The sequence below is a fragment of the Salvelinus alpinus genome, chromosome 9, assembly GCF_045679555.1.
Source record: "Salvelinus alpinus chromosome 9, SLU_Salpinus.1, whole genome shotgun sequence".
Taxonomy (NCBI): domain Eukaryota; kingdom Metazoa; phylum Chordata; class Actinopteri; order Salmoniformes; family Salmonidae; genus Salvelinus; species Salvelinus alpinus.
This window is the reverse complement of record NC_092094.1, coordinates 63557967-63630055: the sequence shown is the minus strand read 5'-3', so window position 1 is coordinate 63630055 and position 72089 is coordinate 63557967. Positions and strand designations below refer to the sequence as shown.

Below are 72089 nucleotides of genomic sequence, written 5' to 3'. Positions count from 1 at the left end.
TTGTCTCAGCAGATGGAATGCTGTGCTAAAGCGCCATAGAGCAAAATACAATAACCATCGGCCGTATATCTTAACAGTACCTGACTCTCTCCAAATATAACCAAACAGACTCGTACTGGAATGGGGAAGTACTTAACTTTTGTTAAGGCCACCTGTGTCTAAACTCTGGTCCCCATCCGTTTAGAGTTGAAGATGTCTATCGTACCTTTCTAGAGACCAAATCATACAGTGTGTGAAAGAGGCGGAATGTTAGTATTATAAAATGTATAAACGTTTTATAAAAATGAACTGATTAAAAGGAACGAGTGGCGCTGAAGATATAGCGTCCAATCCCTCATCACAGTAGGGGAGTATCAGGGGTGTATGTAGTAAGTCAGGTTGGAGTAGGAACGAGTGGCGCTGAAGATATAGCGTCCAATCCCTCATCACAGTAGGGGAGTATCAGGGGTGTATGTAGTAAGTCAGGTTGAAGTAGGAACGAGTGGCGCTGAAGATATAACTCCCATAACCCTCTGTAGATTGTCAACTCCCAGGCTGCCTCTGGGGCCTTCCAATGGAATTATTGTCCGCAACAGTTCCATCTGTGTGTTGATGATGGTGAACTGGATTTGTGGCACAATCACCCATTAAGACCAATAAAGAGCTGCGGCGCCAGTGGTTGAGGGACCTGAGGTGGTGGTTGGAGGAGCTGAGGTGGTGGTTGGAGGAGCTGAGGTGGTGGTTGGAGGAACTGAGGTGGTGGCTTGAGAGCTGATGGTGGTTGAATTTGGGGTGAACAAATCCCTTAGTGCTGTCAGATTGGCCCTCTGCATTGCCAGGGAACCCAAGACGAACAACTGCCGTTGTTCAGTCCTCAGCCCATGGTGGTTCCACTGACTGGCAAACACAGCAAGATCTCTGTTCACCCGTGGCAGGAACACAAAGTGCAGTGCCCACAGGTGCACCTCATTGTTGATGTCGATGATCTGCTCCGTCTCCAAGAAGGTGAACAGGTCATGGTAAACGTTGGAGACTCCATGCCAGACGTCCCCCCACAGCCGCTCTAGCCTCTGGTTGTGAGTGCTCCTTCCTCTGAGGGCACTTCCCATCTCAGCACCCCTGAACTGCTCCATGAAGGCACAGATGCGGTTGTTTTCACCACCTGGTCACATCTCACCTGGGATGGTACTCCGTAGCTGGTGATGGCTGCTTCGAATGACTCTATGACTGTGGCGGTCCTGTTGTTGTCAGAGGCCTTCAGAAACACAACAAGTCTGCTGTAACCATCCACAGCACCATGGATAACAATCCTACACCTAAAAAACAAGATGCATTTGTTTTACAAAACCATTTTTTCTCTTATAGTGACGCCATTCTGTTTTTTATTGATATCAGCTCTTTGATCCTCTCATCCAGCTGAGCATCTGACAACAGTGAGTAGGACCTGAAAAGCTGAAAATGACTAAATACAAAAATAACACAAAAAGATACATCAATCAGGAATGTGATCAAATCTAGAGGGGATGTAGAGATCTCCCTCTTGTGTTACATTTGCTTTATTAGATTACAGTAACTACTTACCTCATGCGCAACTTGACCACAGAGTGCGACTCATTGAGAACATCTGCCATTTGTCTGATGGTCATATGACAATCTATGAGGAACTCAAGCTGCTCCTTGGTGATGTGATACCGCCTCCCCTCCAAAGGCGCTTGACAGGACACTGAAATAAAAAATACAATAGATAATTACAAAATACACTCCTAAAAACTGTAGGTTAATAGACTATGAGATCACCAAATAGAATATAGGAACAACATTATAGGCCAACCAAATGTTTTTTCATTGATTGACTTAACACAGGACAAGTAAAATGATACAATCTCAGCCTTTGCCACACATGCCGTACAAAAAACATGATATAAATATAACAACTTGGCATTTTCGTAAGGTTCCCGTTGTTGGATGTCATTTGCCTCTTGTAGGAACTCCTCTGCAACAGCAATTAGATTGCTGGCCATCTCTTCATCAATCAAATGACCACTTGCCCACCGAAGGCTCCGCAACATGGTCTCTAGCCTGAAAAATAGACCGCAGACCCGACGGGTCCAGTGACATTTTATCTGTATGTACTTCCCCTAAAGTGTTCTCTTGTCTAAACTGTGCCAACTCTGAGCCTCCGACCTATGAAGACAACCGTGCATTGACAGGCGATGCAGTTTTAACTAACGTACTTTAGTTACAAACTAGTTCAAAAAAAGTATCTTCATTCAACATCGCTAGCTAGCTAACGTTACTGTACAGCAGTAACTAGTTAACGTTTTATAGATTCCATAATTAACGTTAGATTATGAACAATTAACTTTAGCTAGCTATCTTGAGTACAGTTAAATATCAATGGCAGGCAGATTTAACGTATTTAACGTTAGCTAGCTAACGCCGTTGGTAGTTAGGTAACGTTAGTGTTATATTATGTAGTTACTTTTTTTGCAGCCGTTACAGCACTCACTCTCAACACCTACGTTAGATAGCTAACGTTAGCTAACATTAAGTTACCGTTACCTGGCTATTGATGGTTGAAGTCCATCTCTTCTGTCCGTGAGCAGCAGTCTGGTGTGCAATCAGAGATGGTAGATTTACAATTTTCGAGAAATTGGGCTGCTATTGTTAACTAGCTAGCTAATTTTACCTCGGAAGAACAGAAGTTGAGTGAACGTCTATCATCAGTACCTGAGACTTGGGCAGAGTCCAAACGACCTTTAAGCAAATGTGATCATCAGTGACAAAATCTTTGACTCATAGCATTTGTATCGGTGAATCTTTGTGGGATATGAAATACGAGTGAGAGTGTAATCAATGTGCAATAACTACGTACAAAATTAATGAACGTGTTAAATTATTGTCTGACCTGGAGTCATATTCAGGTCCTGATTGCTAAAGAAGCTTATTTGGCGTGTCAAATAGTGTTATTTGACGTGTATCTTTTTGACACGCAAAGACCCAAATGGCGTTCCATATTGCTGTCCACTTGCCTCGTTGGCGCCGACTGGCTGGGATTTGTAAGGCAGACTTTCACAGTATCCTCAGAGTCCGATAGTCCTTTGATTTCGCCTTTCAGTTGAAGCAGGCAAGACATGCCCTCATCCTCTGATTCCATTAAATCTTCCTTCTCACAGTAATCTTCCATCAATTTGCGCCGCAAAGCGCGATGGTTCTTTCCTTTTACTTCAGTCATCTACACCTCCTATTCCACAACTACACACAGGTGCCGTAAATTGTCCTCAGTTAAAGTCCATAAACTCTGTTCGATTTCATCCAACAACGTTTCCCTCTTGACTCATATTGTCCTACTCACGTGGCAACAACGACAATGCAGGCAATGGCAAGATAGCTACAATCCGTTAGGTGGTTAGCCTGCTAACGTTAGCTAGCTAGCTACTCTCCCAATGTCTCTCACTCGTTGTCCGTTCCAGGAATATGGGCCGGTGCTCACATGAAAATAAATCTCAGCGGTGCTTCGCTTCCAAATTTGTTACCCTTCCAATGAGCTTATCATATAAACTACAACGCGAAAAGTACGGTTTACTCCACTTTTTATCATGTCAGCACAGGTAACAACCGTTTACAGTCTTTCTTTAGTTTTCATTCTTACTCTTCCCAATACACTTAAAACTATATTTATTTTATTTCCCATGGGCTTCACCAGAGTACCCCCTAGTGGCTGGAACTGTATTAAGCACCTTACATTTAAATGGTACCTGATTCAAAAGTTGTGGACAGAAATGTGGGTATACTATAATACAAGTTAAAATAAAATAATGACAAGCACATCTTGTTCTTTTTGAATTCAGGTTTTATTAAGTAAGGGTAGCTTGGTGATCATGGCTACGTGTAACAGTATTGAGATCCCCTCTGGGACCAGAACTGGAATGAGTATTACTAAATCAATATACCCTCAACTATACAGACACACAGCAATGTAGTGCTGCTGACCTGGGTTCAGGACCCACTAGGGGAGTCACCCTACATTCTAAGGGGCGGCACGTAGCCTCAAGGTTATGTTGTCTGTAAAAAAAAAGTATCATGCGCTTTCACCCATGGAATTAGCTGTTAGGGGTTCAAAGGTTAGGGGGGTGGGATGACCTGAAATATTCTACTTTTACAAACTGTTATGCCAGTTACCGAAAGGTTGCTTCCGTAGCCGACAAAGTGGGAAAATAAATAATGATGTCGCTGTGCCCTTGAGCAAGGCACTTGTGGGTGTCTCAGGGGGAGTTGGGATATGCAAAAAACATTTTTTTCCATTGCACAATTGTGTGTAAATTAAAATGCTCCATCATTCTTGCCAATGCAGGTTCGTAGTGTTGTAATACAAAGATTCATGTGAACGTATACAAGTTTAATATTTATCATATAGTCACTGTGATAGTAAATGTCCATTTCTGTTTTTTCTATTAATGCCAGGGGAATCTGTAATTTTTTGAAAAGGACATCTTTATTTTTGTATTGTAAGGGTAAGAGTGCCGACTTATTTCATTCAAGAAACTCATGCCTGTTCCACAGATACTGCGTTTTGGAAGTGCCAATGGTGATGATATGAATGATATTTGGTTTTCATTTGGTACTAATCGGTCAGCAGGTATTCCTATTTTAAAAGGCAACTTTAAGGCTCATATATTGAGCCATGAAGCAGATAATACAGGGAGATGGATTATACTATTGGTAGATGTCAACCATGTTCAATTCATTGTTGTAAATACTTAAGCTTCCAATAACAAGTCAAGTAACTGTATTTTATTTAGAGACATTGAGAGGAAAATAAGTAAAATTATGTCTAAATTTCAATTGGCCAAAGTAATATGGGGTGGAGATTTTAATACAGTATTACATGATAATCTAGATAGATGGCCTCCTATGGATAGCAATTCTGTTTGTGAGATAAGGAATATATGTCTAAGGTTAGGTGTTCTAGATATTTGGAGACATAAGAACCCAGATAAGATTATGTTTACATGGAGTACCAAAGATTTATCTATACAATCCCGTATTGATTTCTGGCTGATATCTGAAGATATTGCTGACAAGGTTGATACAGTCTCGATTGAACCATTGATTTTAACAGACCACAACGGGATCTCAATAAAGATAAATATGCATGGTTTGTCAACCAAAAAAAGTTAAAGGTTACTGGAAAATGAACAAGACTTTACTAGAGAATTAAGTATTTAAGAAGGAAGTAGCAGGAATTAATGATAAATACAGGAATTGTGCCTGTGTTATGAATATGTTTGGAAGTTACTGGGAGCTAAGGAAATTTGATTAAGGCTTTTGGCTATTTCAATGGGAAAAGAAATTGCTCGTGCCAAGAGAGAGAAAGAATATGACATCATAAAGGGAATAATGGATTAAACTAAAAAAAGGTAACTAACTAATCAGGAATTACTTTTTTTTTTCAAATCAAATCAAATTTTATTAGTCACATACACATGGTTAGCAGATGTTAATGCGAGTGTAGCGAAATGCTTGTGCTTCTAGTTCCGACAATGCAGTAATAACCAACAAGTAATCTAACCTAACAATTCCACAACTACTACCTTACACACACACACAAGTGTAAAGGGATAAAGAATATGTACATAAAGATATATGAATGAGTGGTGGTACAGAACGGCATGGCAGATGCAGTAGATGGTATAGAGTATGGTATATACATATGAGATGAGTACTGTAGGGTATGTAAACATAAAGTGGCATAGTTTAAAGTGGCTAGTGGTACATGTATTACATAAAGATGGCAAGATGCAGTAGATGATATAGAGTACAGTATATACATATGAGATGGGTAATGTAGGGTATGTAAACATTATATTAAGTGGCATTGTTTAAAGTGGCTAGTGGTACATTTTTACATAATTTCCATCAATTCCCATTTTTAAAGTGGCTGGAGTTGAGTCAGTATGTTGGCAGCGGCCGCTAAATGTTAGTGGTGGCTGTTTAACAGTCTGATGGCCTTGAGATAGAAGCTGTTTTTCAGTCTCTCGGTCCCTGCTTTGATGCACCTGTACTGACCTCGCCTTCTGGATGATAGCGGGGTGAACAGGCAGTGGCTTGGGTGGTTGTTGTCCTTGATGATCTTTATGGCCTTCCTGTGACATCGGGTGGTGTAGGTGTCCTGGAGGGCAGGTAGTTTGCCCCCGGTGATGCGTTCTGCAGACCTCACTACCCTCTGGAGAGCCTTACGGTTGTGGGCGGAGCAGTTGCCGTACCAGGCGGTGATACAGCCCGACAGGATGCTCTCGATTGTGCATCTGTAGAAGTTTGTGAGTGCTTTTGGTGACAAGCCGAATTTCTTCAGCCTCCTGAGGTTGAAGAGGCGCTGCTGCGCCTTCTTCACAACGCTGTCTGTGTGGGTGGACCAATTCAGTTTGTCCGTGATGTGTACACCGAGGAACTTAAAACTTTCCACCTTCTCCACTACTGACCCGTCGATGTGGATAGGGGGGTGCTCCCTCTGCTGTTTCCTGAAGTCCACAATCATCTCCTTTGTTTTGTTGACGTTGAGTGTGAGGTTATTTTCCTGACACCACACTCCGAGGGCCCTCACCTCCTCCCTGTAGGCCGTCTCGTCGTTGTTGGTAATCAAGCCTACCACTGTAGTGTCATCCGCAAACTTGATGATTGAGTTGGAGGCGTGCATGGCCACGCAGTCGTGGGTGAACAGGGAGTACAGGAGAGGGCTCAGAACGCACCCTTGTGGGGCCCCAGTGTTGAGGATCAGCGGGGTGGAGATGTTGTTACCTACCCTCACCACCTGGGGGCGGCCCGTCAGGAAGTCCAGGACCCAGTTGCACAGGGCGGGGTCGAGACCCAGGGTCTCGAGCTTGATGACGAGTTTGGAGGGTACTATGGTGTTGAATGCTGAGCTGTAATCGATGAACAGCATTCTCACATGGGTATTCCTCTTGTCCAGATGGGTTAGGGCAGTGTGCAGTGTGGTTGCGATTGCGTCGTCTGTGGACCTATTGGGTCGGTAAGCAAATTGGAGTGGGTCTAGGGTGTCCGGTAGGGTGGAGGTGATATGGTCCTTGACTAGTCTCTCAAAGCACTTCATGATGACGGAAGTGAGTGCTACGGGGCGGTAGTCGTTTAGCTCAGTTACCTTAGCTTTCTTGGGAACAGGAACAATGGTGGCCCTCTTGAAGCATGTGGGAACAGCAGACTGGGATAAGGATTGATTGAATATGTCCGTAAACACACCAGCCAGCTGGTCTGCGCATGCTCTGAGGACGCGGCTGGGAATGCCGTCTGGGCCTGCAGCCTTGCGAGGGTTAACACGTTTAAATGTTTTACTCACCTCGGCTGCAGTGAAGGAGAGCCCGCAGGTTTTGGTAGGGGTCCGTGTCAGTGGCACTGTATTGTCCTCAAAGCGGGCAAAAAAGTTGTTTAGCCTGTCTGGGAGCAAGACATCCTGGTCCGCGACGGGGCTGGTTTTCTTTTTGTAATCCGTGATTGACTGTAGACCCTGCCACATACCTCGTGTCTGAGCTGTTGAATTGCGACTCGATTTTGTCTCTGTACTGGGACTTAGCCTGTTTGATTGCCTTGCGGAGAGAATAGCTACACTGTTTGTATTCGGTCATGCTTCCGGTCACCTTGCCCTGGTTAAAAGCAGTGGTTCGCGCTTTCAGTTTCACGCGAATGCTGCCGTCAATCCACGGTTTCTGGTTTGGGAATGTTTTAATCGTTGCTGTGGGTACGACATCGTCAATGCACTTCCTAATGAACTCGCTCACCGAATCAGCATATTCGTCAATATTGTTGTTGGACGCGATGCGGAACATATTCCAATCCGCGTGATCGAAGCAGTCTTGAAGCGTGGATTCAGATTGGTCGGACCAGCGTTGAACAGACATGAGCGCGGGAGCTTGTTGTTTGAGTTTCTGTTTGTAGGCTGGAATCAACAAAATGGAGTCGTGGTCAGCTTTTCCGAAAGGGGGGCGGGGGAGGGCCTTATATGCGTCGCGGAAATTAGTATAACAATGATCTAGGGTTTTTCCAGCCCTGGTAGCACAATCGATATGCTGATAGAATTTAGGGAGTTTTGTTTTTAGATTAGCCTTGTTAAAATCCCCAGCTACGATGAATGCAGCCTCAGGGTGTGTGGTTTCCAGTTTACAAAGAGTCAGATAAAGTTCGTTCAGGGCCATCGATGTGTCTGCTTGGGGGGGAATATATACGGCTGTGATTATGATTGAAGAGAATTCCCTTGGTAGATAATGCGGTCGACATTTGATTGTGAGGAGTTCTAGATCAGGTGAACAGAATGACTTGAGTTCCTGTGTGTTGTTATGATGATCACACCACTTCTCGTTAATCATAAGGCATACCCCCCCGCCCCTCTTCTTACCGGAAAGATGTTTGTTTCTGTCGGCGCGATGCATGAAGAAACCAGCTGGCTGCACCGACTCCGTTAGCGTCCCTTGAGTTAGCCATGTTTCCGTGAAGCAGAGCACGTTGCAATCCCTGATGTCTCTCTGGAATGCTACCCGTGCTCGGATTTCATCAACCTTATTGTCAAGAGACTGGACATTGGCGAGTAGTATGCTAGGGAGTGGAGCGCGATGTGCCCGTCTCCGAAGCCTGACCACGAGACCGCCTCGTTTGCCCCTTTTTCGGCGTCGCACAGGGTCGCCGGCTGGGATCAGATCCATTGTATTGGGTGGAAGGCAAAACACTGGATCCGTTTCGGGAAAGTCATATTCCTGGTAGGAACGATGATGAGTTGACGTTAATCGTATATTCAGTAGTTCCTCCCGACTGTATGTAATGAAACCTAAGATTACCTGGGGTACCGATGTAAGAAATAACACATAAAAGAACAAAATACTGCATATTTTCCAAGGAACGCGAAGCGAGGCGGCCATCTCTTTTCGGCGCCGGAAGTTAATACTGGAGCTATCATCATTGCAAATGCAGTTAGACTGTTTCTACGAGGAAAAGGCCCGGGGAGCGTTTGTAAGAGCAAGACGATTAAAGATATTTCTTTAATTTAGAAAAAAGGGCAGGCGAAATGTAACGGCGTTCCTCCTCCTCTTCATCCGAAGAGGAGGAGCAGGGATTGAACCAAACTGCAGCGTTGCGATTTGACATGATTATTTATTAAACAAAACAGACGAAGACGAAAACGAACTATACTTGATATAACTAACAAAACAACAAACGGAGTAGACAAACCTGAACGTAAGAACTTACATGTAACTCGAAGAACGCACGAACAGGAAAAATGACTACATAAAACGAAACGAACAAACAAACCGAAAACAGTCCCGTATGGTGCAACATAGACACAGACACAGGAGACAACCACCCACGACAAACAATGTGACAACACCTACCTTAATATGATTCTCAATCAGAGGAGATGAAAACCACCTGCCTCTAATTGAGAACCATATTAGGTACCCATTAACCAACATAGAAACAGAAAACATAGACTGCCCACCCACACTCACGTCCTGACCAACTAACACATACAAAACTAACAGAAAACAGGTCAGGAACGTGACATAACCCCCCCCCTTAAGGTGCGAACTCCGGGCGCACCAGCACAAAGTCTAGGGGAGGGTCTGGGTGGGCATCTGACCACGGTGGTGGCTCAGGCTCTGGGCGAGGTCCCCACCCCACCATAGTCAATCCCAGCTTACGTCTCTCCCTCAGAATGACCACCCTCTTACTCCACCCACCTAATATACCGGGTAACATCAAAATAAGGGACAGCTCCGGGACAAGGTAGCTCAGGACAGATAGGTAGGTCAGGATAGAGAGGTAGCTCAGGATAGAGAGGTAGCTCAGGATAGAGAGGTAGCTCAGGATAGAGGGGCAACTCCGGACTGAAGGGCAGCTCCGGACAGAGAGACAGCTCTGGACTGAGGGGCAGTTCTGGATACATGGCAGCTCTGGGCTGAGGGACAGCTCATGGTTGGCTGACGGCTCTGGACGTTCATGGCTAGCTGACGGCTCTGGACGCTCATGGCTGGCTGACGGCTCTGGACGCTCATGGCTCGCTGACGGCTCTGGACGCTCATGGCTCGCTGACGGCTCTGGACGCTCATGGCTCGCTGACGGCTCTGGACGCTCATGGCTCGCTCACGGCTCTAGACGCTCATGGCTCGCTGACGGCTCTGGCTGCTCATGGCTGGCTGACGGCTCTAGACGCTCATGGCTGGCTGACGGCTCTGGACGCTCATGGCTCGCTGACGGCTCTGGACGCTCATGGCTGGCTGACGGCTCTGGACGCTCATGGCTCACTGGCGGCTCTAGCAGATCCAGTCTGGTTGGCGGCTCTGGCAGATCCTGTCTGGTTGGCGGCTCTGGCAGATCCTGTCTGGTTGGCGGCTCTGGCAGATCCTGTCTGGTTGGCGGCTCTGGCAGATCCTGTCTGGTTGGCGGCTCTGGCAGATCCTGTCTGGTTGGCGGCTCTGGCAGATCCTGTCTGACGAATGGCTCTAGCGGCTCCTGACTGACTATCGGCTCTGACGGCTCGGGACAGACGGGCGGCTCTAATGGCTCGGGACAGACGGATGGCTCAGATGGCGCTGGGGAGACGGATGGCTCAGATGGCGCTGGGGAGACGGATGGCTCAGATGGCGCTGGGGAGACGGATGGCTCAGATGGCGCTGGGGAGACGGATGGCTCTGGGCGGATAAGGCGCACTGTAGACCTGGTGCGTGGTGCCGGAACTGGAGGCACCGGGCTAAGGACACGCACCTTCATGCTAGTGCGGGGAGCAGGGACAGGGCACACTGGACTCTCAAAGCGTACTATTTGCCTGGTGCGTGGTACCGGCACTGGTGGCACCGGGCTGAGGGCACGCACATCAGGACGAGTACGGGGAGAAGGAACAGTGTGTACAGGGCTCTGGAGACGCACAGGTGGCTTAGTGCGTGGTGCCGGAACTGGAGGCACTGGGCTGGAGACACGCACCATAGGAAGAGTGCGTGGAGGAGGAACAGGGCTCTGAAAACGCACTGGAAGCCTGGTGCGTGGTGTAGGCACTGGTGGTACTGGGCTGGGGCGGGGAGGTAGCGCCGGAAATACCGGACCGTGCAGGCGTACTGGCTCCCTTGAGCATTGAGCCTGCCCAACCTTACCTGGTTGAATGCTCCCCGTCGCCCGACCAGTGCGGGGAGGTGGAATAACCCGCACCGGGCTATGTAGGCGAACCGGGGACACCATGCGTAAGGCTGGTGCCATGAATGCCGGCCCGAGAAGACGCACTGGAGACCAGACGCGTTGAGCCGGCCTCATGACACCTGGCTCAATGCCCAATCTAGCCCTACCCTTGCGGGGAGGTGGAATAACCCGCCCCGGGCTATGCACACGTACAGGAGACACCGTGCGCTCTACTGCGTAACACGGTGTCTGCCCGTACTCCCGCTCTCCACGGTAAGCCTGGGAAGTGGGCGCAGGTCTCCTACCTGCCCTCGGCCCACTACCTCTTAGCCCCCCTCAAGAAAATTTTGGGGTTTCTTCTCGGGCTTCCGTGCTAGCCGCGTACCTTCATAAATCCGGTCTTGTGCTTGATTCTCCGGCTTCCAGCCACGTCTCCTTGCTGCCTCCTCATACCACCGCTCTTGGGCTCTCGCTGCCTCCATCTCCTCACGAGCGCGGCGATATTCCTCAATATGCGCCCAGTGTCCTTTTCCCTCCAATACTTCCTCCCAAGTCCACGAGTCCTGCTTACTTGGCCGCTGCTCGAATTTCCGCTGCTTGGTTCTGGTGTGGTGGGTGGTTCTGTAACGGCGTTCCTCCTCCTCTTCATCCGAAGAGGAGGAGCAGGGATTGAACCAAACTGCAGCGTTGCGATTTGACATGATTATTTATTAAACAAAACAGACGAAGACGAAAACGAACTATACTTGATATAACTAACAAAACAACAAACGGAGTAGACAAACCTGAACGTAAGAACTTACATGTAACTCGAAGAACGCACGAACAGGAAAAATGACTACATAAAACGAAACGAACAAACAAACCGAAAACAGTCCCGTATGGTGCAACATAGACACAGACACAGGAGACAACCACCCACGACAAACAATGTGACAACACCTACCTTAATATGATTCTCAATCAGAGGAGATGAAAACCACCTGCCTCTAATTGAGAACCATATTAGGTACCCATTAACCAACATAGAAACAGAAAACATAGACTGCCCACCCACACTCACGTCCTGACCAACTAACACATACAAAACTAACAGAAAACAGGTCAGGAACGTGACACGAAAAGACTTCCTTCCATATGTCAAATAATGATTAATAATACTCCCAATGAAAATCCAAAAGAAATCTCTCAGCATGTTTCCCAGTTTTATCAGAATCTGTATACATCAGCCCAGCCAACTTCCAGTTACATTGAAACTGAATCTTGTTGGCAACTTCATTTGCCTGTCCTCTTCCTCATTTAAAAAATGGCTCACTTTCCAGACTAGCAGTATCCGTTCTTCCTATATCTGGGTCTCAGATCGAGAGGTGCCTTCAAGTTGTTGAATTTTGCTTTGACAGCTTCCCCTTACATAACTATCACTTGAGGTTACATTCCATTAAAATCTACATGTGGCTCATGTCTAGTGATATGTTATGTAATCATCTGTTTTGTTTATTTGCCATTTTACAGGGTGAAAGGCTACATGATGCAATCTTTTGCACTCTAAATCCACATAGGCCTAAGGCTTGTTAGTTAGATCCACTCTGGTGATTAATTTAGCTAATCCCTGAATTTCACTGAGTGACTGCGATGGAAGTTCTGTATTGTGCAAAGGTCACCATGGTTGGACAGTGGTAGGGCCCCAGTCCAATCCAATCCCCATTAATTACATAAGGTCAAGGCAAATCCTCTCTCTATTGATTTTGATCAACAACTAGGTTATAGGCTACGTCTATTTCTAAACCCACCTTGATTTGATCTGAAGATATGCCTTTGCATTGACTGAGAGGGTGCTCAGTGGGATAACCATTAGCCATGCTTGTAAACAGAACACTGGAATGCCTGATGGTTTAGTTCAATGTTTTTAACATCACTTATTTTCTTCTGTCATCTCAGCCCAGCTATTACCCAACTTATTTGCTAAGCCTGACATGTGCTGTAGTAACACTGATTGGACCTGTCTCTCCCCAGATGGTCACCAGCCTGCCAGAGCACTGGAAGCCAGGTCCAGACTTCTACGGCGTGTCCTGTGAACCCGTGCTGGTCACTGCAGGTGCCGGGGTCATCGGCTTCCTCTTCTGGAGGAGCATTCTATCTGTAAGTCGTTGTTGCACAGTTACGGCTTTCATAATTTCATAATCTGATTGCTTTATGTTATTCTATGATGTATTGTATGCTACCGTTGAGGAGGCTGTTTGCTGCCACTTTTCTTTTCCTTCTCACAGGTCAAAAGCAAGTCATATCTAAGTAAGTTCTTCTCTCTGGCTATTTAGGGTACATAGTGAATCCTCATTCATATTGCTTACAGGCTGGTGTTCTTGTCATGTGTAAACCATGTCTGATTTCATACTCTTGTCATGGTTTTTATTCGCTACTGAAAAAGAGATGGTGGACAGGATGAAAAAGCTTGAACAAGAGAAGAAGGAGATACTCCAAAAGGTCGCTGAACTGCAGCAACAGGTAAGTTGCAGAGACTTTTCACTGACTAAGATCCAGACTTTTTAGTTCAATGTGAATTAAGGGACATCATGTTTTGACAGTATATTTCTACTGGGTTCCCCTCAGGGCGAAGAACTTAAAGAAAAGCAAAAGCTGTCTGAAAAATCTGCCACTTTATCTCTGGAGAAGATCCAGGAATTGGAGGTGAGTCTCTAAGAAATATTATCTTGATCACATGTCATTGTCATGCTGACAATTATTTGATTTTTTATTATTTTTTTCTTCTACATAGTGTTTAAATTGACTAAGCATTTTCTTTTTCTATCCAATAGAATATTGTGCAAGAGATGGAGAGACAAAATGAGCGCCTGGACGAGGAAAATAACTTACACGCCATATCCTTTGACAAAGAGCAGGCCAATACTGCGAAACATGAAGATATGGTGAGTAGTATTGAGCAATTTAGCTGTAATTAAAATGTTTCAGAACAACCAATTATCTGACGTCGGTTCAATTATTTGAATTCCATTAAGTTAGTTTATTATGTGAGCTCAATGTGCCGTTTCTCTAGAGAGAAATCAAATCAAGCACATATTTCGGGACGTTGTAGTTTTCAACAGGAAAATAAATATTCCACATAGTTTAGTGCAGAAAATGTGGTAATTGACTAAAATGACCACAATTCATTGCACCTACAGCTGCATGGACTTGGGCGGGCAGACAGAGAGAAAGGGACAGCCTGCAAATGAGAGAGAGACACCCTAGAGAGCAGTTGCTTTTGTGATGTAGACAGCATAGGCAGCTACTATTAGCCAGCTACTATCCTAAATAGGATGGCTCGTTGATGAGGAAGAGAAAGATGGTTGTCATTATGCTTATCATTATCTTTGCCCATAGATGTCCGAAATGGACAAAACCATTGAGAAGTTGAAGCGCAGCAAGAAGAAAACCCAGGATGCACTCTCGAAGGTATAGGTCATATAAGTGAACATGCCCAATGAAAATATGTCAAATATATTAACATTGCAACAATCAAATGTAAAGTGTTTATTTCCTTTTAATTATCCTTATCATTAAATCTGTAGTCTACCATTCTGATGGATGAAGCCAAGCTCCACGAAGATGCCCGGAATGTCCAGGTCCAGGTTCTGGAGAAGGATATTGCCACCCTGAAGGAGGAGAACCTCTCGGTGAGTACCAATATGGAACAACGATTCACACTTTAAACCTCATGACATTGTGTAGGACTCATTGGCCATGCAGGGCCTGCATTGTACCGTCCTGATGACCTAATTTCCTTGTTACAGCTGCACCATGCTGCCAAGTTGTGGGAGGAGAAGCACAGGGAGACAAGCGAGCAGATCAAAGTCTACCAGAAGTCCCAGAAAGACCTGGAGGATTCCCTCCTTCAGAAGGACCACAACGGTGAGTTTTTTTTTACACGTTACGATATTGTTACACACATCAATTCCTGTTCACACCTTCTCAAATGCACGCTGATGACAAAGAAACATGTCACCTGTATTATGTTCCAAAAAAATACTTCTTGACTGATTCCAGGGGAAAAGTGTAATGTATCAATTGGTGGTTCTCAACCTCTCTGGCAGGTTCTATCTGACCTGCTAGGAGACCTGGAGGCCTGCGATGACCTGAAAGGTGGAGTTGTTGCTAACGGGGTAGCCTCTAACGGGAAGTCACCTGAACCGGTGTCCTAATCAGAGGAGGCTGGTGGGAGGAGCTATAGGAGGACGGGCTCCTTGTAATGGCTGGAATGGAACCAAATACATGGAAACAGTGTGCTTGACTCCGTTCCATTTATGCCATTATAGTGAGCCAGTCCTTCTATAGCTCCTCCCACCAGCCTTCTCTGATTAGGATACTGTCATGTGATTTGGTCTTATGTATTTGTTTCAGACAAGCAGACCATCATCCAAAACTGCCACAGAACCAAGAAGTGTGTCAACTCTTCCACTAACTGTTGGAAGAACTTTCCACAGGTCCAGACCACTCTGTCTGTTGTGGAGGAAGAGCGCGATCGCTTCATGACCAAGCTGCTGAACGAAGAGAAGTCCAGGAAAGAGCTGGAAGGTATGTCCCAGCAACTAGAATTTGATATGCATCACTGCCTTTTCTCTCTCAACACTATCAACTTGTTTTCACCACAGAGCAATTTCAGAAGCTGGAGCATGACATCTTGTTGGTGAAAAGTGACAAGAACCACCTGGAGAACCAGTACAAGACCCTGCTGCAGAAGAATGACATCATGACAGAGATGTACCAGCAGAAGGAGAACACTTTGCAGCAGTAAGTGGAATCAGAAGCAGTGCAGTTCATGTGTTAATACCATAGTAGGGTTTGTTCTCCATGGTTCCACAGCATGTGTATTCTTTTTACTGTATTCTTTAACTGTGAGGTTTGAGGTTTTGAAATGGTCTTTAAATAGTTTGATTTCATTTGTGTGTCGGAAGCTGACCAAGGAGGAGTTTGAGCGCCCCAACAAGGAAGACCGGCTGACGGAGATGGACGGCAAGGCCCTAGAGGAGGAGGTCAAGGTGTGTAGGCAGCGCGTTATGGAGATCCAGGACGAGCTGAAATGGACCGAGAAGTTCTACAAAGCTCAGATCATTGAGCAGGAGCAGAAATCTCACGAGAACTGGGTTTGGACAATACAACTTTATTAGTCCATTTGTTAAAGAAACAACAAATGTCTCATTTCTCAACCCCCATCGATGGCACATACATTAGGATCAGGACATTTTTTTTTAAGTCTTCTGTTTGGCCAGTCATTTGTAAGGTGAGTTTAGTCCAAAACAGGAGATGTTAAATGTCTCTTCTTTCTCTCTAGGTGATTGCACGCGCCGCAGAGCCAGCTCTGTTCGACGAGAAGAAGGAAACAACTAACATTCGTAACTTGTGAGCGCAACACTAATACAACAGACTCAATTGAGCTATACCAAAGCAGGGCTCAAGGCTTATTTAGTTGATGGAACCAGCACATGATTTGGTTGCATAAATTTTTCGCCACTGCACGGATATAATGACCTGACCTGTGTCCCATAATGTACCTGCATTCCATACAGAACCAGGCTAATAATGACTAGCCATCTTTTGCATTAGCATGCCCTTGAGTTCTTACCTTACATTTACATTTAACATTTAAGTCATTTAGCAGACGCTCTTATCCAGAGCGACTTACAAATTGGTGCATTCACCTTATGACATCCAGTGGAACAGCCACTTTACAATAGTGCATCTAAATCTTTTAAGGGGGGGGGGGGGGTTGAGAAGGATTACTTTATCCTATCCTAGGTATTCCTTAAAGAGGTGGGGTTTCAGGTGTCTCCGGAAGGTGGTGATTGACTCCGCTGTCCTGGCGTCGTGAGGGAGTTTGTTCCACCATTGGGGGGCCAGAGCAGCGAACAGTTTTGACTGGGCTGAGCGGGAACTGTACTTCCTCAGTGGTAGGGAGGCGAGCAGGCCAGAGGTGGATGAACGCAGTGCCCTTGTTTGGGTGTAGGGCCTGATCAGAGCCTGGAGGTACTGAGGTGCCGTTCCCCTCACAGCTCCGTAGGCAAGCACCATGGTCTTGTAGCGGATGCGAGCTTCAACTGGAAGCCAGTGGAGAGAGCGGAGGAGCGGGGTGACGTGAGAGAACTTGGGAAGGTTGAACACCAGACGGGCTGCGGCGTTCTGGATGAGTTGTAGGGGTTTAATGGCACAGGCAGGGAGCCCAGCCAACAGCGAGTTGCAGTAATCCAGACGGGAGATGACAAGTGCCTGGATTAGGACCTGCGCCGCTTCCTGTGTGAGGCAGGGTCGTACTCTGCGGATGTTGTAGAGCATGAACCTACAGGAACGGGCCACCGCCTTGATGTTAGTTGAGAACGACAGGGTGTTGTCCAGGATCACGCCAAGGTTCTTAGCGCTCTGGGAGGAGGACACAATGGAGTTGTCAACCGTGATGGCGAGATCATGGAACGGGCAGTCCTTCCCCGGGAGGAAGAGCAGCTCCGTCTTGCCGAGGTTCAGCTTGAGGTGGTGATCCGTCATCCACACTGATATGTCTGCCAGACATGCAGAGATGCGATTCGCCACCTGGTCATCAGAAGGGGGAAAGGAGAAGATTAGTTGTGTGTCGTCTGCATAGCAATGATAGGAGAGACCATGTGAGGTTATGACAGAGCCAAGTGACTTGGTTTATAGCGAGAATAGGAGAGGGCCTAGAACAGAGCCCTGGGGGACACCAGTGGTGAGAGCACGTGGTGAGGAGACAGATTCTCGCCACGCCACCTGGTAGGAGCGACCTGTCAGGTAGGACGCAATCCAAGCGTGGGCCGCGCCGGAGATGCCCAACTCGGAGAGGGTGGAGAGGAGGATCTGATGGTTCACAGTATCGAAGGCAGCCGATAGGTCTAGAAGGATGAGAGCAGAGGAGAGAGAGTTAGCTTTAGCAGTGCGGAGCGCCTCCGTGATACAGAGAAGAGCAGTCTCAGTTGAATGACTAGTCTTGAAACCTGACTGATTTGGATCAAGAAGGTCATTCTGAGAGAGATAGCGGGAGAGCTGGCCAAGGACGGCACGTTCAAGAGTTTTGGAGAGAAAAGAAAGAAGGGATACTGGTCTGTAGTTGTTGACATCGGAGGGATCGAGTGTAGGTTTTTTCAGAAGGGGTGCAACTCTCGCTCTCTTGAAGACGGAAGGGACGTAGCCAGCGGTCAGGGATGAGTTGATGAGCGAGGTGAGGTAAGGGAGAAGGTCTCCGGAAATGGTCTGGAGAAGAGAGGAGGGGATAGGGTCAAGCGGGCAGGTTGACCTTGATTTGTATAGATTTACTCAGGGTTCAATGTGAACTTTTTGTTTCCATGGAAGTTTATAAATCCATTGGGATGCATGCTTTCTGTCTCTATTCAGCTAGTAATAGGCTACATTTGGTTATTAATTAATGATATATTAAAAAGCTGTATGATATAATTTTGCAATGTAAGACGTTACTCTGTTTGTTAGAATTGCGGAAATGTATTTTCTAAAGTAAGCCTGTAAAATATTATTTTACATCTCAAAATAGTATGTTGTCCCTTACGACAGACTGCTTTTTGAAGGAGAGATCAATATGTCTACAGTAGGCTAGCCAAGACGAATGCTAGTTGTCTTTGTAGCTTTCTTTTTGTACACTCAACAGTAGCCAGTAGAATATTTTTTTCTCCAGTGACAAGAGAACTGAGATGGTATTCTAGGATTCAAAAAGTAAGATTTTTCCTCTAACACATCCAGGGAATGCATGATTGGTATTATGATGTGAAACCTGTCCAATTAGGATCCGATATGTCTGCCTACACACCTAGTCTATATTATTCACCACCTGAGGAAGTGGAAACTCAAAACACGTATCTAGATTGCTAACTCTAAATATGTTAATGTTACTAGATAGCTAATTTATTAGCAAATGTAATGTCTTACAAAAGATTTCCAGCACTAGGCCTATACAGGCTACTGGATGTAGCCCTATTCACTGCAAATGGTGCGCTCCGCGGGCGCATCAAAACCATGTACTACATAGCCTACTCCGGTTGTTAAGTGGTGCCATGAGCTCCATATTGAGAGCTGAGAAATGTAATTGTATACTCACAGAAAGCTGTGACTCTCCTCTCTGTAACTAGAACAACAGTAGCTGCTTTGCAAACTGCCTTCTTCTGAATGCACGTCTCACCTATTGCTCACTCAAAATGGAGACAGGCAGATCCTTTCATTTGATTTATTTTTGGTCAATCTCACAAAAAAGTAAAAGGAGGCACATTGTGAACCAAAGGTTGCACTGCCAAGTCGAAGGGCCACAAATGCAAGTGTTTTGGTCACAGTTTTGCAATGCAGTAAGCTGTATTAGTCTAGATTTGGAGGTACAGTATTGAGAATCTAAATTTCTGTTCTCTTTTTCACCCAAGACTGACTGACATGTCCAGCAAGCTGAATGAGCTCCGTAGGCCTCTGTTCAAGCCCACCCCTGGGATGGCTCCCATGCCTCTCCGACGAAGTAAGAACCAATCCTCAGTTCACGTTATTTAGTACTGGCACGTCTGGGGTGCATTCAGTAAGGCAAAATCGTCAGAACATAACTTGCAGATAGAAATGAAATGAGGACAGAGAATCATATTTATATCTGAACGTTCTGTAACGTTCCTGACCATTTCTATTGTCTTGTCGGTTGGATATCATCTGTGACTGCGTTTCAAATTAGATCTTGGACTTTTTGACTGCCTGATACCTCATCTGCTGTTTGACGTCCACCCTCTGAAATGCATGTTTTCCTGGGGTTTTGATTTGAATTCCTTGTAGCTGGTCCAATGTGGAGAGACTGAGAGTGGTATTCGCCTGAGTGTTTTGTTGTTAAATGGTTTTGCTAAACAGGTGATTCGTACGGGCCCTCACCTGTGAGTGGAGGTGCCCCTTCCCCCACTCTCATGATAGAAGTTCACGGGTGCTCCCCCTTGCCCTGTGGGGCGAAGGAACGAGCCCTATCGTGAGTCTCCTGAACCCCCGCCCCGACAGCCTTGGTCCTGCTGATTGGCCGAGCAGTACCATCCCTCAGCCAATCAACCACCCCCTCCCTTGTTCACCCATGTATGCCCTGACTCCCCGCTTTCTTTTCACCTTTCCTTTTTCCCTGTCTTTACCTCCGCTGTGGCGTTTAAATAATTTCCCTTATTTTTCTTCCTACTGCTCTCATCCTGCTCCTAGTTGGTACCCACCTCTGACCTTTTCCTCTTCCTAATGTTTGTCTTCTAATTACGTCCTCTCTGATTTTCGAAGACATTCTTTCCTGTCTATTTCACTGCCATCTTTTCTCCCTCTACTGCCATACCCATCTTTCTCACCTGTGTTTGCGTGTCCAGACGATCCAGAATGTTTCCATGCCTCCGTTTGCTTTCACAATTTGGAATAACCGCTCTTGCATCCCTCTTGCTCTTTCAGTACTATGGTGGTGTTTTTGTTGTGTTCAGCTGTTGTGAGATCATATGTGTGTGGCAACTCGTTGGGTTACTAAAGCTTCAGCCTTTGCTTTCCCTTGTGGGATTACTGCATTCCATACATTTGTATATATATACAGTGGGGAGAACAAGTATTTGATACACTGACAATTTTGCAGGTTTTCCTACTTACAAAGCATGTAGAGGTCTGTAATTTTTATCATAGGTACATTTCAACTGTGAGAGAAGGAATCTAAAACAAAAATCCAGAAAATCACATTGTATGATTTCTAAGTAATTAATTTGCATTTTATTGCATGACATAAGTATTTGATACATCAGAAAAGCAGAACTGAATATTTGGTACAGAAACCTTAGTTTGCAATTACAGAGATCATACGTTTCCTGTAGTTCTTGACCAGGTTTGCACACACTGCAGCAGGGATTTTGGCCCACTCCTCCATACAGACCTTCTCCAGATCCTTCAGGTTTCGGGGCTGTCGCTGGGCAATACGGACTTTCGGCTCCCTCCAAAGATTTTCTATTGGGTTCAGGTCTGGAGACTGGCTAGGCCACTCCAGGACCTTGAGATGCTTCTTACGAAGCCACTCCTTAGTTGCCCTGGCTGTGTGTTTCGGGTCGTTGTCATGCTGGAAGACCCAGCCACGACCCATCTTCAATGCTCTTACTGAGGGAAGGAGGTTGTTGGTCAAGATCTCGCGATACATGGCCCCATCCATCCTCCCCTCAATACGGTGCAGTCGTCCTGTCCCCTTTGCAGAAAAGCATCCCCAAAGAATGATGTTTCCACCTCCATGCTTCACGGTTGGGATGGTGTTCTTGGGGTTGTACTCATCCTTCTATTCCTCCAAACACGGCGAGTGGAGTTTAGAGCAAAAAGCTCTATTTTTGTCTCATCAGACCACATGACCTTCTCCCATTCCTCCTCTGGATCATCCAGATGGTCATTGGCAAACTTCAGACGGGCCTGGACATGCGCTGGCTTGAGCAGGGGGACCTTGCGTGCGCTGCAGGATTTTAATCCATGACGGCGTAGTGTGTTACTAATGGTTTTCTTTGAGACTGTGGTCCCAGCTCTCTTCAGGTCATTGACCAGGTCCTGCCGTGTAGTTCTGGGCTGATCCCTCACATTCCTCATGATCATTGATGCCCCACGAGGTGAGATCTTGCATGGAGCCCCAGACCGAGGGTGATTGACCGTCATCTTGAACTTCTTCCATTTTCTAATAATTGTGCCAACAGTTGTTGCCTTCTCACCAAGCTGCTTGGCTATTGTCCTGTAGCCCATCCCAGCCTTGTACAGGTCTACAATTTATCCCTGATGTCCTTACACAGCTCTCTGGTCTTGGCCATTGTGGAGAAGTTGGAGTCTGTTTGATTGAGTGTGTGGACAGGTGTCTTTTATACAGGTAACGAGTTCAAACAGGTGCAGTTAATACAGGTAATGAGTGGAGAACAGGAGGGCTTCTTAAAGAAAAACTAACAGGTCTGTGAGAGCCAGAATTCTTACTGGTTGGTAGGTGATCAAATACTTATGTCATGCAATAAAATGCAAATTAATTACTTAAAAATCATACAATGTGATTTTCTGGATTTTTGTTTTAGATTCCGTCTCTCACAGTTGAAGTGTACCTATGATAAAAATGACAGACCTCTACATACTTTGTAAGTAGGAAAACCTGCAAAATCGGCAGTGTATCAAATACTTGTTCTCCCCACTGTATATTTAAAATATACACTACCGTTCAAAAGTTTGGGGTCACAAAGAAACGTCCTTGTTTTTGAAAGAAAAGCATTTATTTTTGTCCATTTAAAATAACATCAAATTGATCAGAAATACATTGTATACATTAATGTGTAAATGACTATTGTAGCTGGAAACGGCTTTTATTTTTTAATTTTATAAAAATGGAATATCTACATGGGCGTACAGAGGCCATTATCAGCAACCATCACTCCTGTGTTCCAATGGCACATCGTGTTAGCTAATCCAAGTGTATAATTTTAAAAGGCTAATTGATCTTTAGAAAACCCTTTTGCAAGTATGTTAGCACAGCTGAAAACTGTTGTCCTGATTTAAAGAAGTAATAAAATTGGCTTCCTTTTAGACTAGTTGAGTATCTGGAGCATCAGCATTTGTGGGTTTGATTACTGGCTCAAAATGGCCAGAAACAAAGCACTTTCTTCTGAATCTCGTCAGTCTATTCTTGTTCTGAGAAATGAAGGCTATTCCTTGTGAGAAATTGTCAAGACACTGAATATCTCGCACAACGCTGTGTACTACTCTCTTCACAAAACAGCGCAAACTGGCCCTAACCAGAATAGAAAGAGCAGTGGGAGGCCCCGGTTCACAACTGAGCAAGAGGACAAGTACATTAGTGTCTAGTTTGAGAAACAGACGCCTCACACGTTGAGGAACTGGCAACTTCATTAAATAGTACCTGCATAACACCAGTCTCAACGTCAACAGTGGAGAGGCGACTCCGGGATGCTGGCCTTTCAGAAGAAAGGTCTTTGTTTCTGGCCATTTTGAGCCTGTAATCGAACCACGCAGCCGTTATACTGCTCAGAAAGGAGACGTGTTCTGTCTACTAGAGATGAACGTAATCCTAACCGATTTGCCAAAACTATGGTTTGTAAACAAGAAATTTGTGGAGTGGTTGAAAAACGAGTTTTAATGACTCCAACCTAACTGTATGTAAACTTCTGACTTCAACTGTATATACACATACGCAGCCGTTATACTGCTCAGAAAGGAGACGTGTTCTGTCTACTAGAGATGAACGTAATCCTAATCGATTTGCCAAAACTATGGTTTGTAAACAAGAAATTTGTGGAGTGGTTGAAAAACGAGTTTTAATGACTCCAACCTAACTGTATGTAAACTTCTGACTTCAACTGTATATACACATACGTACCAGTCAGAAGTTTGGACACACCTACTCATTCTAGGGTCTTTCTTTATTTTCCTATTTTCTACATTGTAGAATCATAGTGAAGAAAAACTATGAAACAACACATATTGAATCATGTAATAACCAAAAGTATTTAAAGAATCTCAAATATATTTTGATTTGTTCAAGTAGCCTCCCTTTGACTTGATGACAGCTTTGCACACTCTTGGCATTCTCTCAACCAGCTGCACCTGAAATGCTTTTCCAACAGTCTTGAAGGAGTTCCCACATGCTGTGCTCTTGTTTGCTGCTTTTCTTACACTCTGGGGTCCAACTCATCCCAAACCAACTCAATTGGGTTGATGTCGGGTGATTGTGGAGGCCAGGCCATCTGATGCAGCACTCATCACTCTCCTTGGTCAAATAGCCCTCACACAGCCTGGATGTGTGTTGGGTCATTGTCCTGTTGAAAAACAAATGATAGTCCCACTAAGCGCAAACCAGGTGGGATGGCGTATCACTGCAGAATGCTGTGGTAGCCATGCTGGTTAAGTGTCCCTTGAATTCTAAATAAATCACAGACAGTGTCACCAGCAAAGCACCATCACACCACACCACCTCCATGCTCCACGGTGGGAACCACACATATGGAGATCATTCGTTCACCTACTCTGTGTCTCAGCAAGACACGAAGGTTGGAACCAAAACTCTCAAATTTGTACTCTTCAGACCAAAGGACAGATTTCCGTCAGTCTCATCTCCATTGCTCTTGTTTATTGGCCCAAGCAAGTCTCTTCTTATGGGGGTCCTTTTAGTAGTGGTTTCTTTGCAGCAATTCGACCATGAAGGTCTGATTCACGTGGTCTCCTCTGAACAGTTGATGTTGAGATGTGTCTGTCACTTGAACTCCAAATTTTCCAGATTGACTGATCTTCATGTCTTAAAGTAATGGACTGTCGTTTCTTTTTGCTTCTTTGAGCTGTTCTTGCCATAATATGGACTTAGCCCTATTTGGTAAAAGACCATCTTCTTTATACCACCCCTACCTTGTCACAACACAACTGATTGGCTCAAACGCATTAAGAAGCAAAGAAATTCCACAAATTTAACTTTTAACAAGGCACACCTGTTAATTGAAATGCATTCCAGGTGACTACCTCATGAAGCTGGTTGAGAGAATGCCAAAAGTGTGTAAAGCTGTCATCAAGGCAAAGGGTGGCTTCTTTGAAGAATCTCAAATATTCTGATACTGGTACTTCTAGTTCTGGAAGAATAATATCCTACCATGACATGGCCAAACATTTTCCTCGGACTGCAAATAGACCCGACTTTGCTATAAATAGATGGTAGGATGAACCAGTAACGTGGTCTAGAGTCCGGTGCCTAATGACAACCAGGAGAGCCAAGGTTAGCATTCTAGAAGATCCGAGAATATTGCAGTGTTTTACGTTGATGTATCACCGTGTATTTATTGTCCAACAGGACCATGACTTCACTCTGACCCTCATGGCCGCCGTTACTCTCCGTACCACAAACACCCAGTGGCTGCTAGACCTGGTAGGGATTGTATTTTTTGTCAATGAGGGTTGATGTGGTATTATTCCCTAATCGAGCCCTTATCCTATATCTCCTCTAATCATTCTTCCCTTTATTCCTCCACAGACACCATGGCCACACGTACATCCTCACCAAGCAATCTGGGCAGCTCGGTAAGTTTCAGTCAATTTGAGACAATGTGCATCTCTCCCCCCTGTTCCTCCATCATGTAGGTATATTTGCACTAAACAAACCGCTTCACTAGAGTCACAGGCTGAGGCCCAGGCCTCCACAGAGAACCCAGAGGCAGTGAGTATTATGTTCGAGGCAGCGGTGGCAGGGATGCGGATGTGTGTGTGAGCATGCTTACCCCAGCCGTGGATCAGTGGCTGGAGTGGCAGTCAGCAGGGTAGTGGCGTCACAGGGTTGTCAGACTTAACATTGCTGGCTGGATTCTGACATGCGTGGTTGCTTGTTTTAAGGCGCTTACAGACGGGCTGCGGTAAACTGAACATTTCTGCCTACCGTGTGTTGATGCCAGCGGTCCCGGTTGTTGTCAGCTCGACGGTTGTGATTAAAACATTGGTTGGTTGGTTGGTTGGTTGGCGAGAAGAACTCTGCTCATTGGTCAACAATGCATATTTTGAAGCCTTGAGCGTAGAGCCAGCGCCGCCGCTCACTGGAGTGAGTACCACGAATGGCGCCACTTGCGAAACTGCTTTTGTTTTGTCGCCCTACTCCCATTGAAGTCTGAAGACCTTTGCCGCTTCCCGTGGCCCATCTGTAAGCTCCTTTTATATTTTCCCTATATTACAACACCCTCCCTCTGACCCCCACTGAATGAATTGGTGACACTGTTCTACAAAGCCATAACGTCAGCACAACTACATGATGGATATCTCAAATGTGTTATCATTTAAAGCTGTGTGTGTTTGAGGTTAATACTTTGTGGAAACGGTCCTGATTCTGAATCAGTGTGTGGAACTTGGTCGTGTGATTCTTGCGGGACTGTGTAACTTGACTTATTATTGTGGGATATTGTTGTCTTTCTCACCAGTGCATAATTGTTTGTTTTGTTCTAACCTAACGAAACTGTTTGAATCATTTACATTACATTTACATTTAAGTCATTTAGCAGACGCTCTTATCCAGAGCGACTTACAAATTGGTGCATTCACCTTATGACATCCAGTGGAACAGCCACTTTACAATAGTGCATCTAAATCTTTTAAGGGGGGGGGGGGGGTCAGAAGGATTACTTTATCCTATCCTAGGTATTTCTTGAAGAGGTGGGGTTTCAGGTGTCTCCGGAAGGTGGTGATTGACTCCGCTGTCCTGGCGTCGTGAGGGAGTTTGTTCCACCATTGGGGTGCCAGAGCAGCGAACAGTTTTGACTGGGCTGAGCGGGAACTGTACTTCCTCAGTGGTAGGGAGGCGAGCAGGCCAGAGGTGGATGAACGCAGTGCCCTTGTTTGGGTGTAGGGCCTGATCAGAGCCTGAAGGTACTGAGGTGCCGTTCCCCTCACAGCTCCGTAGGCAAGCACCATGGTCTTGTAGCGGATGCGAGCTTCAACTGGAAGCCAGTGGAGAGAGCGGAGGAGCGGGGTGACGTGAGAGAACTTGGGAAGGTTGAACACCAGACGGGCTGCGGCGTTCTGGATGAATCAGATGAAAGGGTCTCTCATTGTTGGTGCCAGCAGCAGGGCTACAAGCACAATGGACCTATTGCTATTCTTTGTTTTAATATTTTTTTGTGTTCCTCCAGAACTCTCGACCTCAGGGTCCTGGCTCCCTGCTGGTCTCTCCCATCAGCTCCCCCCCCCGACTCAAGCCTCAGATCAGTCATCAGCCATCCCTCCGGACTCTGCTACCGTTCCCTTCCCGGACCACACCACATCCCTCCTCCCCCACCCTTCATGCCTCCCGTGTACCGACCAGACAACGGACACTCAGGCATGATGCCTCCTGGACCCCCACCGCCTAACGGACACCTGCCTAGTCCCACGATACCACCCGGACATCGGCCTCCACCTCCTGGTGCTTACGGTGCCCCTTCCCCACACAACCGGTACCTTCCTCCACCTTCTCACTATGGACCGGTGCCTCCTCCATTCGGTAGGTGGTGAATTCTGGCCCCCAGCTTTTATCTCAAGTTGAGTCTTTGCTATTAGTATTTCCGTTTTGGTTAGCAATGCTATTGTTATGTTGGTACTACAGTGTTATATTTGTATGTTCATTTTTCCTTCTACCCTCCTATGGCCCGACCCATAGGACCCCCACATACCTACGTGCACTGTGGACCACTTGATCACTCCATCCCACTCCGACACCTGCCGCCTGGGGTGGACCCATTCCCTCCTCATGTCGGCCCCAAAGACTTCCCTGTGCAGCCACAGGTCCCACATGGCAATGACTCTTCAGTGGGCCCCCAGCCCGGCGCTGGCCCCCAGGGCCAGGGGCAAGACTACAGCTCCCAGCAGGCAACAGCTGCCCCCCAGGACTCAGTCAGCTCTGCCATGGCAGAGCCTTAGACACCTACCAACCGTTAACGACCTGGCTACATTTAATCAACCACGATTCATCTCTTTATTTTTTCCTTTTTGTTTTTAATAGGCTGAAAATAAATATCATATGATATACTTGCAAACAACATAAGTATCTACAAAGTTAGTGTTCCTATTAAAGCATCAGAAAATCAATGTCTTATGTTTCGTGTCTGAAATGTAATAATGACTTGAAGAGGAGTAGAACTGAGGCTTGTTACTCTGCAAGTCCTATTGTGCAAAAACATTTCTATTGTATGACTGAGGATTTTAAGTTTTTCAAAGGGTATTATGTTGATTTTGTATTAAGTTCACAATGTTATCATGGTTTCCTGTGGAAATTATTCAAAATAAATGGACCCCAAGCTTTTGGGTTGCTTGATCGATCATTTCAGAAGTACCATATTATCTTAACTCTTCCCCAAACTCTCTTCAGAATGAACTGAAAAGGAAAGTTGTGTAAGTTGAAAGTCAAAGATGTATTTGCTGTTCTTAGGATATTTTATTAATACAACTGGTAAAAGGTACTGCAGTTGTCTATTGTTCATATGAAGCATATGACAACTTTTGTGATCCATTTTAGTTTGAAAGGAAATGTCTGACAGTGCATTTTGTTTTGTATGCGTAGCTGTATTACATGTGAAAAGCCAGTAATCACCCACTAACTGAACACCTGTCATATTACCTTCACATTTGTTTCTTTTTTTGTTCTTATGTTACATCAGGGATGCATCACATTTATCTATTTATTTACGAAGGTAAATAGTCTTTATTCTCGAATGTGGGGGGTATGATGTAAGTTATCTTTGATTTTAAATTCTAAACGTGTTTAGCATTTATCAATAATAGTAGCTTCGGATATTCCAAACAGATTGTGGGTTACTTGTATGACCGAAATACAAGATGGATGGATGAAAAGGTCCGAAAAGACCTTGGTAGGTGCATTACCATAACTAAAAATAATGAACTTAATGATCCGGGCCTTGCTAGCTGTGAGGATTATTAAGGGTGGGATATAGTAAGTGTTGTTAGGACGGTCGTTTTGTACAAATAGGACAGCCATTAATTCAAAAGACATACCTAAATGAAGTTTTAACCTAAAACAGGTGAGGATAAATTCGGTTTGGTGAGAAGGCAGGGTAATCCTAGGCGAACGGAATAACTGAACTTATTAATACTGAAAGATATTAATATCCAAAAGAGTGGGAGGGAAACTTAATATAGCGAAGTGAGATTGGATAAATACAAACAGAGTTTGACCAGGGAAGTGTGTCCCCTGGGTAATAACTGATAGTTTAAAGTGAGATCTAATGTCCGATCGATAACAACGCTATAGATAAAGTTTCCAAGGAAGAGAATCATATAAATTCATACACATAGATTATAACTTGGGTAAAGGTAAAACGCACATAACATAGAAATATATACACCTAAATTGTGAGAGCGGTAGGAAGTAGTAACACACACATAGAGAAAGAAAAAAAGTCGAGAAAAGCGGATAGGGTGAGTCAAAAGAAAAATAGAAAATGTTTTAATTGTAATGAAACTGGACATTTCGCCCGGGAGTGTAACACTCCCTGCAAACATTGTGACAGGATTGGACACAATCACCGAGATTGTAATTTAACTAAGGGAAAGGTAAGGCGCGACTATCGGGAGAATAAGAGAGAGTCGAGAAACAACGAAAGCGAGAAAAATGCGAATTCTCACTGAGGAAAGGCTTGAGCTTTTAAATTAGGATATTTTGTTGACTCGGGATTGGAATTACGAATACAGATACATGTAAAGTGGGCTTAAATGCGAATAAATTTTTGTTATTTACATGGCTTTGGTGGATCAGTGGTAGAATTCTCGCCTGGAACGTGAGAGTCTCGGGTTTGGTTCCCGGTAAATGCTTTGACTAGAATCAGAGTTTTTGATTCTAATTAAACAATTTGTATGTTTTGCCTAGAAAGTTATAGTTGCTAGTGTTTGTATAAGATATAAACTGAACGTTTTAATAGATTGTACAGGTTAAATTAATAGACTAATTCGTTCCACTTAAAATAATAACGAAGTGAATTTCGATGCAAGACGATGTCTGTTGCCTAAATTATATGTTTGAATAATGTATTGGGAATATAGTCGTAATTAAAATGCTGAATCAAGGAAGAGACAGTTGCCTAAATTAAAGAAATTCTAAACCATAGCGGAGAGATAATGGCGATAGAAAGTGATTACCGAAATGTTTTCATTCTTATAGATTTACTGACATATGTTATAATTTTGGCGCTGCGTGTGTTATTTTTAAAGAAATAGGATACATTTCATAAGTGTGAAGAGCAAAAAGAAGAGGAAGTTATAAAGTTTGGTTTTTTAAGCTCACGATAGGGGTAAGGAAAAGAGTGGAAATGAGAGGGGTTATATATATTTTTGCCCAATGGGAAATAGGAATAGAATATGTAAAGTTGACAGTGATTTAGGGGTGAGTAAGGAAGAGAGTTAGTTGCTGTGTTGGCTACTAATTTTCAGAGTAAGTTGTTAGAGGTTCGTTATGGAATAACGTAAAACTGCATCATTACGTTTGATAAACAATAACGTTATTTAAATTGGTTTGACCGTTGTTCAGGTACACTCTTTTCTGTACTTCTGGCAGTACAATTTTGATTGAGAGATGTTGTAAGTTCTGATTCAACAGATGTGATAAATTAGGTTTGGTTGATCGAACCCGTACTACTGTTGCTGCAGACAGCCAACAATTATTTACAATTCATTTGAAAGTCGTTGCGGCTTGGGTCTGGGTTGAGCGCCTGTTGATGACATCGCTCACAAGGCACGTTTGTCGCCACGGCAATGATGTTGTGACTGGGGTGTGGCAGAGAAAAGTGTTTGTGACATTTAGAAGGGAAATGCGTCCATTATGGTTTTGAGTCACTTTTCAGAAGTTGATAAACATTTCCAGATACCTTTTTAAACATAGCTGTAAATCGTCAGGGTAGTTAGGAAAGATGCTAAAAACTAGCAACAGATTCGCTAGGTGGGCATCATTGATTTATGGTGTTTATTGGACTATATTCACCTGTGTGAAGGGAGATCTGAATGTCTGAATCGTAAAACATAGTAAAAATGGATTCTGATGATTATTGATTATAAACATTGTATTCTGGTGTGTTTAAGTAGGATTCCTTCTTCCGGGACGGATGGAAGTTATCTAAAATATGTAAGTTGAAGGAACCATGGGAAAATACGTTTACATTTTTATTAAATACCTGGGATTAAATTACTGATTTCTTACACTGAGAAATGTACGACATTTGCGACAGAGGAAAAAAGTAATACGGTTAGATAATAAATATCAGGTTAATTGCATCATGTTCACTTAAGTAGGCATATACATGGACGTTGTTTAAAATTTATGATTAATGATTTGAGGTAAATTGGAAATTATCATTAGGTTTGGTTAATAGTTCACTTTTGAGTTTCTGAATCGATGTAGCACAGTGAATGCTAGTTAGGCGCTTTGTGTTTTTCCTGGGAGAGTGCGAGTTTTATTGTCTTCTTGAATGTTTAAAGGGACTATTATCTTGGGGAGAGATTGAGGAGTGAGATTGAGGCCATAAACGACCAAATTGGAAAGGGCCTGAAAGGTTTTTGTTTTTTCATTAAGGTTTGCAAATATACACACATAAAACATTTGTTAGGACTATTTGTTTTAGTGCAAAGGAATTTTAAAGGGGCATGCTCATATATGGAGTTTTCTGAGTTTTTATTTTCTGAGTTTTAATTACACAAGTGATTTTTTTTATTTAAAGGATAAAGGGTTCTTTAAAATGTCTAGGAACATGGTATACAGGGGTAGTATAACCTTTGACCTTTATCATGGCTGTCTCTTGAGGTCTGATCAGCTTCAGGGGAGGGCCATGAAGATAATGCATTTGTGGTCATTTGGGATACTAGTTTTGAGGTACATTAATTGGCTATTATTGATTTGGTATCGTCAATAATAAATGAGGGAAGATATGATACATTTAGGTTTGGGCAGGAGATATTTTAAGCCAATATGGCAGGAAAATACGTAAGCATTAAAATTATTTATGAGAAGAAATAAGTTTTAGTTCTTAGGAGTGGTAATTTACTGTGGATAAGGTTTCCACACTGTAAAACATATATTAATTATTTATGAGACTGAGTTTAAGGTTAACCAAATGTTATTATTTAATAAAAAACAGTGGACTCCTGGGGGAGAGAGCTTATTAGTAAAGAAAGGATTTGATATGGTTACCATTTGTTTTGGCCATTAGAAGATTTTTATTTAAATAGTATTAAAATTGACAGGGGCATATGACATGTGTGATGATTTGGGATTAATATTTGGATGGAGATTGATTTTAGTTTTGATTAAGGTTATGTAAGGGCTTTAGAGATTGACACTATAAGACATGTTTTTTTTTTTAAGTCCATGATTTTAGATAAAGCCAAAACAGTGAGACACTTAGTTAATATTTGGATGGAACACATAGTTGTTATTGACTATTATGAGAAAAAGGCATACAGAGGGGTCTGCCACGCACTGTTGAGATCTTGAAGGTTTGAGAGCAGAGTGGAGAGGGGGGACCAGGACATGAGCAAGGTAGGCTGTGAAATAAGATAGGTGAGAAAAGGGATACGGTTTAAATCAATAAATATATATATATTTAAGAACATATATAAGCAGCACAGATACCTTTTTAAAGTAGATAAGTCACTTGACAGAGAATTGGAAAAGGATAGATATGATTGGACGCCCAAGGGAGAATTGGACATGCGGCGAATGAAAGGGGCGTTCCTACATGATAATGTCAGACATAAGGATCATTTACACTAATTTTACCTAAGTCATTGGTTAGGTTAGGCAAGGTTGTTACCTGGCAGAGCCAGGTAACAAGGGGGGATGGGTAAGTCGTGGTCTAGGATAGGATGTGGCCTATTGGATGATAAACTAATTTTAAAAAAAATCTAGCTAAACAAGCAGATATAGAAATAGAAAGAAGTATTGTTAATTACATGAAAAGGTTGTTTGTTTAACCAAACCTGTATGTCCAAGATTTTATGCACTACAGGTGAATTACAGGTGAAGTCACTCAATCCTGAGGCCTGTTGGGGGGACCATACCAAGGACTCCTGGTAACAGCTAGCTGAAAGAGCTACCCGGATTCATATCACACTGCGGGAGGGTAAGACACATTGACACTGTCGAACAAGCACAGTGTCCGAGAGGAGAACTGGAATTAACAGAATTCCGGGGGCCATCTCTCGGATGAAGATTTCCTTTTCCCGTCATTCCATTCCTGTGTTTGTTCATAGAAGTGAAGGTGTGTCTGGCTTCTTGCTGATGATGTTTTCTCTGGGAGAGGGTGGGGCTTTATAGGTGGGCGGTCCATCCTGAGCTGTCTGGTTGTGGGAGCCATATTCCTGATACACCATGAACCCCGAGAAGGCCAAAGAGGGTAGCTAGTTAGAGAATGAGGATTTTTTGTATTACCCAAGCATAAGAGATCACTTGATCTGGATTGACAGGAAGTTAGAGTAGAGATTGGGAAGGATGTCTCTGTGGAGTTCTATGTAGACCAAATGGGGCCTCTGACTCCTTGGCAGTTAGGACTAAGAGCAGCCATTGTGGAAGACATCTATGCAAGTCCCTGTGTAGTTCATGGAAACAGGTTATAGCTCACATCATGAGAGAGGGATACATAAATCTACATACCCAGTATGGAAGAAGATGGAGAGTAGTGAAAGTAAGGGTTTCAGTTGACAACCTAGTGCCATTCCGAGTACGAGAAGTTAGAGCAGATGATAGTCAGCCAGAATACAAGCAGAGCCCCAGACAAAGCAGAGACTGACCATAGAGTTGTCCAGAGCCAAGGGCCGATGTGGATGGTTCAGATGAAAGATTTTAAGGAAGTGATTGAGGTGGAAACTGTTATGGGATTCTAACCTATGGTTAGGCATGCCTCAGCAAAACCTCAGTTCATAACCATTTCCTTTCCATTTGATGGAATTGCTACACCCATGAAATGGCCTGTATGATAAAGCGGTTCAAGAGGGCAGGAAGCTGAACTATGACAGTTGCATTGATCTGTGATATGTGTCCCCAGGTGCCGATTACATCCATATTTTCTCTTTCACAGTGACAGGATTTTATGGATCGCTACATAACACACGGATGGGAAGTAGGGGGAGTCAGTACATGCAATAGGACTGAGAATGTTACAACTGAGAAGACAATGAGGGACCTGACTGGCAGATGAAAAGGTTTAGAGTGTGGAGGTACGAAGCTGTGACCTAACCTGCCTACCAATTGGAACGGTAGTTATGCACTAGTGCAGTTAGGCATGCTCTTTACCCTTACTCAGATCCAATTCAAAGCGAGGAATTAGATCTTAGCAGGATTAGAGTCAAGTATTTTCTAGTGGTCCACTCTCAATAAGAATGTGGACTAGATTAATTATACCAGAGATGTAATGAATGGCTTGGCAGAATAGAATAGAATCGCGTTAGATATGTTATAGGCAGGAAAGGGTGGGGTTTGTGTGTTATTCGGGTCGATGTGCTGTACGTTTATCCCAAGTAACACAGCTCCGGATGGATCAGTGACCAAGGCCTTGGCAGGTTTACCCACCCTAGCTCACGAGTTGGCAGTGACCTCAGGGGTGGATACTTTTCTGACTAATTGGTTTGACAGTATGTTTGGGAAATGGAAAAAATTCATGATTACTGTGTTATGGGCTACCTTCACATGTGTGACTGTATTAGTTTTGTGTGGATGTGGTTTGATTCCGTGTGTGAAAGTTCTCATTTCCAGGATTCTGGAGAAATCAATGACACAACAGATGATGAAGTACGGATCAATTCTAAGCTTTGACCAGTGGAAGGATGAATGTATGGGGCCGGATCTAGTGGAGAACGATTCCGGATCTTTTAATTATGAGGAACCGAGATTGGATGAAACTGTATTTGACGTTTAGAGAATTTAGACGGTTACATGTTTCAATGTATAGACTGTTTCTTTAATGAAGATTGTAACGAAAATCCTAAATAGAGTTATGTTTCTGATGACGGTTAGAACAGTCATTGATGTTGATGGAGTGTAAATACATATACTGTTTTGGTTTTTATTCTTGTATAAACATTTATGTTTCTATATGATATTTGATATGTAGCTATGAATTGTTTTGTTATTTAGGGTGGATTGTTAGGAATTTTGTTAATAAATAGTTAAAACAAATTCTAGCTTTAGATAAAACTATAACTAATTGAACTCTGCATGCCTGGGGAAAAGAGATTTGTGTTGTGGGTCATAAAATAAGCAGAAAGGATCGTTAAACTATGGTTGACCTGACCCAACTTAGCCCTGAGGTGTTTAGATAAACGTTTTAGGTATTCCATTATCTTGAGTTGTCTGCTAAAGTGGTAATCAATTATAGTGAGCCTTCAGGATAAATTATTATATGGTGTTTCATGTGAGTGTCCTGTGAGGTTAGAATGAACTTTTGAACCTGTTTTCTATTTGTCAGGACAATGAGACTCATTCTGTAATCTATGACGTCATATATTGTATATAAACCTGTGTTTATGATCAAATGGGAGCGTGCTCCGAGAATAAACACTATTATCTAATTTTAATATGACTGTATCCTGTCTATTTTATGTTAATAAGTATCTTTCAAATTCTTATAAATAGACAGATTGAATTTAATTAATGAGTATATTGTAGGAATTATTTAATTCCACTAACAATCAGGAGTCCAGTTCCTTGTGGTCTTGTGAAAGCCAGTCTCACGGGGTGTTTCTAATGAAACAACAGACATTGCTACTGCTTAATAAGAGCATCTTATGTATAGATATATATATGCTGTAGCGCTAAGATCTCTTCACTGGAACTAAGGGGCCTACCCCAAACCATGAAAAACAACCCCAGACCATTATTCCGCCTCCACTTTACAGTTGACACTATGCATTCGGGCTGGTACTGTTCTCCTGGAATTCGCCAAACCCAGATCGTTCATCGGATTGCTAGATGGTTAAAGCGTGATTCATCACTCCCGGGAATGCGTTTCCACTGCTCCAGAGTTCAATGACAGCGAGCTTTACACTACTCCAGCCGACGCTTAGAACCGCGCTCAGGGATCTTAGGCTTGTGTGTGGCTGCTCTGCCATGGAAACCCATTTCATGAAGCTTCCGACGAACAGTTCTTGTGCTGAAGTTGCTTTCAGAGGCCGTTTGGAACTCGGTAGTGAGGGTTGCAACTGAGGATGATTTCTACGAGCTATACGCTTCAGCACTCGGCAGTTGTCTGTGAGCTTGTGGGCTACCACTTCGCAGCTGAGCCATTGTTGCTCCAATATGTTTCCACTTCACAATAACAGCACTTACAGTTGGCAGCTCTAGCAGGGCAGAAACTTCACAAACTGACTTGTTGGAAAGGTGGCATCCTATGGTGGTGGCACATTGAAAGTCACTGAGCTCTTCAGTAAGGCCATTCTACTGCCAATGGTTGTCTATGGAGATTAAATGGCATTAATTATTCATGACAAAAATAATTGTCTTAAAATTAACAATGATTCAAATTTCTTCATATTTAAGTAATATTTGCATTCAATTTGGGGTTCAACACATGTTCCAAGGTCAAATAAATGCCTCCAATGCAATACACTGTATATGAAATACATATTGGTTTATAGGGAGAAAACTGTTCTAGGTGCCAAAGTAAAAGTGGTGTTGGGATTTGAAAGAGATTTGCATCAGTTCAAATCTGGTATCAGGACAAAATGTGATTCAGAGTCACCGAATATACTTTAAGTATTTTAATTAAACTCAAGCGATAAATGGTAAATGCAATTTTCGTATATACGGGTTCACTGTATCTCCGCGCAGGGTAGAACAGAGAACTGTGGAATGTGCTCATATAACAGTTTTTATACTATGACAGCTTTAGTTCCAACCTGTCCATTGGCCTATCATAGTAGAGGCTGAGCGCAGTTTAAACTTTGCTCAGCCTATGTTGGCACTCGGACTTGTCCAAGTCCCTTTGTGCTCTCCTCTGTCCGCATCTGGTTGTTGGGTAGATTAGATCCGTCTTGTGTCTTCCCGTCGATTCTACACTCAAACAGTTCCTAATATGGTATTGTCCAGTGCCCTACCCTCCCTGGTTGGCTTAGAGATATGCACCCCTCCCCTCTCCAGATTGACTCACTAGGGCCTGTAGAATCTATATATGGTGTTATTTTATGGGGGACTGAGGTCTATGGCAACACTTTCTACTCCACCCAGTCCATAGCCCCCAATACAATACACTATAGAGTACCACAGTATGAGTCATAATACCCATAAAATACCCATCCATAGGGTGGGGGATTAGGGTAGAGTACAGGTCAGGGTTAAATTAAGATTAGTTATGGGGGTCTAGAGGTTAAGGTTAGGCATGAGGATATCGGGGTTAGGGTGGGGGATTAGGGTCTGCAAGGAGAACCACCCAATGAACAAACAAATAAATAAATAAATAAAAAGAGAGACAATCATAAGTGCTATCAAACAATGGCTAATCAACCATGGACAAATCATCATACCACACTAAAATATAAAAGAAAGTGCTTTCAACTCAAGATAAAGGCTATAGAAGTATCCAAAAAAGAAATAAGGTAAAATCACACCACACTAAGGAATCAAAGAATATAAAAATAAGTGCCATCATATTCATGGTCAGTGCTTAAAAAACATAAGAGTAAATCCATAAATAAATAAATAATTAAATATACAAACATTTATAATGGGCGGCTCTCCCACCCCACCAAATAACCCATGTCATTGCACCGGAGAGGACCCCTCCCATCAGGTAAGTAAGCCAGGATAAATGTAATATTTTTCATTTCAGGCCCTTAGGATCTATCATATTGAGGCGCCCAATCCAAGTTCTTTCCATCCCCTGTCGTTGTGTCCTGGAACAGCTCCCGTTTGTCTCCAGACCAAAAAATACTCAAGCCGTCCACTGCATGTAGGCCAAAATGCAAATACAGTACAGTACTCTTATTACCTTTAGCCATATGGTATAGATGTTGTTTTAGTCTGACCTGTAGTGCATTCTTTGTTTCTCCTATGTAAATCCTTTGGCACAATTTACACTTAATTCCATAGATCAAGTTTACAGTGGACAATTCGATCCTCTGTCTTACGAGGAACCCCAGCCCGGAGAAGGCATTAACAATATATTTGGGTCTCCCCAAATTTATTAGATGCATCTTTCGTCTGGAAGGCAGAGTGGACTAACCTGTCCCCAAGGTTTTTGTTTCTTCTATAGGCTGAGATTACTCCACAATCTACCAGCCCTTCCACAGCTTGTTGAGCTTCCCTGAAGTTAGACCTCAAGGTCCTATTAAATCCACCCAAGCTCCCAGAGTATGTTGTAACAAATGGTATCAAATTGTTTGTTTCTGCTGTTTTATTGTAACCCACTGCCAAATAATTCACCTACCTCTGCCTTTATCCCCCTAAGGAAACGTTTGGAATATCCCCGTGGCCCCAAGGCTCTAAAAAGAATGGTTATGGCCTCCTCCACGTGCTCACCTAATGTACAGATTCTATTGAACCGGATCAGCTGAGATTTAATAATCCCTCTGAAAGTATGTTTTGGATGATAACTTGTTTTGTGTAGCAGGGCTTGCCTATCGGTCTCCTTATAGAAGACTTTAGTGGCCAATGATTTAGTTAACCCATCTGAAAATACAAAGAAAACCTGAGTGTCCAAAAACTCTAGTTTTTTCCTTTGTTTATTGTGGGAGGTTGTAATGGCAGGATGATGTTTATTGAGGGTTTCTAAAAAACACTCAAAGTCCTGCATAGAACTCACCCAAATTCCAAAGATGTAGAAAATACCTGAGATATAGAAAAGGAAGGGTCTTACATTTAAGAAAAGCTGTCTCTTCCCAAATACCCATATATAAGTTGGCAAAGGCTGGAGCAAATTTCTTACCCATGGCAATGCCATGGATCTGAAGATAAAACTCATCATTAAAATTGAAATCATTCCTTAAAAGACTCAACTCCAACAGATCTAAGATTTCCTTATCTGGGCGCTGAGGGTCAGGAAACCTGTCAAAGGCTTGTTTTACTGCCCGCAGTCCCAAAGAGGTTTCAATGTTTGTATATAATGAGTTAATATCTACTGAAAATAAGAACGCCCTTAGTGGTAGTTTGAGACCTTTAAGTTTGCCAACAAAATCATATGTATCCTTAACATAAGAAGCGTGCTTCTGGGATAGCGGATTGATAAAATAATCAATATATTCAGCAATTCGATACGATTACAATCCACAGTCACTAACAATTGGGCGGCCACTAGGGATCTGAAAGGGCACAGACCACTCTTCCAAAGGTTTATGAATTTTTGGAAGAAGATAAAATTGTCGCGGTCTTGGTACCTCCGGGCCCAACAGGTAAGTATATTGCGTGGAAGTAATAAACTTATTTTCAAGCAATTCCACCAATGTCCTCTTAATCATGTTTTGAGTCTCAGATTGAATAGAGTGGTCTAATGGGACATAATCTTTCGCGTTATTCAATTGCCTGTTAGCCTCCAACAAGTACTGTACTCTGTCCATGATTACAATCTGTGATCCTTTATCCGCAGGTTTAATAACTATAACTACAAGGACATTTCTAAGTGACCCCAAACTTTTGAACGGCAGTGTATGTCAGAGCGGCATTGGACGAAGATACAGTGGGATAGTATAGAATACAGTATATACATATGAGATGGGTGTTGCAGTATGTAAACACAATTAAAGTGACTACGATACCGTAGAATAGTGTGGAGTGCAGTTTATACATATTGTGACGACCCTCCTGCTCTGTCTGCTGTATTCTTTCGCTTTGCTCTTGTTTTCCTTATTAGGATGTTGGCGGGCAGGGCTGGGAGGGTCGTCAGCGACATGGGACACACCTGGGCCCGGGTGTGTCCCCGGATAAATGAACCAATTCCCCATTCATTGGGGAGACTCTCTCCATGCAGACACACTTATAGATTTTTGGTTGTGGCATTTTTGTGGCCGTTTGGTTGCTTTGGCACCTTTCAACACCCCTCATTATCACATTTATGCACACAAACACTCGCACTACTGATTACTGACTACATGTAACAGGGTTATATTGGTGATTCCCCTTGCCACTTTATTGTTAAGCCAATGGGTTTTTGGTTTTAGTTTTGTCTTGCCTTCACCTACTCAACATGGCATCTTATTGGCTGGTTTGCGTAGCTTGCTTACGAGGGGGGATGTTTCAGTTAGAATCGTCCCAGTGAACAAGCACCAAACCAGCGGTAAGTTGTTGGTTGCAAAGCACTGTACGTCAAAAGTGATTTTTATACTCCCAATTGATGATTTAAATGTACAATTTATATCAATTTGTTTGTAAATGTTATTCGAACATCACACATAAGATGCAGTGTTTTTTGGAGAATATTGGTTGTGCATTTTGTTGTAAAGAATTCCCGCCAGTACTAGCTAGCAACTTACTGTGTCTGGTGGGGGGGGTTCATATATTTTGTACAGTGCGTGAGTGCAGAGTTGGATGGTGAGCCGTGCATTGCATGACGTGCAATTTTGTGCTGTTCCTATCAGGTACATTGTTAAAGATATTATATTGTATATTGTAATTGTATTATTTTGGTAACTACATGCCCCAGTGAACAAGCACCAAACCAGCGTGCGTGAGTGCAGAGTTGGATGGTGAGCCGTGCATTGCATGACGTGCAATTTTGTGCTGTTCCTATCAGAATAAATCTCCATGACTGGTGCTACACGTTGGAGTTCGTGTCGACGATTGATTGTACACAACGCAAGCAGAGTACTGTTACATATGCACATCGTATTGAATTGAGATTACATTTACTGCACAACTGAAACTATTTAGCCTAATCCTATGAGGATCTTATGTCAAATGTCAGAATCATGGCACATGAAAACATAATGAAATTGACTGCAGATTATAAAATTCACTGTGACACAATAAACCCACTTTGCATCAATGTTGTTTCCATGTAATTTCGATGAAATTACGTTGAACTAACATGGAATAAAAATTTAATTGATGTATGTGCCCATTGGGAAGTGATCAATTCGAAATGATTGAATACATACAGTATTACAAAGAAAGAGGTAAAAAAATTGCTTCGAAAAACGTTTGAAAAAGTCTAATTTCCCTGGGCCACCCATACGTAAAATGTATGTACGCATTACTGTAAATCGTTTTGGATGAAAGCGTCTGCTTTCAAATCTCTGACTCACACATATTTACAATCTCGCGATGTTTAATTCTGGCGCTTTTACGTTTGCGGGATTTTGTTTAGTAGATGATGCGCATTAGAGCTACATGAAATCAGCGACATTAACGGGTCCAAATCGAGCAAAAAGCTTCAAATTATAAGTCCATCGTTTACTTGAACACATCACAAATTGTAGTATATTTCCCTGTTTCAAGATGGGTTCTGTTTCGTTTCTCTGATCTCTGAAAAGTAATTTAGGTTTTCAATATTCTTTATTAAATAATATCTGGAATAATAGTTTAATTTCCATTCCACTAGATGGCACTATCCCCTATGCTACTCCCTGTCAGGGGTCTGAGGATTCTGAAACAAAATAGTTTAGGCTCTTGAAACGCATCAGTGCGTTGGTAGATGTGCTGTACATTGTTATAAACACTTATTACACTGCTATGGACTTGTATTATCAATGTCATTCACTGTAATAAACACATATTACATTATAAATGATGATCCTGTGTAGAGAAGGTCGATCCCACCACCAGGGTTATGGGTTCGATTCCCGGTGCAACCCATACGTAAAATGTATGTGCAAATGACTGTAAATCGCTTTGGATGAAAGCATCTGCTAAATGGCATATATTATGATTACATTATTTATACAACAGACCTACAATGTGAAAGTCTATTGCTTTTTCAAATGAATATTTGTGTTGGAACTTCACATCAGTTGGAAAGGCAGCACATGTATCTGTTTATGTTACCCTTCCAATGAGCTTATCATGTAAACTACAACGCGAAAAGTACAGTTCACTTTTAATCATGTCAGCACAGGTAACAGCCGTTTACAGACTTTCTTTCGTTTTTCATTCTTACTTTTCACAATTCACTTAAACTATATTTCTTTATTTCCCATGGGCTTCACCAGAGTACCCCCTAGTGGCTGGAATACAACTGTACTAAGACCCCTTACAACACCCCCCTGCAAAAACGAAATGTTGTCCCAAACATTTCACCAGCCTCAAAACAAACAGAAGATGTAAGTACTGGTCATGAGAACAACAGAAAAAACTGGCCTAACAGCCATATAACTATCTAGACATGTCCAGTCTGCCTTTATGGGCAGACGCAACCCCCACTAAATATTATCACACTGTGATTAGTAAAGGTAAACAAGAAAATATATACACATCAGAACATCTCTAGTTGGTATCCTGATAAGAGCTTGGCAGCCCTAAAGTGTTATAGGTTCGAATGTCTCTGGGCCTCCTCTGCCGGGCTGAACGGCGGGGAAAGATCATGGGTGAACCCAATGAATCAGTGTCCACTTCATCATGAGATGATTGAGTCTCTGAGCCCTCAGCTGTTTCCATATTTACCCCTGTCCTTTCGGTCTTTCTCTGAGGACTGGCTGGCACTCCTTCACAGTGAAGTTTCTATCAGTCTGACCCCATTCCTCACTATTATCTGATACTAGTTGTGCTACTTGTGTGCTACTCTGTCTCCTCTCTTTATCCCTACGTGGCCTATTGATGAATACTGGATAAGAATCCTCATCTGAGCTTTCAGACTCAGCGCTCTCCCCATTTTGCTGATTTTGCTGGGGTGGATCCCTTCTCCACAGACCTCTACTGGGAGTTTAAATAGGTTCCTCAAATGGTAGGGAATTACATGACATGAGCATATTGCGATGCAGAACCCGGGCCTTGCCTGTACCGCTCTCGGGTTTGACCTCATAGACAGGGCTGTCATCACCTTTCCTGGTTACCACCACATGTATTTGGTCCTCCCAGTGTGATCTTAGCTTTCCCGGCCCCCCACGTTCTGACATGTTCCTCACCAGTTCACGATCCCCTGAGACCAGAACCGAACTCATTTTCTTCCGATCGTAGTAGGCTTTTCCCTTTGCTGTTGATTTCTCCATGTTTCTACTGGTGATGTCATAGGCTTCAGCCATCTGTTGCTGCCACTTCTTATTTTTTTTTATTTTTTTTTATTTCACCTTTATTTAACCAGGTAGGCTAGTTGAGAACAAGTTCTCATTTGCAACTGCGACCTGGCCAAGATAAAGCATAGCAGTGTGAACAGACAACACAGAGTTACACATGGAGTAAACAATAAACAAGTCAATAACATTAGCATAATCCTGGTATGATTTCTCCTGTTCCTTTATCTGTAACCCAAAGACAAGGTCAACAGGTAGCAGTGGAAACCTTCCAAATAGCAGGAAACACAGTGAGAACCCAGTAGCATCACTGGTGGTACAATTATATGCATGAATGACCTTGTTCAGATAATCACCCCAGTTGGCCTTTTTCTCTTCATCTAGTGTGCGCAACATTGACAACAGTGTACGGTTAATCCAATATATTTTTGTCAAACTCTTTGGTTTAGTGGCCAAATTATAGTTGTTTTGAATTGAATGACTCTGCAAACTTCTGACATGTTTTACCGAAGCCAGAAAAACAGGCGATGGGTTACGAAAATAGCTCTAGTTACGGATTGGTAGCCCCGATTTGAAATCCAACTTCGTGCTTGAAAAACAGAAGAGTAGGGGAAGATTTTATATAGCAAACATTTTTTTCTGTAAAATGTTGGGAAAGGGGTCAAAACGGCAGTTGTTTGTGAAAGTTTAAAAAACACATGGTCGTGCATTTAGTAAAACTGCTGTAACGTAAGTTCCATACTGAATAAACCTTCTCCGCATTTGACAAGCAGAGAAGTAGAGGAAGTTTTAATCCAATATATTTTTGTCAAACTATCTGGTTTAGTGGTCAAAATGATAGTTGTTTTGAATTGAATGAATCTGCAAACTTCTGACATTTTTTACCGAAGCCAGAAAAACAGGCGAAGGGTTACAAAAATAGCTCTAGTTACAGATTGGTAGCCCCGATTTGAAATCCGACTTCTTGCTTGAAAAGCAGAAGAGTAGGGGAAGATTTTATATAGCAAACATTTTTTTCTGTAAAATGTTGGGAAAGGGGTCAAAACGGCAGTTGTTTGTGAAAGTTTAAAAAACACATGGTAGTGCATTTAGTAAAACTGCTGTAACGTAAGTTCCATACTGAATAAACCTTCTCCGCATTTGACAAGCAGAGAAGTAGAGGAAGTTTTAATCCAATATATTTTTGTCAAACTATCTGGTTTAGTGGTCAAAATGATAGTTGTTTTGAATTGAATGAATCTGCTAACTTCTGACATGTTATACCGAAGCCAGACTAACAGGCGAAGGGTTACAAAAATAGCTCTAGTTACAGATTGGTAGCCCCGATTTGAAATCCGACTTCTTGCTTGAAAAGCAGAAGAGTAGGGGAAGATTTTTATACAGCAAAAAAAAAAAATCTGTAAAATGTTGGGAAAGGGGTCAAAACGGCAGTTGTTTGTGAAAGTTTAAAAAACACATGGTAGTGCATTTAGTAAAACTGCTGTAAAGTAAATTCCATCCTGAATAAACCTCCGCATTTGACAAGCAGAGAAGTAGAGGAAGTTTTAATCCAATATATTTTTGTCAAACTCTTTGGTTTAGTGTTCAAAATGATAGTTGTTTTGAATTGAATGAATCTGCTAACTTCTGACATTTTTTACCGAAGCCAGAAAAACAGGCGAAGGGTTACAAAAATAGCTCTAGTTACAGATTGGTAGCCCCGATTTGAAATCCGACTTCTTGCTTGAAAAGCAGAAGAGTAGGGGAAGATTTTATATAGCAAACATTTTTTTCTGTAAAATGTTGGGAAAGGGGTCAAAACGGCAGTTGTTTGTGAAAGTTTAAAAAACACATGGTAGTGCATTTAGTAAAACTGCTGTAACGTAAGTTCCATACTGAATAAACCTTCTCCGCATTTGACAAGCAGAGAAGTAGAGGAAGTTTTAATCCAATATATTTTTGTCAAACTATCTGGTTTAGTGGTCAAAATGATAGTTGTTTTGAATTGAATGAATCTGCTAACTTCTGACATGTTATACCGAAGCCAGACTAACAGGCGAAGGGTTACAAAAATAGCTCTAGTTACAGATTGGTAGCCCCGATTTGAAATCCGACTTCTTGCTTGAAAAGCAGAAGAGTAGGGGGAGATTTTTATACAGCAAAAAAAAAAAATCTGTAAAATGTTGGGAAAGGGGTCAAAACGGCAGTTGTTTGTGAAAGTTTAAAAAAACACATGGTAGTGCATTTAGTAAAACTGCTGTAAAGTAAATTCCATCCTGAATAAACCTCCGCATTTGACAAGCAGAGAAGTAGAGGAAGTTTTAATCCAATATATTTTTGTCAAACTCTTTGGTTTAGTGTTCAAAATGATAGTTGTTTTGAATTGAATGAATCTGCTAACTTCTGACATTTTTTACCGAAGCCAGAAAAACAGGCGAAGGGTTACAAAAATAGCTCTAGTTACAGATTGGTAGCCCCGATTTGAAATCCGACTTCTTGCTTGAAAAGCAGAAGAGTAGGGGAAGATTTTATATAGCAAACATTTTTTTCTGTAAAATGTTGGGAAAGGGGTCAAAACGGCAGTTGTTTGTGAAAGTTTAAAAAACACATGGTAGTGCATTTAGTAAAACTGCTGTAACGTAAGTTCCATACTGAATAAACCTTCTCCGCATTTGACAAGCAGAGAAGTAGAGGAAGTTTTAATCCAATATATTTTTGTCAAACTATCTGGTTTAGTGGTCAAAATGATAGTTGTTTTGAATTGAATGAATCTGCTAACTTCTGACATGTTATACCGAAGCCAGACTAACAGGCGAAGGGTTACAAAAATAGCTCTAGTTACAGATTGGTAGCCCCGATTTGAAATCCGACTTCTTGCTTGAAAAGCAGAAGAGTAGGGGAAGATTTTTATACAGCAAAAAAAAAAAATCTGTAAAATGTTGGGAAAGGGGTCAAAACGGCAGTTGTTTGTGAAAGTTTAAAAAACAAATGGTAGTGCATTTAGTAAAACTGCTGTAAAGTAAATTCCATCCTGAATAAACCTCCGCATTTGACAAGCAGAGAAGTAGAGGAAGTTTTAATCCAATATGTTTTTGTCAAACTCTTTGGTTTAGTGTTCAAAATGATAGTTGTTTTGAATTGAATGAATCTGCTAACTTCTGACATTTTTTATCGAAGCAAGAAAAACAGGCGAAGGGTTACAAAAATAGCTCTAGTTACAGATTGGTAGCCCCGATTTGAAATCCGACTTCTTGCTTGAAAAGCAGAAGAGTAGGGGAAGATTTTATATAGCAAACATTTTTTTCTGTAAAATGTTGGGAAAGGGGTCAAAACGGCAGTTGTTTGTGAAAGTTTAAAAAACAAATGGTAGTGCATTTAGTAAAACTGCTGTAACGTAAATTCCATACTGGATAAACCTTCTCCGCATTTGACAAGCAGAGAAGTAGAGGAAGTTTTAATCCAATATATTTTTGTCAAACTATCTGGTTTAGTGGTCAAAATGATAGTTGTTTTGAATTGAATGAATCTGCAAACTTCTGACATTTTTTACCGAAGCCAGAAAAACAGGCGAAGGGTTACAAAAATAGCTCTAGTTACAGATTGGTAGCCCCGATTTGAAATCCGACTTCTTGCTTGAAAAGCAGAAGAGTAGGGGAAGATTTTATATAGCAAACATTTTTTTCTGTAAAATGTTGGGAAAGGGGTCAAAACGGCAGTTGTTTGTGAAAGTTTAAAAAACACATGGTAGTGCATTTAGTAAAACTGCTGTAACGTAAATTCCATCCTGAATAAACCTTCTCCGCATTTGACAAGCAGAGAAGTAGAGGAAGTTTTAATCCAATATATTTTTGTCAAACTATCTGGTTTAGTGGTCAAAATGATAGTTGTTTTGAATTGAATGAATCTGCAAACTTCTGACATTTTTTACCGAAGCAAGAAAAACAGGCGAAGGGTTACAAAAATAGCTCTAGTTACAGATTGGTAGCCCCGATTTGAAATCCGACTTCTTGCTTGAAAAGCAGAAGAGTAGGGGAAGATTTTATATAGCAAACATTTTTTTCTGTAAAATGTTGGGAAAGGGGTCAAAACGGCAGTTGTTTGTGAAAGTTTAAAAAACACATGGTAGTGCATTTAGTAAAACTGCTGTAACGTAAATTCCATACTGAATAAACCTTCTCCGCATTTGACAAGCAGAGAAGTAGAGGAAGTTTTAATCCAATATATTTTTGTCAAACTATCTGGTTTAGTGGTCAAAATGATAGTTGTTTTGAATTGAATGAATCTGCTAACTTCTGACATTTTTGACCGATGCCAGAAAAACTGGCGAAGGGTTACAAAAATAGCTCTAGTTACAGATTGGTAGCCCCGATTTGAAATCCGACTTCTTGCTTGAAAAGCAGAAGAGTAGGGGAAGATTTTATATAGCAAAAAAAAAAAATCTGTAAAATGTTGGGAAAGGGGTCAAAACGGCAGTTGTTTGTGAAAGTTTAAAAAACACATGGTAGTGCATTTAGTAAAACTGCTGTAACGTAAATTCCATCCTGAATAAACCTTCTCCGCATTTGACAAGCAGAGAAGTAGAGGAAGTTTTAATCCAATATATTTTTGTCAAACTCTTTGGTTTAGTGGTCAAAATGATAGTTGTTTTGAATTGAATGAATCTGCAAACTTCTGACATTTTTTACCGAAGCCAGAAAAACAGGCGAAGGGTTACAAAAATAGCTCTAGTTACAGATTGGTAGCCCCGATTTGAAATCCGACTTCTTGCTTGAAAAGCAGAAGAGTAGGGGAAGATTTTATATAGCAAACATTTTTTTCTGTAAAATGTTGGGAAAGGGGTCAAAACGGCAGTTGTTTGTGAAAGTTTAAAAAACACATGGTAGTGCATTTAGTAAAACTGCTGTAACGTAAGTTCCATACTGAATAAACCTTCTCCGCATTTGACAAGCAGAGAAGTAGAGGAAGTTTTAATCCAATATATTTTTGTCAAACTATCTGGTTTAGTGGTCAAAATGATAGTTGTTTTGAATTGAATGAATCTGCTAACTTCTGACATGTTATACCGAAGCCAGACTAACAGGCGAAGGGTTACAAAAATAGCTCTAGTTACAGATTGGTAGCCCCGATTTGAAATCCGACTTCTTGCTTGAAAAGCAGAAGAGTAGGGGAAGATTTTATATAGCAAAAAAAAAAAATCTGTAAAATGTTGGGAAAGGGGTCAAAACGGCAGTTGTTTGTGAAAGTTTAAAAAACACATGGTAGTGCATTTAGTAAAACTGCTGTAAAGTAAATTCCATCCTGAATAAACCTCCGCATTTGACAAGCAGAGAAGTAGAGGAAGTTTTAATCCAATATATTTTTGTCAAACTCTTTGGTTTAGTGGTCAAAATGATAGTTGTTTTGAATTGAATGAATCTGCTAACTTCTGACATTTTTTACCGAAGCAAGAAAAACAGGCGAAGGGTTACAAAAATAGCTCTAGTTACAGATTGGTAGCCCCGATTTGAAATCCGACTTCTTGCTTGAAAAGCAGAAGAGTAGGGGAAGATTTTATATAGCAAACATTTTTTTCTGTAAAATGTTGGGAAAGGGGTCAAAACGGCAGTTGTTTGTGAAAGTTTAAAAAACACATGGTAGTGCATTTAGTAAAACTGCTGTAACGTAAATTCCATACTGAATAAACCTTCTCCGCATTTGACAAGCAGAGAAGTAGAGGAAGTTTTAATCCAATATATTTTTGTCAAACTATCTGGTTTAGTGGTCAAAATGATAGTTGTTTTGAATTGAATGAATCTGCAAACTTCTGACATTTTTTACCGAAGCCAGAAAAACAGGCGAAGGGTTACAAAAATAGCTCTAGTTACAGATTGGTAGCCCCGATTTGAAATCCGACTTCTTGCTTGAAAAGCAGAAGAGTAGGGGAAGATTTTTATACAGCAAAAAAAAAATATCTGTAAAATGTTGGGAAAGGGGTCAAAACGGCAGTTGTTTGTGAAAGTTTAAAAAACACATGGTAGTGCATTTAGTAAAACTGCTGTAACGTAAATTCCATCCTGAATAAACCTTCTCCGCATTTGACAAGCAGAGAAGTAGAGGAAGTTTTAATCCAATATATTTTTGTCAAACTCTTTGGTTTAGTGGTCAAAATGATAGTTTTTTGAATTGAATGAATCTGCTAACTTCTGACATTTTTTACCGATGCAAGAAAAACAGGTGAAGGGTTACAAAAATAGCTCTAGTTACAGATTGGTAGCCCCGATTTGAAATCCGACTTCTTGCTTGAAAAGCAGAAGAGTAGGGGAAGATTTTATATAGCAAACATTTTTTTCTGTAAAATGTTGGGAAAGGGGTCAAAACGGCAGTTGTTTGTGAAAGTTTAAAAAACACATGGTAGTGCATTTAGTAAAACTGCTGTAACGTAAATTCCATCCTGAATAAACCTTCTCCGCATTTGACAAGCAGAGAAGTAGAGGAAGTTTTAATCCAATATATTTTTGTCAAACTATCTGGTTTAGTGGTCAAAATGATAGTTGTTTTGAATTGAATGAATCTGCTAACTTCTGACATTTTTTACCGATGCCAGAAAAACAGGCGAAGGGTTACAAAAATAGCTCTAGTTACAGATTGGTAGCCCCGATTTGAAATCCGACTTCTTGCTTGAAAAGCAGAAGAGTAGGGGAAGATTTTTATACAGCAAAAAAAAAAAATCTGTAAAATGTTGGGAAAGGGGTCAAAACGGCAGTTGTTTGTGAAAGTTTAAAAAACAAATGGTAGTGCATTTAGTAAAACTGCTGTAACGTAAATTCCATCCTGAATAAACCTTCTCCGCATTTGACAAGCAGAGAAGTAGAGGAAGTTTTAATCCAATATATTTTTGTCAAACTCTTTGGTTTAGTGTTCAAAATGATAGTTGTTTTGAATTGAATGAATCTGCTAACTTCTGACATTTTTTATCGAAGCAAGAAAAACAGGTGAAGGGTTACAAAAATAGCTCTAGTTACAGATTGGTAGCCCCGATTTGAAATCCGACTTCTTGCTTGAAAAGCAGAAGAGTAGGGGAAGATTTTATATAGCAAACATTTTTTTCTGTAAAATGTTGGGAAAGGGGTCAAAACGGCAGTTGTTTGTGAAAGTTTAAAAAACACATGGTAGTGCATTTAGTAAAACTGCTGTAACGTAAATTCCATCCTGAATAAACCTTCTCCGCATTTGACAAGCAGAGAAGTAGAGGAAGTTTTAATCCAATATATTTTTGTCAAACTCTTTGGTTTAGTGGTCAAAATGATAGTTGTTTTGAATTGAATGAATCTGCTAACTTCTGACATTTTTTACCGAAGCCAGAAAAACAGGCGAAGGGTTACAAAAATAGCTCTAGTTACAGATTGGTAGCCCCGATTTGAAATCCGACTTCTTGCTTGAAAAGCAGAAGAGTAGGGGAAGATTTTATATAGCAAACATTTTTTTCTGTAAAATGTTGGGAAAGGGGTCAAAACGGCAGTTGTTTGTGAAAGTTTAAAAAACACATGGTAGTGCATTTAGTAAAACTGCTGTAACGTAAATTCCATACTGAATAAACCTTCTCCGCATTTGACAAGCAGAGAAGTAGAGGAAGTTTTAATCCAATATATTTTTGTCAAACTCTTTGGTTTAGTGGTCAAAATGATAGTTGTTTTGAATTGAATGAATCTGCTAACTTCTGACATTTTTTACCGAAGCAAGAAAAACAGGCGAAGGGTTACAAAAATAGCTCTAGTTACAGATTGGTAGCCCCGATTTGAAATCCGACTTCTTGCTTGAAAAGCAGAAGAGTAGGGGAAGATTTTATATAGCAAACATTTTTTTCTGTAAAATGTTGGGAAAGGGGTCAAAACGGCAGTTGTTTGTGAAAGTTTAAAAAACACATGGTAGTGCATTTAGTAAAACTGCTGTAACGTAAATTCCATACTGAATAAACCTTCTCCGCATTTGACAAGCAGAGAAGTAGAGGAAGTTTTAATCCAATATATTTTTGTCAAACTATCTGGTTTAGTGGTCAAAATGATAGTTGTTTTGAATTGAATGAATCTGCTAACTTCTGACATTTTTTACCGAAGCAAGAAAAACAGGCGAAGGGTTACAAAAATAGCTCTAGTTACAGATTGGTAGCCCCGATTTGAAATCCGACTTCTTGCTTGAAAAGCAGAAGAGTAGGGGAAGATTTTATATAGCAAACATTTTTTTCTGTAAAATGTTGGGAAAGGGGTCAAAACGGCAGTTGTTTGTGAAAGTTTAAAAAACACATGGTAGTGCATTTAGTAAAACTGCTGTAACGTAAGTTCCATACTGAATAAACCTTCTCCGCATTTGACAAGCAGAGAAGTAGAGGAAGTTTTAATCCAATATATTTTTGTCAAACTCTTTGGTTTAGTGGTCAAAATGATAGTTGTTTTGAATTGAATGAATCTGCTAACTTCTGACATTTTTTACCGATGCCAGAAAAACAGGCGAAGGGTTACAAAAATAGCTCTAGTTACAGATTGGTAGCCCCGATTTGAAATCCGACTTCTTGCTTGAAAAGCAGAAGAGTAGGGGAAGATTTTATATAGCAAACATTTTTTTCTGTAAAATGTTGGGAAAGGGGTCAAAACGGCAGTTGTTTGTGAAAGTTTAAAAAACACATGGTAGTGCATTTAGTAAAACTGCTGTAACGTAAATTCCATACTGGATAAACCTTCTCCGCATTTGACAAGCAGAGAAGTAGAGGAAGTTTTAATCCAATATATTTTTGTCAAACTATCTGGTTTAGTGGTCAAAATGATAGTTGTTTTGAATTGAATGAATCTGCTAACTTCTGACATTTTTTACCGAAGCCAGAAAAACAGGCGAAGGGTTACAAAAATAGCTCTAGTTACAGATTGGTAGCCCCGATTTGAATTCCGACTTCTTGCTTGAAAAGCAGAAGAGTAGGGGAAGATTTTATATAGCAAACATTTTTTTCTGTAAAATGTTGGGAAAGGGGTCAAAACGGCAGTTGTTTGTGAAAGTTTAAAAAACACATGGTAGTGCATTTAGTAAAACTGCTGTAACGTAAATTCCATCCTGAATAAACCTTCTCCGCATTTGACAAGCAGAGAAGTAGAGGAAGTTTTAATCCAATATATTTTTGTCAAACTCTTTGGTTTAGTGGTCAAAATGATAGTTGTTTTGAATTGAATGAATCTGCTAACTTCTGACATTTTTTACCGAAGCAAGAAAAACAGGCGAAGGGTTACAAAAATAGCTCTAGTTACAGATTGGTAGCCCCGATTTGAAATCCGACTTCTTGCTTGAAAAGCAGAAGAGTAGGGGAAGATTTTATATAGCAAACATTTTTTTCTGTAAAATGTTGGGAAAGGGGTCAAAACGGCAGTTGTTTGTGAAAGTTTAAAAAACACATGGTAGTGCATTTAGTAAAACTGCTGTAACGTAAGTTCCATACTGAATAAACCTTCTCCGCATTTGACAAGCAGAGAAGTAGAGGAAGTTTTAATCCAATATATTTTTGTCAAACTCTTTGGTTTAGTGGTCAAAATGATAGTTGTTTTGAATTGAATGAATCTGCTAACTTCTGACATTTTTTACCGAAGCCAGAAAAACAGGCGAAGGGTTACAAAAATAGCTCTAGTTACAGATTGGTAGCCCCGATTTGAAATCCGACTTCTTGCTTGAAAAGCAGAAGAGTAGGGGAAGATTTTATATAGCAAACATTTTTTTCTGTAAAATGTTGGGAAAGGGGTCAAAACGGCAGTTGTTTGTGAAAGTTTAAAAAACACATGGTAGTGCATTTAGTAAAACTGCTGTAACGTAAATTCCATACTGAATAAACCTTCTCCGCATTTGACAAGCAGAGAAGTAGAGGAAGTTTTAATCCAATATATTTTTGTCAAACTATCTGGTTTAGTGGTCAAAATGATAGTTGTTTTGAATTGAATGAATCTGCTAACTTCTGACATGTTATACCGAAGCCAGAATAACAGGCGAAGGGTTACAAAAATAGCTCTAGTTACAGATTGGTAGCCCCGATTTGAAATCCGACTTCTTGCTTGAAAAGCAGAAGAGTAGGGGAAGATTTTATATATCAAAAAAAAAAAATCTGTAAAATGTTGGGAAAGGGGTCAAAACGGCAGTTGTTTGTGAAAGTTTAAAAAACACATGGTAGTGCATTTAGTAAAACTGCTGTAAAGTAAATTCCATCCTGAATAAACCTCCACATTTGACAAGCAGAGAAGTAGAGGAAGTTTTAATCCAATATATTTTTGTCAAACTCTTTGGTTTAGTGTTCAAAATGATAGTTGTTTTGAATTGAATGAATCTGCTAACTTCTGACATTTTTTATCGAAGCAAGAAAAACAGGCGAAGGGTTACAAAAATAGCTCTAGTTACAGATTGGTAGCCCCGATTTGAAATCCGACTTCTTGCTTGAAAAGCAGAAGAGTAGGGGAAGATTTTATATAGCAAACATTTTTTTCTGTAAAATGTTGGGAAAGGGGTCAAAACGGCAGTTGTTTGTGAAAGTTTAAAAAACACATGGTAGTGCATTTAGTAAAACTGCTGTAACGTAAATTCCATACTGAATAAACCTTCTCCGCATTTGACAAGCAGAGAAGTAGAGGAAGTTTTAATCCAATATATTTTTGTCAAACTATCTGGTTTAGTGGTCAAAATGATAGTTGTTTTGAATTGAATGAATCTGCTAACTTCTGACATTTTTTACCGATGCCAGAAAAACAGGCGAAGGGTTACAAAAATAGCTCTAGTTACAGATTGGTAGCCCCGATTTGAAATCCGACTTCTTGCTTGAAAAGCAGAAGAGTAGGGGAAGATTTTATATAGCAAACATTTTTTTCTGTAAAATGTTGGGAAAGGGGTCAAAACGGCAGTTGTTTGTGAAAGTTTAAAAAACACATGGTAGTGCATTTAGTAAAACTGCTGTAACGTAAGTTCCATTACTGAATAAACCTTCTCCGCATTTGACAAGCAGAGAAGTAGAGGAAGTTTTAATCCAATATATTTTTGTCAAACTATCTGGTTTAGTGGTCAAAATGATAGTTGTTTTGAATTGAATGAATCTGCTAACTTCTGACATTTTTTACCGAAGCAAGAAAAACAGGCGAAGGGTTACAAAAATAGCTCTAGTTACAGATTGGTAGCCCCGATTTGAAATCCGACTTCTTGCTTGAAAAGCAGAAGAGTAGGGGAAGATTTTATATAGCAAACATTTTTTTCTGTAAAATGTTGGGAAAGGGGTCAAAACGGCAGTTGTTTGTGAAAGTTTAAAAAACACATGGTAGTGCATTTAGTAAAACTGCTGTAACGTAAATTCCATCCTGAATAAACCTTCTCCGCATTTGACAAGCAGAGAAGTAGAGGAAGTTTTAATCCAATATATTTTTGTCAAACTCTTTGGTTTAGTGTTCAAAATGATAGTTGTTTTGAATTGAATGAATCTGCTAACTTCTGACATTTTTTATCGAAGCAAGAAAAACAGGTGAAGGGTTACAAAAATAGCTCTAGTTACAGATTGGTAGCCCCGATTTGAAATCCGACTTCTTGCTTGAAAAGCAGAAGAGTAGGGGAAGATTTTATATAGCAAACATTTTTTTCTGTAAAATGTTGGGAAAGGGGTCAAAACGGCAGTTGTTTGTGAAAGTTTAAAAAACACATGGTAATGCATTTAGTAAAACTGCTGTAACGTAAGTTCCATACTGAATAAACCTTCTCCGCATTTGACAAGCAGAGAAGTAGAGGAAGTTTTAATCCAATATATTTTTGTCAAACTCTTTGGTTTAGTGGTCAAAATGATAGTTGTTTTGAATTGAATGAATCTGCTAACTTCTGACATTTTTTACCGAAGCCAGAAAAACAGGCGAAGGGTTACAAAAATAGCTCTAGTTACAGATTGGTAGCCCCGATTTGAAATCCGACTTCTTGCTTGAAAAGCAGAAGAGTAGGGGAAGATTTTATATAGCAAACATTTTTTTCTGTAAAATGTTGGGAAAGGGGTCAAAACGGCAGTTGTTTGTGAAAGTTTAAAAAACACATGGTAGTGCATTTAGTAAAACTGCTGTAACGTAAATTCCATACTGAATAAACCTTCTCCGCATTTGACAAGCAGAGAAGTAGAGGAAGTTTTAATCCAATATATTTTTGTCAAACTATCTGGTTTAGTGGTCAAAATGATAGTTGTTTTGAATTGAATGAATCTGCTAACTTCTGACATTTTTTACCGAAGCCAGAAAAACAGGCGAAGGGTTACAAAAATAGCTCTAGTTACAGATTGGTAGCCCCGATTTGAAATCCGACTTCTTGCTTGAAAAGCAGAAGAGTAGGGGAAGATTTTATATAGCAAACATTTTTTTCTGTAAAATGTTGGGAAAGGGGTCAAAATGGCAGTTGTTTGTGAAAGTTTAAAAAACACATGGTAGTGCATTTAGTAAAACTGCTGTAACATAAATTCCATCCTGAATAAACCTTCTCCGCATTTGACAAGCAGAGAAGTAGAGGAAGTTTTAATCCAATATATTTTTGTCAAACTCTTTGGTTTAGTGGTCAAAATGATAGTTGTTTTGAATTGAATGAATCTGCTAACTTCTGACATTTTTTACCGAAGCCAGAAAAACAGGCGAAGGGTTACAAAAATAGCTCTAGTTACAGATTGGTAGCCCCGATTTGAAATCCGACTTCTTGCTTGAAAAGCAGAAGAGTAGGGGAAGATTTTATATAGCAAACATTTTTTTCTGTAAAATGTTGGGAAAGGGGTCAAAACGGCAGTTGTTTGTGAAAGTTTAAAAAACACATGGTAGTGCATTTAGTAAAACTGCTGTAACGTAAATTCCATACTGAATAAACCTTCTCCGCATTTGACAAGCAGAGAAGTAGAGGAAGTTTTAATCCAATATATTTTTGTCAAACTATCTGGTTTAGTGGTCAAAATGATAGTTGTTTTGAATTGAATGAATCTGCAAACTTCTGACATTTTTTACCGAAGCCAGAAAAACAGGCGAAGGGTTACAAAAATAGCTCTAGTTACAGATTGGTAGCCCCGATTTGAAATCCGACGACTTGCTTGAAAAGCAGAAGAGTAGGGGAAGATTTTATATAGCAAACATTTTTTTCTGTAAAATGTTGGGAAAGGGGTCAAAACGGCAGTTGTTTGTGAAAGTTTAAAAAACACATGGTAGTGCATTTAGTAAAACTGCTGTAACGTAAATTCCATACTGAATAAACCTTCTCCGCATTTGACAAGCAGAGAAGTAGAGGAAGTTTTAATCCAATATATTTTTGTCAAACTATCTGGTTTAGTGGTCAAAATGATAGTTGTTTTGAATTGAATGAATCTGCAAACTTCTGACATTTTTTACCGAAGCCAGAAAAACAGGCGAAGGGTTACAAAAATAGCTCTAGTTACAGATTGGTAGCCCCGATTTGAAATCCGACTTCTTGCTTGAAAAGCAGAAGAGTAGGGGAAGATTTTATATAGCAAACATTTTTTTCTGTAAAATGTTGGGAAAGGGGTCAAAACGGCAGTTGTTTATGAAAGTTTAAAAAACACATGGTAGTGCATTTAGTAAAACTGCTGTAACGTAAATTCCATACTGAATAAACCTTCTCCGCATTTGACAAGCAGAGAAGTAGAGGAAGTTTTAATCCAATATATTTTTGTCAAACTATCTGGTTTAGTGGTCAAAATGATAGTTGTTTTGAATTGAATGAATCTGCTAACTTCTGACATGTTATACCGAAGCCAGAATAACAGGCGAAGGGTTACAAAAATAGCTCTAGTTACAGATTGGTAGCCCCGATTTGAAATCCGACTTCTTGCTTGAAAAGCAGAAGAGTAGGGGAAGATTTTATATAGCAAACATTTTTTTCTGTAAAATGTTGGGAAAGGGGTCAAAACGGCAGTTGTTTGTGAAAGTTTAAAAAACACATGGTAGTGCATTTAGTAAAACTGCTGTAACGTAAATTCCATCCTGAATAAACCTCCGCATTTGACAAGCAGAGAAGTAGAGGAAGTTTTAATCCAATATGTTTTTGTCAAACTCTTTGGTTTAGTGTTCAAAATGATAGTTGTTTTGAATTGAATGAATCTGCTAACTTCTGACATTTTTTACCGAAGCAAGAAAAACAGGCGAAGGGTTACAAAAATAGCTCTAGTTACAGATTGGTAGCCCCGATTTGAAATCCGACTTCTTGCTTGAAAAGCAGAAGAGTAGGGGAAGATTTTATATAGCAAACATTTTTTTCTGTAAAATGTTGGGAAAGGGGTCAAAACGGCAGTTGTTTGTGAAAGTTTAAAAAACACATGGTAGTGCATTTAGTAAAACTGCTGTAACGTAAATTCCATACTGGATAAACCTTCTCCGCATTTGACAAGCAGAGAAGTAGAGGAAGTTTTAATCCAATATATTTTTGTCAAACTATCTGGTTTAGTGGTCAAAATGATAGTTGTTTTGAATTGAATGAATCTGCAAACTTCTGACATTTTTTACCGAAGCAAGAAAAACAGGCGAAGGGTTACAAAAATAGCTCTAGTTACAGATTGGTAGCCCCGATTTGAAATCCGACTTCTTGCTTGAAAAGCAGAAGAGTAGGGGAAGATTTTATATAGCAAACATTTTTTTCTGTAAAATGTTGGGAAAGGGGTCAAAACGGCAGTTGTTTGTGAAAGTTTAAAAAACACATGGTAGTGCATTTAGTAAAACTGCTGTAACGTAAATTCCATACTGAATAAACCTTCTCCGCATTTGACAAGCAGAGAAGTAGAGGAAGTTTTAATCCAATATATTTTTGTCAAACTCTTTGGTTTAGTGGTCAAAATGATAGTTGTTTTGAATTGAATGAATCTGCTAACTTCTGACATTTTTTACCGAAGCCAGAAAAACAGGCGAAGGGTTACAAAAATAGCTCTAGTTACAGATTGGTAGCCCCGATTTGAATTCCGACTTCTTGCTTGAAAAGCAGAAGAGTAGGGGAAGATTTTATATAGCAAACATTTTTTTCTGTAAAATGTTGGGAAAGGGGTCAAAACGGCAGTTGTTTGTGAAAGTTTAAAAAACACATGGTAGTGCATTTAGTAAAACTGCTGTAACGTAAATTCCATCCTGAATAAACCTTCTCCGCATTTGACAAGCAGAGAAGTAGAGGAAGTTTTAATCCAATATATTTTTGTCAAACTCTTTGGTTTAGTGGTCAAAATGATAGTTGTTTTGAATTGAATGAATCTGCAAACTTCTGACATTTTTTACCGAAGCCAGAAAAACAGGCGAAGGGTTACAAAAATAGCTCTAGTTACAGATTGGTAGCCCCGATTTGAAATCCGACTTCTTGCTTGAAAAGCAGAAGAGTAGGGGAAGATTTTATATAGCAAACATTTTTTTCTGTAAAATGTTGGGAAAGGGGTCAAAACGGCAGTTGTTTGTGAAAGTTTAAAAAACACATGGTAGTGCATTTAGTAAAACTGCTGTAACGTAAATTCCATCCTGAATAAACATTCTCCGCATTTGACAAGCAGAGAAGTAGAGGAAGTTTTAATCCAATATATTTTTGTCAAACTATCTGGTTTAGTGGTCAAAATGATAGTTGTTTTGAATTGAATGAATCTGCTAACTTCTGACATGTTATACCGAAGCCAGAAAAACAGGCGAAGGGTTACAAAAATAGCTCTAGTTACAGATTGGTAGCCCCGATTTGAAATCCGACTTCTTGCTTGAAAAGCAGAAGAGTAGGGGAAGATTTTATATAGCAAAAAAAAAAAGTAAAATGTTGGGAAAGGGGTCAAAACGGCAGTTGTTTGTGAAAGTTTAAAAAACACATGGTAGTGCATTTAGTAAAACTGCTGTAAAGTAAATTCCATCCTGAATAAACCTTCTCCGCATTTGACAAGCAGAGAAGTTAGAGGAAGTTTTAATCCAATATATTTTTGTCAAACTCTTTGGTTTAGTGGTCAAAATGATAGTTGTTTTGAATTGAATGAATCTGCTAACTTCTGACATTTTTTACCGAAGCAAGAAAAACAGGCGAAGGGTTACAAAAATAGCTCTAGTTACAGATTGGTAGACCCGATTTGAAATCCGACTTGTTGCTTGAAAAGCAGAAGAGTAGGGGTAGATTTTATATAGCAAACATTTTTTTCTGTAAAATGTTGGGAAAGGGGTCAAAACGGCAGTTGTTTGTGAAAGTTTAAAAAACACATGGTAGTGCATTTAGTAAAACTGCTGTAACGTAAGTTCCATACTGAATAAACCTTCTCCGCATTTGACAAGCAGAGAAGTAGAGGAAGTTTTAATCCAATATATTTTTGTCAAACTCTTTGGTTTAGTGGTCAAAATGATAGTTGTTTTGAATTGAATGAATCTGCTAACTTCTGACATGTTTTACCGAAGCCAGAAAAACAGGCGAAGGGTTACAAAAATAGCTCTAGTTACAGATTGGTAGCCCCGATTTGAAATCCGACTTGTTGCTTGAAAAGCAGAAGAGTAGGGGTAGATTTTATATAGAAAACATTTTTTTCTGTAAAATGTTGGGAAAGGGGTCAAAACGGCAGTTGTTTGTGAAAGTTTAAAAAACACATGGTAGAGCTTTATTTAAACTGCTGTAACGTAAATTCCATACTGAATAAACCTTCTCCGCATTTGACAAGCAGAGAAGTAGAGGAAGTTTTAATCCAATATATTTTTGTCAAACTCTTTGGTTTAGTGGTCAAAATGATAGTTGTTTTGAATTGAATGAATCTGCTAACTTCTGACATTTTTTACCGAAGCCAGAAAAACAGGCGAAGGGTTACAAAAATAGCTCTAGTTACAGATTGGTAGCCCCGATTTGAAATCCGACTTCTTGCTTGAAAAGCAGAAGAGTAGGGGAAGATTTTATATAGCAAACATTTTTTTCTGTAAAATGTTGGGAAAGGGGTCAAAACGGCAGTTGTTTGTGAAAGTTTAAAAAACACATGGTAGTGCATTTAGTAAAACTGCTGTAAAGTAAATTCCATCCTGAAAAACCTCCGCATTTGACAAGCAGAGAAGTAGAGGAAGTTTTAATCCAATATATTTTTGTCAAACTATCTGGTTTAGTGGTCAAAATGATAGTTGTTTTGAATTGAATGAATCTGCTAACTTCTGACATGTTATACCGAAGCCAGACTAACAGGCGAAGGGTTACAAAAATAGCTCTAGTTACAGATTGGTAGCCCCGATTTGAAATCCGACTTCTTGCTTGAAAAGCAGAAGAGTAGGGGAAGATTTTATATAGCAAACATTTTTTTCTGTAAAATGTTGGGAAAGGGGTCAAAACGGCAGTTGTTTGTGAAAGTTTAAAAAACACATGGTAGTGCATTTAGTAAAACTGCTGTAACGTAAATTCCATACTGAATAAACCTTCTCCGCATTTGACAAGCAGAGAAGTAGAGGAAGTTTTAATCCAATATATTTTTGTCAAACTATCTGGTTTAGTGGTCAAAATGATAGTTGTTTTGAATTGAATGAATCTGCTAACTTCTGACATTTTTTACCGAAGCAAGAAAAACAGGCGAAGGGTTACAAAAATAGCTCTAGTTACAGATTGGTAGCCCCGATTTGAAATCCGACTTCTTGCTTGAAAAGCAGAAGAGTAGGGGAAGATTTTATATAGCAAACATTTTTTTCTGTAAAATGTTGGGAAAGGGGTCAAAACGGCAGTTGTTTGTGAAAGTTTAAAAAACACATGGTAGTGCATTTAGTAAAACTGCTGTAACGTAAGTTCCATACTGAATAAACCTTCTCAGCATTTGACAAGCAGAGAAGTAGAGGAAGTTTTAATCCAATATATTTTTGTCAAACTCTTTGGTTTAGTGTTCAAAATGATAGTTGTTTTGAATTGAATGAATCTGCTAACTTCTGACATTTTTTATCGAAGCAAGAAAAACAGGTGAAGGGTTACAAAAATAGCTCTAGTTACAGATTGGTAGCCCCGATTTGAAATCCGACTTCTTGCTTGAAAAGCAGAAGAGTAGGGGAAGATTTTATATAGCAAACATTTTTTTCTGTAAAATGTTGGGAAAGGGGTCAAAACGGCAGTTGTTTGTGAAAGTTTAAAAAACACATGGTAGTGCATTTAGTAAAACTGCTGTAACGTAAATTCCATCCTGAATAAACCTTCTCCGCATTTGACAAGCAGAGAAGTAGAGGAAGTTTTAATCCAATATATTTTTGTCAAACTATCTGGTTTAGTGGTCAAAATGATAGTTGTTTTGAATTGAATGAATCTGCTAACTTCTGACATGTTATACCGAAGCCAGAATAACAGGCGAAGGGTTACAAAAATAGCTCTAGTTACAGATTGGTAGCCCCGATTTGAAATCCGACTTCTTGCTTGAAAAGCAGAAGAGTAGGGGAAGATTTTATATAGCAAAAAAAAAAATCTGTAAAATGTTGGGAAAGGGGTCAAAACGGCAGTTGTTTGTGAAAGTTTAAAAAACACATGGTAGTGCATTTAGTAAAACTGCTGTAAAGTAAATTCCATCCTGAATAAACCTCCACATTTGACAAGCAGAGAAGTAGAGGAAGTTTTAATCCAATATGTTTTTGTCAAACTCTTTGGTTTAGTGTTCAAAATGATAGTTGTTTTGAATTGAATGAATCTGCTAACTTCTGACATGTTATACCGAAGCCAGAATAACAGGCGAAGGGTTACAAAAATAGCTCTAGTTACAGATTGGTAGCCCCGATTTGAAATCCGACTTCTTGCTTGAAAAGCAGAAGAGTAGGGGAAGATTTTATATAGCAAACATTTTTTTCTGTAAAATGTTGGGAAAGGGGTCAAAACGGCAGTTGTTTGTGAAAGTTTAAAAAACACATGGTAGTGCATTTAGTAAAACTGATGTAACGTAAGTTCCATACTGGATAAACCTTCTCCGCATTTGACAAGCAGAGAAGTAGAGGAAGTTTTAATCCAATATAATTTTGTCAAACTATCTGGTTTAGTGGTCAAAATTATAGTTGTTTTGAATTGAATGAATCTGCAAACTTCTGACATTTTTTACCGAAGCCAGAAAAACAGGCGAAGGGTTACAAAAATAGCTCTAGTTACAGATTGGTAGCCCCGATTTGAAATCCGACTTCTTGCTTGAAAAGCAGAAGAGTAGGGGAAGATTTTATATAGCAAACATTTTTTTCTGTAAAATGTTGGGAAAGGGGTCAAAACGGCAGTTGTTTGTGAAAGTTTAAAAAACACATGGTAGTGCATTTAGTAAAACTGCTGTAACGTAAGTTCCATACTGAATAAACCTTCTCCGCATTTGACAAGCAGAGAAGTAGAGGAAGTTTTAATCCAATATATTTTTGTCAAACTATCTGGTTTAGTGGTCAAAATGATAGTTGTTTTGAATTGAATGAATCTGCTAACTTCTGACATGTTATACCGAAGCCAGACTAACAGGCGAAGGGTTACAAAAATAGCTCTAGTTACAGATTGGTAGCCCCGATTTGAAATCCGACTTCTTGCTTGAAAAGCAGAAGAGTAGGGGAAGATTTTATATAGCAAAAAAAAAAATCTGTAAAATGTTGGGAAAGGGGTCAAAACGGCAGTTGTTTGTGAAAGTTTAAAAAACACATGGTAGTGCATTTAGTAAAACTGCTGTAACGTAAATTCCATCCTGAATAAACCTTCTCCGCATTTGACAAGCAGAGAAGTAGAGGAAGTTTTAATCCAATATATTTTTGTCAAACTCTTTGGTTTAGTGGTCAAAATGATAGTTGTTTTGAATTGAATGAATCTGCTAACTTCTGACATTTTTTATCGAAGCAAGAAAAACAGGTGAAGGGTTACAAAAATAGCTCTAGTTACAGATTGGTAGCCCCGATTTGAAATCCGACTTCTTGCTTGAAAAGCAGAAGAGTAGGGGAAGATTTTATATAGCAAACATTTTTTTCTGTAAAATGTTGGGAAAGGGGTCAAAACGGCAGTTGTTTGTGAAAGTTTAAAAAACACATGGTAGTGCATTTAGTAAAACTGCTGTAACGTAAATTCCATACTGGATAAACCTTCTCCGCATTTGACAAGCAGAGAAGTAGAGGAAGTTTTAATCCAATATATTTTTGTCAAACTATCTGGTTTAGTGGTCAAAATGATAGTTGTTTTGAATTGAATGAATCTGCAAACTTCTGACATTTTTATCGAAGCAAGAAAAACAGGTGAAGGGTTACAAAAATAGCTCTAGTTACAGATTGGTAGCCCCGATTTGAAATCCGACTTCTTGCTTGAAAAGCAGAAGAGTAGGGGAAGATTTTATATAGCAAACATTTTTTTCTGTAAAATGTTGGGAAAGGGGTCAAAACGGCAGTTGTTTGTGAAAGTTTAAAAAACACATGGTAGTGCATTTAGTAAAACTGCTGTAACGTAAATTCCATCCTGAATAAACCTTCTCCGCATTTGACAAGCAGAGAAGTAGAGGAAGTTTTAATCCAATATATTTTTGTCAAACTCTTTGGTTTAGTGGTCAAAATGATAGTTTTTTGAATTGAATGAATCTGCTAACTTCTGACATTTTTTACCGATGCCAGAAAAACAGGCGAAGGGTTACAAAAATAGCTCTAGTTACAGATTGGTAGCCCCGATTTGAAATCCGACTTCTTGCTTGAAAAGCAGAAGAGTAGGGGAAGATTTTATATAGCAAAAAAAAAAATCTGTAAAATGTTGGGAAAGGGGTCAAAACGGCAGTTGTTTGTGAAAGTTTAAAAAACAAATGGTAGTGCATTTAGTAAAACTGCTGTAACGTAAATTCCATCCTGAATAAACCTTCTCCGCATTTGACAAGCAGAGAAGTAGAGGAAGTTTTAATCCAATATATTTTTGTCAAACTCTTTGGTTTAGTGGTCAAAATGATAGTTGTTTTGAATTGAATGAATCTGCTAACTTCTGACATTTTTTACCGATGCCAGAAAAACAGGCGAAGGGTTACAAAAATAGCTCTAGTTACAGATTGGTAGCCCCGATTTGAAATCCGACTTCTTGCTTGAAAAGCAGAAGAGTAGGGGAAGATTTTATATAGCAAACATTTTTTTCTGTAAAATGTTGGGAAAGGGGTCAAAACGGCAGTTGTTTGTGAAAGTTTAAAAAACACATGGTAGTGCATTTAGTAAAACTGCTGTAACGTAAATTCCATACTGGATAAACCTTCTCCGCATTTGACAAGCAGAGAAGTAGAGGAAGTTTTAATCCAATATATTTTTGTCAAACTATCTGGTTTAGTGGTCAAAATGATAGTTGTTTTGAATTGAATGAATCTGCAAACTTCTGACATTTTTTACCGAAGCAAGAAAAACAGGCGAAGGGTTACAAAAATAGCTCTAGTTACAGATTGGTAGCCCCGATTTGAAATCCGACTTCTTGCTTGAAAAGCAGAAGAGTAGGGGAAGATTTTATATAGCAAACATTTTTTTCTGTAAAATGTTGGGAAAGGGGTCAAAACGGCAGTTGTTTGTGAAAGTTTAAAAAACACATGGTAGTGCATTTAGTAAAACTGCTGTAACGTAAATTCCATACTGGATAAACCTTCTCCGCATTTGACAAGCAGAGAAGTAGAGGAAGTTTTAATCCAATATATTTTTGTCAAACTATCTGGTTTAGTGGTCAAAATGATAGTTGTTTTGAATTGAATGAATCTGCTAACTTCTGACATGTTATACCGAAGCCAGAATAACAGGCGAAGGGTTACAAAAATAGCTCTAGTTACAGATTGGTAGCCCCGATTTGAAATCCGACTTCTTGCTTGAAAAGCAGAAGAGTAGGGGAAGATTTTATATAGCAAAAAAAAAAATCTGTAAAATGTTGGGAAAGGGGTCAAAACGGCAGTTGTTTGTGAAAGTTTAAAAAACACATGGTAGTGCATTTAGTAAAACTGCTGTAAAGTAAATTCCATCCTGAATAAACCTCCACATTTGACAAGCAGAGAAGTAGAGGAAGTTTTAATCCAATATGTTTTTGTCAAACTCTTTGGTTTAGTGTTCAAAATGATAGTTGTTTTGAATTGAATGAATCTGCTAACTTCTGACATTTTTTACCGAAGCAAGAAAAACAGGCGAAGGGTTACAAAAATAGCTCTAGTTACAGATTGGTAGCCCCGATTTGAAATCTGACTTCTTGCTTGAAAAGCAGAAGAGTAGGGGAAGATTTTATATAGCAAACATTTTTTTCTGTAAAATGTTGGGAAAGGGGTCAAAACGGCAGTTGTTTGTGAAAGTTTAAAAAACACATGGTAGTGCATTTAGTAAAACTGCTGTAACGTAAATTCCATACTGAATAAACCTTCTCCGCATTTGACAAGCAGAGAAGTAGAGGAAGTTTTAATCCAATATATTTTTGTCAAACTCTCTGGTTTAGTGGTCAAAATGATAGTTGTTTTGAATTGAATGAATCTGCTAACTTCTGACATTTTTTACCGAAGCCAGAAAAACAGGCGAAGGGTTACAAAAATAGCTCTAGTTACAGATTGGTAGCCCCGATTTGAAATCCGACTTCTTGCTTGAAAAGCAGAAGAGTAGGGGAAGATTTTATATAGCAAACATTTTTTTCTGTAAAATGTTGGGAAAGGGGTCAAAACGGCAGTTGTTTGTGAAAGTTTAAAAAACACATGGTAGTGCATTTAGTAAAACTGCTGTAACGTAAGTTCCATACTGAATAAACCTTCTCCGCATTTGACAAGCAGAGAAGTAGAGGAAGTTTTAATCCAATATATTTTTGTCAAACTATCTGGTTTAGTGGTCAAAATGATAGTTGTTTTGAATTGAATGAATCTGCTAACTTCTGACATTTTTTACCGATGCCAGAAAAACAGGCGAAGGGTTACAAAAATAGCTCTAGTTACAGATTGGTAGCCCCGATTTGAAATCCGACTTCTTGCTTGAAAAGCAGAAGAGTAGGGGAAGATTTTATATAGCAAAAAAAAAAATCTGTAAAATGTTGGGAAAGGGGTCAAAACGGCAGTTGTTTGTGAAAGTTTAAAAAACACATGGTAGTGCATTTAGTAAAACTGCTGTAACGTAAATTCCATCCTGAATAAACCTCCGCATTTGACAAGCAGAGAAGTAGAGGAAGTTTTAATCCAATATATTTTTGTCAAACTCTTTGGTTTAGTGTTCAAAATGATAGTTGTTTTGAATTGAATGAATCTGCTAACTTCTGACATTTTTTACCGAAGCAAGAAAAACAGGCGAAGGGTTACAAAAATAGCTCTAGTTACAGATTGGTAGCCCCGATTTGAAATCCGACTTCTTGCTTGAAAAGCAGAAGAGTAGGGGAAGATTTTATATAGCAAACATTTTTTTCTGTAAAATGTTGGGAAAGGGGTCAAAACGGCAGTTGTTTGTGAAAGTTTAAAAAACACATGGTAGTGCATTTAGTAAAACTGCTGTAACGTAAATTCCATACTGGATAAACCTTCTCCGCATTTGACAAGCAGAGAAGTAGAGGAAGTTTTAATCCAATATATTTTTGTCAAACTATCTGGTTTAGTGGTCAAAATGATAGTTGTTTTGAATTGAATGAATCTGCAAACTTCTGACATTTTTATCGAAGCAAGAAAAACAGGTGAAGGGTTACAAAAATAGCTCTAGTTACAGATTGGTAGCCCCGATTTGAAATCCGACTTCTTGCTTGAAAAGCAGAAGAGTAGGGGAAGATTTTATATAGCAAACATTTTTTTCTGTAAAATGTTGGGAAAGGGGTCAAAACGGCAGTTGTTTGTGAAAGTTTAAAAAACACATGGTTGTGCATTTAGTAAAACTGCTGTAACGTAAGTGCCATACTGAATAAACCTTCTCCGCATTTGACAAGCAGAGAAGTAGAGGAAGTTTTAATCCAATATATTTTTGTCAAACTCTTTGGTTTAGTGGTCAAAATGATAGTTGTTTTGAATTGAATGAATCTGCTAACTTCTGACATTTTTTACCGATGCCAGAAAAACAGGCGAAGGGTTACAAAAATAGCTCTAGTTACAGATTGGTAGCCCCGATTTGAAATCCGACTCCTTGCTTGAAAAGCAGAAGAGTAGGGGAAGATTTTATATAGCAAAAAAAAAATTCTGTAAAATGTTGGGAAAGGGGTCAAAACGGCAGTTGTTTGTGAAAGTTTAAAAAACACATGGTTGTGCATTTAGTAAAACTGCTGTAACGTAAGTTCCATACTGAATAAACCTTCTCCGCATTTGACAAGCAGAGAAGTAGAGGAAGTTTTAATCCAATATATTTTTGTCAAACTATCTGGTTTAGTGGTCAAAATGATAGTTGTTTTGAATTGAATGAATCTGCTAACTTCTGACATGTTATACCGAAGCCAGACTAACAGGCGAAGGGTTACAAAAATAGCTCTAGTTACAGATTGGTAGCCCCGATTTGAAATCCGACTTCTTGCTTGAAAAGCAGAAGAGTAGGGGAAGATTTTATATAGCAAACATTTTTTTCTGTAAAATGTTGGGAAAGGGGTCAAAACGGCAGTTGTTTGTGAAAGTTTAAAAAACACATGGTTGTGCATTTAGTAAAACTGCTGTAACGTAAGTTCCATCCTGAATAAACCTTCTCCGCATTTGACAAGCAGAGAAGTAGAGGAAGTTTTAATCCAATATATTTTTGTCAAACTCTTTGGTTTAGTGGTCAAAATGATAGTTGTTTTGAATTGAATGAATCTGCTAACTTCTGACATTTTTTACCGATGCCAGAAAAACAGGCGAAGGGTTACAAAAATAGCTCTAGTTACAGATTGGTAGCCCCGATTTGAAATCCGACTTCTTGCTTGAAAAGCAGAAGAGTAGGGGAAGATTTTATACAGCAAAAAAAAAAAATCTGTAAAATGTTGGGAAAGGGGTCAAAACGGCAGTTGTTTGTGAAAGTTTTTTAAAAAACATGGTAGTGCATTTAGTAAAACTGCTGTAAAGTAAATTCCATCCTGAATAAACCTCCACATTTGACAAGCAGAGAAGTAGAGGAAGTTTTAATCCAATATATTTTTGTCAAACTCTTTGGTTTAGTGGTCAAAATGATAGTTGTTTTGAATTGAATGAATCTGCTAACTTCTGACATTTTTTACCGATGCAAGAAAAACAGGCGAAGGGTTACAAAAATAGCTCTAGTTACAGATTGGTAGCCCCGATTTGAAATCCGACTTCTTGCTTGAAAAGCAGAAGAGTAGGGGAAGATTTTATATAGCAAACATGTTTTTCTGTAAAATGTTGGGAAAGGGGTCAAAACGGCAGTTGTTTGTGAAAGTTTAAAAAACACATGGTAGTGCATTTAGTAAAACTGCTGTAACGTAAATTCCATACTGAATAAACCTTCTCCGCATTTGACAAGCAGAGAAGTAGAGGAAGTTTTAATCCAATATATTTTTGTCAAACTATCTGGTTTAGTGGTCAAAATGATAGTTGTTTTGAATTGAATGAATCTGCAAACTTCTGACATTTTTATCGAAGCAAGAAAAACAGGTGAAGGGTTACAAAAATAGCTCTAGTTACAGATTGGTAGCCCCGATTTGAAATCCGACTTCTTGCTTGAAAAGCAGAAGAGTAGGGGAAGATTTTATATAGCAAACATTTTTTTCTGTAAAATGTTGGGAAAGGGGTCAAAACGGCAGTTGTTTGTGAAAGTTTAAAAAACACATGGTTGTGCATTTAGTAAAACTGCTGTAACGTAAGTTCCATACTGAATAAACCTTCTCAGCATTTGACAAGCAGAGAAGTAGAGGAAGTTTTAATCCAATATATTTTTGTCAAACTCTCTGGTTTAGTGGTCAAAATGATAGTTGTTTTGAATTGAATGAATCTGCTAACTTCTGACATTTTTTACCGATGCCAGAAAAACAGGCGAAGGGTTACAAAAATAGCTCTAGTTACAGATTGGTAGCCCCGATTTGAAATCCGACTTCTTGCTTGAAAAGCAGAAGAGTAGGGGAAGATTTTATATAGCAAACATTTTTTTCTGTAAAATGTTGGGAAAGGGGTCAAAACGGCAGTTGTTTGTGAAAGTTTAAAAAACACATGGTAGTGCATTTAGTAAAACTGCTGTAACGTAAGTTCCATACTGAATAAACCTTCTCCGCATTTGACAAGCAGAGAAGTAGAGGAAGTTTTAATCCAATATATTTTTGTCAAACTCTTTGGTTTAGTGTTCAAAATGATAGTTGTTTTGAATTGAATGAATCTGCTAACTTCTGACATTTTTTATCGAAGCAAGAAAAACAGGTGAAGGGTTACAAAAATAGCTCTAGTTACAAATTGGTAGCCCCGATTTGAAATCCGACTTCTTGCTTGAAAAGCAGAAGAGTAGGGGAAGATTTTATATAGCAAACATTTTTTTCTGTAAAATGTTGGGAAAGGGGTCAAAACGGCAGTTGTTTGTGAAAGTTTAAAAAACACATGGTTGTGCATTTAGTAAAACTGCTGTAACGTAAGTTCCATACTGAATAAACCTTCTCCGCATTTGACAAGCAGAGAAGTAGAGGAAGTTTTAATCCAATATATTTTTGTCAAACTCTTTGGTTTAGTGGTCAAAATGATAGTTGTTTTGAATTGAATGAATCTGCTAACTTCTGACATTTTTTACCGATGCCAGAAAAACAGGCGAAGGGTTACAAAAATAGCTCTAGTTACAGATTGGTAGCCCCGATTTGAAATCCGACTTCTTGCTTGAAAAGCAGAAGAGTAGGGGAAGATTTTATACAGCAAAAAAAAAAAATCTGTAAAATGTTGGGAAAGGGGTCAAAACGGCAGTTGTTTGTGAAAGTTTAAAAAACAAATGGTAGTGCATTTAGTAAAACTGCTGTAACATAAATTCCATCCTGAATAAACTTTCTCCGCATTTGACAAGCAGAGAAGTAGAGGAAGTTTTAATCCAATATGTTTTTGTCAAACTCTTTGGTTTAGTGTTCAAAATGATAGTTGTTTTGAATTGAATGAATCTGCTAACTTCTGACATTTTTTACCGAAGCAAGAAAAACAGGCGAAGGGTTACAAAAATAGCTCTAGTTACAGATTGGTAGCCCCGATTTGAAATCCGACTTCTTGCTTGAAAAGCAGAAGAGTAGGGGAAGATTTTATATAGCAAACATTTTTTTCTGTAAAATGTTGGGAAAGGGGTCAAAACGGCAGTTGTTTGTGAAAGTTTAAAAAACACATGGTAGTGCATTTAGTAAAACTGCTGTAACGTAAATTCCATACTGGATAAACCTTCTCCGCATTTGACAAGCAGAGAAGTAGAGGAAGTTTTAATCCAATATATTTTTGTCAAACTATCTGGTTTAGTGGTCAAAATGATAGTTGTTTTGAATTGAATGAATCTGCAAACTTCTGACATTTTTATCGAAGCAAGAAAAACAGGTGAAGGGTTACAAAAATAGCTCTAGTTACAGATTGGTAGCCCCGATTTGAAATCCGACTTCTTGCTTGAAAAGCAGAAGAGTAGGGGAAGATTTTATATAGCAAACATTTTTTTCTGTAAAATGTTGGGAAAGGGGTCAAAACGGCAGTTGTTTGTGAAAGTTTAAAAAACACATGGTTGTGCATTTAGTAAAACTGCTGTAACGTAAGTTCCATACTGAATAAACCTTCTCAGCATTTGACAAGCAGAGAAGTAGAGGAAGTTTAAATCCAATATATTTTTGTCAAACTCTTTGGTTTAGTGGTCAAAATGATAGTTGTTTTGAATTGAATGAATCTGCTAACTTCTGACATTTTTTATCGAAGCAAGAAAAACAGGTGAAGGGTTACAAAAATAGCTCTAGTTACAGATTGGTAGCCCCGATTTGAAATCCGACTTCTTGCTTGAAAAGCAGAAGAGTAGGGGAAGATTTTATATAGCAAACATTTTTTTCTGTAAAATGTTGGGAAAGGGGTCAAAACGGCAGTTGTTTGTGAAAGTTTAAAAAACACATGGTAGTGCATTTAGTAAAACTGCTGTAACGTAAGTTCCATACTGAATAAACCTTCTCCGCATTTGACAAGCAGAGAAGTAGAGGAAGTTTTAATCCAATATATTTTTGTCAAACTCTTTGGTTTAGTGGTCAAAATGATAGTTGTTTTGAATTGAATGAATCTGCTAACTTCTGACATGTTATACCGAAGCCAGACTAACAGGCGAAGGGTTACAAAAATAGCTCTAGTTACAGATTGGTAGCCCCGATTTGAAATCCGACTTCTTGCTTGAAAAGCAGAAGAGTAGGGGAAGATTTTATATATCAAAAAAAAAAATCTGTAAAATGTTGGGAAAGGGGTCAAAACGGCAGTTGTTTGTGAAAGTTTAAAAAACACATGGTAGTGCATTTAGTAAAACTGCTGTAAAGTAAATTCCATCCTGAATAAACCTCCACATTTGACAAGCAGAGAAGTAGAGGAAGTTTTAATCCAATATGTTTTTGTCAAACTCTTTGGTTTAGTGTTCAAAATGATAGTTGTTTTGAATTGAATGAATCTGCTAACTTCTGACATTTTTTACCGAAGCAAGAAAAACAGGCGAAGGGTTACAAAAATAGCTCTAGTTACAGATTGGTAGCCCCGATTTGAAATCCGACTTCTTGCTTGAAAAGCAGAAGAGTAGGGGAAGATTTTATATAGCAAACATTTTTTTCTGTAAAATGTTGGGAAAGGGGTCAAAACGGCAGTTGTTTGTGAAAGTTTAAAAAACACATGGTTGTGCATTTAGTAAAACTGCTGTAACGTAAGTGCCATACTGAATAAACCTTCTCCGCATTTGACAAGCAGAGAAGTAGAGGAAGTTTTAATCCAATATATTTTTGTCAAACTCTTTGGTTTAGTGGTCAAAATGATAGTTGTTTTGAATTGAATGAATCTGCTAACTTCTGACATTTTTTACCGATGCCAGAAAAACAGGCGAAGGGTTACAAAAATAGCTCTAGTTACAGATTGGTAGCCCCGATTTGAAATCTGACTTCTTGCTTGAAAAGCAGAAGAGTAGGGGAAGATTTTATATAGCAAAAAAAAAATTCTGTAAAATGTTGGGAAAGGGGTCAAAACGGCAGTTGTTTGTGAAAGTTTAAAAAACACATGGTAGTGCATTTAGTAAAACTGCTGTAACGTAAATTCCATCCTGAATAAACCTTCTCCGCATTTGACAAGCAGAGAAGTAGAGGAAGTTTTAATCCAATATATTTTTGTCAAACTCTTTGGTTTAGTGTTCAAAATGATAGTTGTTTTGAATTGAATGAATCTGCTAACTTCTGACATTTTTTACCGAAGCAAGAAAAACAGGCGAAGGGTTACAAAAATAGCTCTAGTTACAGATTGGTAGCCCCGATTTGAAATCCGACTT

General features: G+C 40.1%; 2 protein-coding genes across 2 annotated transcripts; both read left to right on the top strand.

Moving 5' to 3' along the window:
• The first annotated feature begins 12977 nt into the window (after positions 1-12977).
• On the top strand, positions 12978-15340 carry LOC139584058 (transport and Golgi organization protein 1 homolog). Its single transcript, XM_071415583.1, has 8 exons — positions 12978-13290; positions 13419-13440; positions 13577-13653; positions 13759-13836; positions 13965-14075; positions 14530-14601; positions 14718-14822; positions 14940-15340. The coding sequence occupies exons 1-8, from the start codon at positions 13165-13167 to the stop codon at positions 15180-15182; spliced, it is 834 nt and encodes a 277-aa protein (XP_071271684.1). The 5' UTR covers positions 12978-13164; the 3' UTR covers positions 15183-15340.
• A 762-nt stretch (positions 15341-16102) lies between these two features.
• Positions 16103-27958, top strand: LOC139530455 (uncharacterized). Its single transcript, XM_071326897.1, has 7 exons — positions 16103-16289; positions 16478-16545; positions 19572-19660; positions 24992-25066; positions 25172-25218; positions 26811-27160; positions 27317-27958. Exons 3-7 carry the CDS (start codon positions 19598-19600, stop codon positions 27574-27576), a joined length of 795 nt encoding a protein of 264 aa, XP_071182998.1. The 5' UTR covers positions 16103-16289; positions 16478-16545; positions 19572-19597; the 3' UTR covers positions 27577-27958.
• The last annotated feature ends 44131 nt before the right edge of the window (positions 27959-72089 follow it).

Bases quoted from the DNA above. Each gene is read 5' to 3' on its own strand.
- LOC139584058 (XM_071415583.1), top strand. From the start codon at position 13,165: ATGGTCACCAGCCTGCCAGAGCACTGGAAGCCAGGTCCAGACTTCTAC. The intron at 14,076-14,529 runs GTGAGTAGTATT...CTTTGCCCATAG, and splicing joins CTGCGAAACATGAAGATATG to ATGTCCGAAATGGACAAAAC. The intron at 14,602-14,717 runs GTATAGGTCATA...TTAAATCTGTAG, and splicing joins CCCAGGATGCACTCTCGAAG to TCTACCATTCTGATGGATGA.
- LOC139530455 (XM_071326897.1), top strand. From the start codon at position 19,598: ATGAGCTCCGTAGGCCTCTGTTCAAGCCCACCCCTGGGATGGCTCCCA. The intron at 25,219-26,810 runs GTAAGTTTCAGT...GTGTTCCTCCAG, and splicing joins CAAGCAATCTGGGCAGCTCG to AACTCTCGACCTCAGGGTCC. The intron at 27,161-27,316 runs GTAGGTGGTGAA...CCCGACCCATAG, and splicing joins ACCGGTGCCTCCTCCATTCG to GACCCCCACATACCTACGTG.